Source organism: Callithrix jacchus, chromosome 14, assembly GCF_049354715.1.
Source record: "Callithrix jacchus isolate 240 chromosome 14, calJac240_pri, whole genome shotgun sequence".
Classification (NCBI taxonomy): Eukaryota; Metazoa; Chordata; class Mammalia; order Primates; family Cebidae; genus Callithrix; species Callithrix jacchus.
The window spans coordinates 110158689-110230777 of NC_133515.1; the positions used below are offsets into that span (position 1 = coordinate 110158689).

The window sequence follows — 72089 nt, forward strand, 5'->3', positions numbered from 1 at the left end:
TCAGCTTGTTTTAGAACCAGTACAGTCACAGGTGTTTCAAAGTACTGCAACATTTTTATTAACTCGAGCAGAGAAGTAACAAGAATCAATTTTTACTGATTTTTTTTTTAGGACAAAGGGAATCAACACATTTATCTGGTCTTTTATCACAGGGAAATACATTTTAAGAAGCTTTCCACTAAAATTCTACTTTATGTGTTATCTCCTGCTTCGTCTGCAAAACCTGAAACACTTACATCCGTAATACTGTATAATTCTGTAGACCCTGAGAATTGACAATAATACTGCTTTTGTCAGAAGGGCCCTATTGTAGTCTCGGGACTATTTAGTACTAAGGAAATCTGGTTCTAGCTCTGGGCTAATTTGGGCCCCCTAAGGAGCAGCATCTGCAACAATGCAGTGTCTTGGTGACACTGCCAGGTCTGAAGCTTGGAAGTGAATAGTGACTGTCATCCTCAAGTCCACGTTTCATCATAGTCTGATTTCTTAGTGGTGTCCAGAGCTGAAGATGCGACCAGCGCTGGGCCTGGTGTGCTGCCTGCATCCCCAGCTATCCCAGGTCCTACACACCATTCTCACGCCTGTTTTAAAAGTAAGGCAAGTTTGGCTTTGGGACATTAAGGGATTTCTAAGTGACCACACTCAAGGCCACATGGATTAGAAGTAGTGGCATTAAGTCACACCCAGTGTTCACTGTGACAGCAAAGTCTGAACTATCTTTCTATAAAAGCATACTTACATCTTGTCATTCTATCTCCTGGGTTCTCCAGGGTTCCCAGGGCAAGATAGGGAAGAGAATACTTGCCAAACACCAGGTTGAAAGTACCCACGTGGAAGAGGGGTTGTGAGCAAACTTCTCATGAATATTCAGGTCTAGTTTTACCTTTTCCAAAATTTCTGTCACTAGATGGACCTCAGCAATGCATTTTTCTTCTTACTGTTATTGATGAAGGTGGTGGTAACAGAATCCTTGATCTATTTTGTTATTTGTTATTCTAGTCACAGGTAATAAAAAAAAACAACCATCTACCAGTCTCCTTCCTTAAGCATTTCATGCAGCTGTGTTTTTTTTTTTTTTTTAAGAAAATAATCCTAAATTCCTGGCCACAGTTATGTGATTAGTAGTGAACATTTAATCTAACCTGGGTCAGTATCAGTTCCAATCTTAATCGATCCTGGGTCAGTATAAGTGGAGAAAAAAGAATAGAAAGAAGTAAGTGTAGGGCTGAAACATAAATAAAAGCAGTTTCTGGAAATCGCTGAGTGCTACATGGAGAGCTGTCTAGAGCGGTTTGGATGTTATAAATCTCACGGTAAACTGTGAAAACCCGAAGGTCCCTTAGCGCAGTCTCTGTCTATGATATTTATCTTTTAAAAGATTTGGCCTTCTGCACATGCACACATCCAGTAATTCCCAGGTTGACATTTTCTTTTCTTGATTCTCATAGAGTTTTCTGACCTTTGAATAACTGCTGAAAAAGAGGCTGCTTATCTGTGACTGTGTGTGTCTCTTAGAATGATGGGGTGTCAGGAAGTGGAATTGGAGGAGCTTCGTCTGCACGAAATCCTTCTAATTTTGGTGCAAAACATGAGTGGAAATTGAGCCATGGTGGCCAATTAGAGGCGGCCAGCTGGACTCCAGGGACGTTTTGTTGAGAGCCGTCCTGCAGCCACAGCAGCAGAATGTCAGTTCCACGCTGGCCTGCGCTTGTGCCTCTTCCTCCCAGGGAGAGGTGCAATGAGAAAAGGTGAGGAAAGGAAGGCAGTACCTTACAGGGAGAAGAGAAGAAGAATATATTCAAAGTGACACTGTGCTTCACACAGGCTGAGAGCTTGAGATGCTGGACAAAGAAGAGCTCTGCCCTTATATACATATGGGCTTTGCTGCCAAGGCAGCGGTGGAAACCTGTGTCTTTACAATGGGTTACATATGCAGCAACTCTTCTGTGCCACCTGAGAACACAACACGTTCTTTGCACATACAGTCAGCACCTTGATAGAGTGTCCTCTCAGGTGAAGCCTGGTGATATCAAGAGGAGGAACAGAATGTGCACACTCAGACTCTACCGTTTTCCAAAGCGGCCAACTTCCCAGGATGTTGTGAGTCCTCTCCTGGCTCTGTTTCCTCAATTACCAAGCCCTCAATGGCCCCAGGACACTTAAGCTGTTCATTATCTTTTTTGCTCTGGTGCACTCGTGTCTCATCGCACACCGACCTCTCTGCTGGAAGGTAGGTTAAGCAATGCTGAAGCTTAAGATGTCCTAGTGGAAATAACACAAGGTGAGCTTTTGAGGGGCGATGAGGTAATAATGATTTTAGAGATGGGCAATGTGGTACTTTGCAGAGATCTACCCAGCGGTGGTCAGACAGTGGGGCCTGTTTGCTCCTTTCGTGAAGTGAGTCCTTGATCATAAGAAGGAGTGCCACTCACTTGGGTAAAGCGTCTTCTGCTACATGAATTTTAGAATGTGAACTGTTCATTTTTGGTGAGCCTGTTATTGGAGCAAGTTCATTTTATTTTTGCTTAAAATTTTTATTTTAGAGCTTTGAGAGAGAATTCATTTTGTAGCTTATCTCATATGAGATTTGAATAGGAGCAATGATTGCTGCATGACTTGCTGGGCACCCACTTTGGGATGCAGAGATCAATAGCAATGACTAGTTATTACTCAAAATAGGTCACAAATCAAAGATTTCTAATCACTAATGTTCATGATAGACTCTCATAACCACACCCCCATTTAATAAAATGATTTAGAACTACGTTACATCCAGGAACTTGGAGGAAAACACACACACTTAGACGTGTACACACACGTCAAGCAGGATTTTTACATAACAGATGTTTGTGTAAGTGAGTAACATTATTTATATCAAGTTAAGATGTTTAAACTGAGTGTTCATAACTGTTTGAAAATGAGTAGCTCTGGTCCACGTGTATCCGGCATTTGTCACCAGTGTGCTCCAGCGGAACATGGGGTGATACACTGTCACCAACCAAGAAGTTGACTTAGTCTTCGGAGAGAAAGATGGCACCGCCGGTGCGACCCTCGGAGAGAAAGACGGCACCGCCAGTGTGACCACCACCACCAGAACCAAAACTGCTGTTAGTCTTACTAATCCCATCAGTGCCATTAGCATCACCAGCACCACCGTCACGCTGGCATCAAGAGCTATTAGGTACTAATTTTACTAATGGTTTGCATCTATGATTTACTCCTTCGTCAACCTTAGTGTTGCAACTATTATTAGTATTCCAGTTTTTAAAGTGAGAAAGCCAAAATTCAGATGGGTTTACCTGACTAAGGTCACACAGCTATTTCATGACACCAGCCAAAATTCTTTCCTTTTTTCTTAATTTTCTAACGCATTTATTGAGCACTCCCTGTATGCCAGGCATTGTCTTAGAAACTAGGCATTTACTAATGAACAAAATGAAGGACCAAGGACCTCGTGGGACTGACATTTCAGTGACAAAAAGAGGTAAGAGACAATGATATAATCGCTCAACACAGTGGGACGTTGTGAGGAGAAAGTGGAGCAGGAAGGTGAGGAGTTGCAGAGAGACATGAGGATGTGCCAGCACTTTTGTCACTTGAAGATCCTGTGCCCTTCCGCCTTCCACAGGCCTTCACTTGTTGTTCTTGGAATGTCACATGAAGATTGTGAATGCGAGCTGCTCTCACACTCAGCTCTTTTGTTGAAACACATTCCCTCTGAGAGTCACCATCTTTATTTTTACAGGGAGAAACACTCATTTTCTTTCAAGATCCGTTCATATTTCATAATCTCTATACAGCCTTTTCAGAAGTATCCCTTGCTTGTCGTGGAATAAGGATGGAGATGTGTGTATGTGAATGTGTGTGAGTGTGTGTGTGTGAGTGTAGGCATGTCTGAGTGTATGAGAGAGTATGTGTGCTCATGGAATGGTTGTGTGAGTGTATGTGGGTGAGCATGGGCATGCGGTTTGTACAAGTGTGGGTGTGTGAGAATGTGTCTATAAGTGTGTGAGTGTGGAGGGTGTGGGTGTGTAAATAAGATACATCCTCTGCACAGACCTTTCTTTTTTTACATGCCGCTGTTCGGCCACGTGGTTCTTCAGAGACTAAGGTATTTGTTTCTCTCACAGTGATAGATGTTACACACCTTGCAGCATATTTTTCTACTCTGATGTTGTCTTCCTCTGTTTCAAACTCCTGCCATCATGTGAATTAAATTAGATATATTTAGTTTGATGTGTTGACCTATTCTCCAATAACTTTCAGATCACGTTATAATACGGTCACACACGTGACAAGAGGCAGGGAATATTAACAGTGGCAGGGAATATAGATCAGTTTGGAGGGGCCTGTGTGATCTTCGACAGGTGAGGTATTCCCTTGGGTCTCAGTTTTAATTAATAAGAGAGATAGTATTATTTATCTTCATAGTTTAATCCCTGCTCTACTACTTATCATCTGTGTGAACTTTGTCCTTATCTCCATTTCCTTGGATATAATATTCAGTTAACAGTAAAGTGTCACTATATCACACAGGAGCTCAGATTATATAATAGATGAGAAAACATGCTTTAAATGGCAATGTGCTGTATAAACATCAGTTTTATTTTTGTTAAATTCTTCATATGCTGGGGCTATTTTTTTTTAATTCCTGAGTTGTGCTGCCATATCTAGTGAATATTGTATCTTTATATAACCCTTTCCAATGGCAAATAAAATTATTTCCAAGAGATAGCAAAATGTTAGTTCACAAGGCACTGTTAGAGTTGACTAAGTGTGTTTAAAGTTAAATGAAACTTGCGTGTTGCATTATAATCTTTAGAACAGTTTTTTTAAGACCAGTTTTTGCCATTGTGATGTCCAGTAGATTATCAGTGCAGTTGAAAATCACATGAAGACAGCATGATCCCTCTGAGCATTGCAAAGAGGTAAGACTCGTGACTGAAAAGAGTGGGAATTAATATGAAATTCAAAGCCAGGACACTTGTGACTCTGGAAAGCCATCCTCTGAGAACATTATGCATTTGAAAATTGAGCCATTTGTTAGATAATGGTAGTTGTGAGTCTGATGACAGGCACTGTTTCCTAGTAAAGAACAAATTATAGAAATAGACCAACTGTCAGAAAACTAGTTTCATCAACAATCTTTTACATCCTGTGAATAGTTTATATGTAATCTGTTAGGTAAATGTGTCAGTTTTAACATATAGTTATGCTTCTTTAATGAAACATTTTATGTAACAGGCTGTGTATTTTGAAAAATAAAATTTGCTTGGTAATTACTCAAGTAAAGCTTTATAACATATTAAAAAGCAAAGAAAGGCTTGGCAAGGTGGCTCACTCCTGTAATTCTAGCACTTTGGGAGGTTGCTGCAGGAGAATTGCTTGAGGCTAGGAGCCTGACACCAATCTGGGCAACATGGCAAGACTCTGTCTCTACTAATTATTAAAAAGAAAAAAAATGTACAGGTTGTGGTTTGCACCTGTAGTCTTGGCTGTTAAAAAAGGCTAAGGTGGGAGGATCTCTTGAGCCCATGAGCTTGAGGTTGCAGTGAGCTGTGATGGCACCACTGCCCTCCAGCCTGGGTGACAGAGCCAGATCCTGTTTCAAAAACATATGAATGTATAATAAAAATAAAATACGAAAATAAAAAATACAGAAAATTGAAAAAAATATACAAATATCAGCACTATTATTAAGATTTTATAAATACTATGTTTTTCATAAAATAAGAACTTTATAGAATTTTGAAAATGGTTTTGTTTTTACTCTGTCATGAATTGTAACTGTTCTCCATGCCAATACGTAGACTTTGATAATTCTATTTTATGGTAGCCCCATACTGAATCTCAGCTGATACATCTCATTGTCCAACACTTGAGAAATTGGATCAAAGTTTTGCTATTTGTACCATTAATATTCTTCTGGCTCTATTTTTGAACATTTAAAAAATTATGTTTTATTAATTCTAGAGTGGAATAGATGTATCAAAGAATCTGTACTTTCTTTAATAGATTTGGATACACATTTCCAAGTCACTCCAACGAATGTGCATATTGATGCAAAATTAGCACTGTAGTTCTGGCTCCTGTCTCTACACTGCTGTCACCATGGGGTAGTAATCTTTCTCTTACAGTAACCATTTCCGTAGTTGAGAAGGTCTCTTTTTGTATTTAAAATAATGACTTATTTGGTTGTGTGATGACTGATCACTTGCATGACTCTAGTGAAGTCCTTATTTATATTTCGGAGTTCTTCGGATAGGCAATGGATTGTGAACACAAGGGTACAATGACACATAATTTTTGTGATTACTTTGACCTAGGAGAAAGACCCTAAGGGAAGTCAGCTGGTTATGTGGCGGCAGCCGATGTGACATATTATTCAGTGAATGGGCTGTGCTGCCTTGGTTCCGTAAGGAAGCTCACCAATGTTTGCCACCTTCTCTGAACACATAAAGGCCCTCAATGTTGTGAAGTTTTATGTAGTCTTGTTATTGCTGGGACTTGCAGCCCTATTCCACTTGCTCTAATAACACACATGTTCCTTTTAAGGGGATCCCCAAAATACTGGATTTGCCTTGATCTTGAATCCTAGTGGGCAGCAACAATGTGACCTCCTCATCTACCAACAAAGCCAGCAGAGTTCAGGTGCTCCTGGAGTTCCACCAAAACCTGTTCTCTTCCACCCCTCCTGAAAGTGGTTTCACAACATATCTGCGAGTGTGTTCATGTTTTTCTTGGCACTTTGGAAAGATTCTGTGTATTTTGGTACATATATTTTCTAGTCCATTTGGCTTTCAGTATTCTAAAGTGTGCTTTATCAGATGACATTTATAATTTTGCATGCATGTGCAAGTATTAACATGAAGAAAAATGTTTGCCTTTGCAGTTTCTGCTTTGGAGCTATGTTTAGAAACTTCTTCCCCAAAACTAAATAAATCTTCGCCTACATTGAAAAACATAATTGATGGTTTCCTATGTGATACATTTGGATTTTTAATTCATATGTAAGTAGAGTTGGCTCTTCACACCTGTAAATTCTACATCCACTAACCTTGAATCAAAAATATTTGAAAACAATTGTGTCACTGCTGAACACGTATAGATTTCTTCTTATCATTATACCTTAAATAATACGATATAACAACTCTTTACATAGAACTTTATGTATAGGTATTATAAGTAATCTAGAGATAATTTAAATTATATGGAGGAGGTGCATAGGCTGTATGCAAATGCCGCACCACTTCATAGCATGGACTTGACTGTCAGCAGGTTTCAGTTCAGGTTGAGTGCCCTGAATTTGAAAACTCAGAATCTGAAACACTCCAATAAACTTCTTCTTGGAGCATCATGTTGGCATTCAAGACTTCATATTTTCCTATTGATTTGAGAGAACAACCTTATCATATGTTAGATTTCTCTGTATAGGTGGGGGTTCTAGGAGATAGTCTAGCTCATGTTTTTAACCTGTCTGCTTAATGCTGCACGAGTTACACATGGTGACATGTTTTAATTATCCTTATGTTGTATAGTATCAAAACATGGAATGCTTCCCCTTCCCCATTCCCCTATCATTACTTTCCTTAAATGTTTTTATTGATTTGTGATCAAAGGTGGACTTCAGGTCTTTAGTTGATTTCCCTCATTATTTTAAAAATATGATTTGTTTCATCTTCAAATTATCCATATATTTTTACATATTTGTTGAGCTATGGTTATGTATTATGCCCTGTTTGAACCACTGGAGCATCTAAAGTAACAAAACAGAAAAAAAGTACTTGCCCTTGTGAAGCCATCGTTTCAGAGGGAGAATACTAAGAACTGGCAAGTAAGAAGTTAAAACAAGAAAGCAAATATTATGTAAGATAGATATAGAAACTATTGAGAAAGACAGATTAGAAAACTAATCAGGGGTACTGGAAATGGGAAGATAATTTTTATTTTCTTTTAATTAAAAATTTTTGTTTCTCTCATTTAAGAAACACATACCTTATCACATCAGCAGATGACTCACAGCATTTTAAATTGGTAATATTTGTGCCTGTTTATTTTCTTGATTCTGTGTTTAGAAGGGATGCTTGTAAGTTTTTTTGTCGAAGAAACAGGATTTTGGCTACTTATTCGAAGTAGATATCATTTGTCATGTAAGGGAAGTATTCTCTAGACTATAACTTTATTATTTTAGCAAACGGTGCTTGCTCTACAAGTGACACACTTTAGACTCAGAGAAACAAATATGCTGAAAGTTAAAGAATGAATAAAGATTACTATACAAACAGTCATGAGAGACTTGGAGTGCTTATGCTTATAGCAGATATAATAGCCATTAAAACAGCAAATCTGAGAATGTTTCTATAGTTAAAGAGGGGTATTTAATAATGATAATATGTACAGTTCATCACTGAGACTGAACAATTACAAACATATATGCACCTAACAACAAAACTCCAAGATACATAAATCATAAGCTGACAGAGTTGGAGATAGACACATTGATAATCATAACTGGAAACTTCAATATCCCACTTCTGATAATGGATAAACAATTAGGAAGAATATCAACAAGCATATAGAAGACTTGATTGCTATAAAATAACTACAACTAATAGACATCTATACAATACTTCACCCAATGGCAGCAAAATACAAATTCTTCTCAAGTATGCATGGAACATTTTACAAGGTACAACGTTCTCCAGGCTATGTAATAAGCCACATAAGTTTAAAATTACTGCCATCAAACAAAATATATTCTACAAATGTAATCAGATCAAACTAGAAAACAATATAAGGCAATTAATACATAACCAATATGCTAAAAAAAACTAGCCAAAGAAGGAATTACAAGAGAAATTAGATTCATTCCTAAGTACATATCAGAGAAATATGACAGTATACATCTAGGTATAACCTTGTACAGGATTTTTCACTGAAGCACTTTTTTAAAATTTTTATTTAACACACACAGGATGTCACTTTGTCACCCAGGTTGGAGTGCAGTGGTGCCATCTCAGCTCTTCATAAACTTCAGCTCCTTAGTTCAGGCAATTCTATGGAATTCTCCCACTTTGGCATCCTGAGTAGCTAATACTACAGCTGCACAGCACCATGCCCAACTAATTAAAAACAAACAACAAACAAACAAACAAATGACAACAACAACAAAAAACACCTCTTCTTTTTTAGAGATGAGATCTCGCTACATTGCCCAGGCTCATCTAGGACTCCAGGCGTCAAGTAATCCTCCCACCTCAGGCTCCCAAAGCACTGGGAGCTACTATGGCTGGCCTGAAGCATGATTTATAATGTTCAAAAAGCAGAGACAACCCAAATGTACATCAAGTAAGAATGGATATGTAATTATATATCTACACTATAAAATGTCACTCAGCAGTAACAAATGAAGAAGAGTTGCTGCAAGATGAAAGAACATTGAAAACATGCTGAAGAAGCCAGTCACAAAACTACCTATTATATGACTCCATTCATATGAAATTGTTCAGTGCATCTGAATATGTAAAACAAAATGTAGATTAATGCTTGCCTAGGGCTGAGGCAGTTTGGAGGGATTACGGAATGATTGATTGCTGATGATACAGAGCTTCTCTTATGAGAAATAGAAATGTTCTAAAGTTTGATGCTGGTTTTGAGCTATAAGGGGGATCTAGAAATAAAGTAAAATAAAATATACGATAATAATCATTGACCATAATTGATAGCATTGAATTGAATACTTTAAGACAGCAGTCCCAAACCTCTTTGGCACCAGAGATTGGTTTTTTGGAAGCCAATTTTTCTGTAGATTGGGGTGGGGGGATCGTTTTGAGAAGATTCAAGCACATTACATTTATGGTGGACTTTATTTCTATTACATTGTAATATGCAATAAAATAATTATACAACTCACCATAATGCAGAGTCAATGGGAACCCTAAGCTAAGCTTATTTTCCTGCAACTAGATGGTTCTAATTGGGAGTGATGGGAGACAGGGTCAGATGATCAGGCTCTGGATTATCATAAGGACCACATAACCCAGACCCCTTGCATGCACAGTTCACAATAGGGTGCGTGCTTCTGTGAGAATCTGATGCTGCTGGCGATCTGACAGGAGCTCAGGTAGTAATGAGCAACATGGGGAGTGGCTGTAAATACAGATGAAGCTTCTTTGCTTGCCTGCCGCTCACCACCCGCTGTGCAGCCCAGTTTCTAACAGGCCATGGACCCGGTCTCCCCTTTGTGGCCTGGGGTTTATCGACTCCTGCTTTAAGAGGATAAGTTATAGAATTAGTGAAGCGTATCTTAATAAATTTGTTTAAAAAAATAATGATTGCTGATTTTATCAATATGTTTTGGCACATGTTTGACCTATTATGTGAATTATAAGGAGTGCTCTACACTGGATAAGCTTACATTTCTGGAATGAATCTTACTTGGTTTTATTGTTTTAATCTATTTGGCACTTGCTGATCTCCTTAGGATATTGCATTCATACTGATGTTAGAATGTTCTACTATTTGTCATATTTTTATTGTGGTTTATAATACGATCCCAGGAGGGGTCCAATTTTCAACGCTCTGAGTTATTTCTAGATAGAATAGGAATTATGTCCTCTATAATGTTTTATTTCTATTCATTCATAATTTTGTATGTACACACATATCTTTGAAGTATTTCCTTGCAAACTATTAACATGATTTTTATGCTTGTTGCCACATTTAACATTTAACAGTTTCCTATGTCATATTCCATTAATTTAAATTTATAATCGAAGAACAATATTTAAGATTTGCTAACAGTTCCTTGTGTACACTATTCTCTTTAAATTGCTTATCACCTCTGTACCTTAGGTTTTCTATATATATGCCTAATCAATTTCACTATGATGTATTTATATTTTATTCTTTTATGTACCTATAAAGATTTATGTATTTTATTAAATATACCAAAATGGGCTTTGGGTTTGTCAGCTTTATTAATTTTCTGTGTTGTAACTTACTAATTTCTCCCTACTATTTTTTGAAAACGTATTTGTATATATCCTTATCTTTATTTACATGTGTTTAGTACTGGGATTCACTCTGAATTTACTCATTTTTGTTTTTTAATTAAAAATAAATCTTCCCAAGGAATACTTTATATATAATAAAATGAATTAATTCTAAATGGAGCCTGATAAGTTAGTGAAAAGTTTACACCTGTTTAAACGCCACCACCACTGTTTGTATAATAAAATATTTCCATCACAAATGAAAGTTTCTTTTGTTTCCCTTCCTGGTAAATCTCCTGCTATCACATTCAGGCAACAGCTGAACTTTTTGCTGTCATTGTGAAGTAGATTTCTGTTTTATAGTTTTTAATATGAATTGAATTACATAGTAAGTATTATTTTGTATCAGACTATTTTTGTTCCTCACATTCTGAGTGCATTCAGAAAGTATCTCTGGAACAAAAACCAGGACAAGAATGAGATTCAGTTCATATATTCTCCTTTTCTCTGGGATCACAGTCCTGTATTTCCTATTGTCCAATGTCAGAAAATAGATGTGCCTTAAATATTTCCAGTTTTCTAGTTCTTTGCTGGACAGAAGCAATCCTAAAACATCTTAAGCTTCCTGAGTCAGAAATAAAAGGTATTTCGTTTTTATTTTTCAGTGATAAAATGTACATATTTTTTCTCTAGCAAAATTTTTATAATTATTTATTATTATTATTATCATAGCTAATTTATAGATACAAATTTACAAGACAATTATTTATGACAAAAACAAAAATGATATTCATATGATAAAATATTAACAATCAGTTTTAGATCATTGGCTAGCATAGGTGCTTTTACAATATAATTTATATATTAAATAATTTGAAACAATTCATAAGTAAAAAATAGTGAAATGGGGATATAATTTCAGATTGTAATTTGTGATGAATACATGTCTTTCTTTTCCAGGCTATTATTTTATGTATCCATATAATGGTTTTATTGCCCAGGACAAACTGTCATAGACAGAAAGAGGAAAATTACAACATGAAGGCACTATTTGAGCTCAACTCTTGTAGAGTGGAAGCGTCAGACTTCAGAATGAGCTTAGGAACTTCGATTTTGCCATTGGCTCAGAAAGATGGGTAAGTCACTCATCCTTCTTGGATGTATCAATAGAACAACGGTGAAAGCATGGAACAGAATTACAAATGATGCGCTTGTAAACGGATGTTGTTCTTATCACTAGCAGATGCATTTGGAGTATTAATGCTTGATGCAGGCTTATATTTGCGGCTCTCATCTTTAATCCTTTCCCCAAGTTTTTGTGCAGTGACTTAAAGTGACCTTGCAGCAAGAAATAGAAGCTACATGAGACTGAGGTACAAGGTGTCTTTGTTGTCAGTTCGCATTACGAATCATTTTCTTACCCTCTTAGTGCAGGCCTTGGATGGCGTATGTGGCATTTACTCTCAATTCAAGCACATTAAACCTCATTGTTTAAGTCCCTTTTAAAATATATTTGGCAACATAAACAGGGAGACTGAAAAAGCCAAATTCCTTTGTGGATATTACAGGTATGTTCACTTTTTCAGACCTATGTGTTAAGCTTTAAAGAGTGTATTCTTAAGAAACATACTTTCTAAAGTATATGCAAGTATTCTCATGGCCTGCATGCTGAGTCCCAAAGCAAGTTATTCAATGCCCTCATTTAAGCCAGGGTAAAAGGGTGGAATGCACTTTAACTTGAAAATCAGCCATAAAATTTTCTCATTAGGTAATTGTTACTTGCATATGATAGAGACCATTTTATTATCTAAAACCCAAAACTGAAAGTAACTTAATAATGAGGGAAAATCTGATTTCACACATCAAATTTTAAAGGTAGAATAACCCAGTATTTGGAAATAAGGTTCAGGGTAGACATTTGTCTTCATTTAGCGGGTAGTGCACACCTGGTAATGGGATGGTGAGTGACATGGCAAGCGCATGTTTCATTTCACTCGAAACTGCCAGAATGCTTCCTGAGCTCTCTCTCACATGGGAGTTCTAGTTGCACTGTATCCTCAGCAGCAGTCAGCATGATCAGGGCTCTTTTATTTTAGTCATTCTAATAGGTCTGCAGTGGTAGCTTGTTGTGGTTTTCACTTAGTCATCTCTAGTGGCTGATAATATTAAATATTTTGGGCTGAGCGCAGTGGCTCAAGCCTGTAATCCCAGCACTTTGGGAGGCCGAGGCGGGTGGATCATGAGGTTAAGAGATCAAGACCATCCTGGTCAACATGGTGAAACCCCGTCTCTACTAAAGATACAAAAAATTAGCTGGGTATGGTGGTGTGTGCCTGTAATCCCAGCTACTCGGGAGGCTGAGGCAGGAGAATTGCCTGAACCCAGGAGGCAGAGGTTGCGGTGAGCCGAGATCGTGCCATTGCACTCCAACCTCTGGGTAACGAGGGCGAAACTCCGTCTCAAAAAAAACTATATATATATAAAATATATTTTCCTGTGCTTAGTTTCCATCTGAATATCTTCTTGGTGAAGCACTTTATCAAGTTGTCTACCCATATTTTTCATTTTTTTAGCAGAATGATTAATTAATTTAGAAACTGTTTAATATTCCTCTCAGATTCTTCACCAGATATGTATTTCTGCAGATATATTTTCATTCGGTATGACTTGTTTTATTTTCATTTTCTTAATAGAGCCTTTCAAAGAGCAGTTTTCAGTTAAGTACAGTCACTAAGCCTTTTATGTTTCATGCTTTTTGTATCCTATATAAAAATATTACTTAAGTCAAAGTTAAAAATTTTTATTTTTGTAGTTTTATATTTTCACAGATATTTACATTTAGACCTAAGGCCTAGTTTGAGGTAATGCTTATGCATGGTCTGAGATATTGATGGAGGTTCACTCTTTTGCATGTGGATTATCAATTTTTCTGGCACCAATATATTTCTCTACTGAATTACTTCAATGCCTTTATTAAAATTCAATTGACCATAAATACATGGGCCTATTTCTGAATTATGTGGTTATTTTCTCTCCTATACCCCAGTTTCTTGATTACTATGACTTTTGGTAAGCTTTGAAATTAGGGAGGCTAAATATTTGAAAACTGTCTTTACTTTTAATTGCCATGCTTATTCTATGTCCTCTGAACGTCTATATAAAATTTAGAATAGGCTGTTCAATACCCATGATAGAGCTCACTGGATTTTGTATGAAATTGTGTTGAATTAACCTATCAGTATTAATTTGGGGAGAATTAACATTTTAACAACATTGAATATTCTAATTTATGAACACATTTATTATCCCTCTCTCCATTAAAAGAGAGCTAGATAATGTCTTTTTAAAAAATTTCTCTTATCAGTATTTTACAGGTTAGAGCTACATATCATGCCATTGTGTTATTAGATCTATGCCTTTCATTATATTTATACCTAAGTATCTTATGATTTTGATAGCACTGTATATGATGTTGATTTTTAAAATTTTAGTTTTCGTTTATTGGTAATGCATAGAAATACATTTGATGTTTGATATATTGATCTTGCAGCTTGAAAATTTGTGAAACACTTCTTAGATCCAGCAGCTCTTATGTAAATTCTTTTGGATTTCCTACACATTCAATCACATCATTTGCCAGTAAATATAGTTGATTTCCGTATTTTAATGTGTACATCCCCTGAATCCCAGTATTATTCAATTGACAAGAACCTCCAAGACAGTGTTAAGTCCACAGGAGTACCTTGCACATGGTCACTGACAGCTGAGCTGCACATGTCCAGGGGAAGGCTATGTAAAACTGTTAGATAGTGGCTGCTGGGGTTTGAGTGTATAACAGAGTCCAGGGGTCGAAGAGAGCATGCTTCCTTCTGTTAGAAGCTAGTGCTTTTCCCTCTCTTGAAGATATTGCAGATACCTCTCCCCTACAAGACAATGTGTATCCCCATTAATAGCCGGTTTCTCACTGGTTTATCACTGGGCAAAGGCCGAGCCTGCTGGGGAGGAAAGAGACCATGAACCACCATCAGGGCTGCAGAACCCAGCTGTGGTGTGCCAGGAGGAACCCAAAGAGTATGAATGGGACGGCACACTGAGGATGCTGAATCACAGAGGTGCAAAATGAAGGTGGATAAGAGATAATTAATCCATAGGGGAGAATTCTCCTGAGATAAACACAAGGTGTAGCACTTTGTCAAGGCCCTTGGAAGACCATTCTAACATATTCCTAGGATGGCTTTTGGAAGCTAGGCTAAAGAAGAACTCCTATCACATGATGTTTCTGTTATCAGGTGGTACAAGAAGCAACCGAAAGGCTTAGGGAAGCACACGACAACCACAAGACTGAACATATTATAGAAGGTCAGAAAACTGCCTGCAGCAGACCCACTGCACAGCTCTGTTCTCTACGAATCATTTGTGCTCTGCTGGCTCCTGCTTCTCTGGCTGCCTTGACCTCTGATCCCTACCACCTCACATCATGTGTTCTCTGTATGCTTCAGCTCACTATACCGTGGCCAGAGAGCCATCCCCAGGCAAAAACACTGGGCAACCTTGAACTCACTGCATGAGTTTCTTTGCTTGCAGGGATGGAGTTTGGCCCTGCCTGTTTTCCATTGTCTGAATATAGTTTACTCCTGTGTTTTGCCCAGTTTTACAGAGCTGACAGCTGGAGGGCTAATGTCTTAAGATCTAATCTATATTATGCCAGAGCAGAGCCATCTCGCTTTCCTCTAAATGATGACCACTACACGGGGCTGTTCTGGAAACAAAGACAGCTGACATGGTTTGGCTGTGTGTCTGCACCCAAATCTCGTGTTGAATTGTAATCCCCGTGTGTCAGGGGAGAGAGCTTGTGGGAAGTGATTGGATCATGGGGACAAATTTTACACTTGCCGTTCTCATGATAGTGAGAGAGTTCTCATGAGATACGATGGTTTCAAAGTTTGGCACTTCCCGCTGTGCTCTCCCTCTCTCCCGCCACCATGTAAGTCATGCTTTCTTCCTCTTTGCCTTCTATCATGATTGTAAGTTTCCTGAGACCTGCTTCACCATTCAGAATTGCAAGTCAATTAAACCTCTTTTCTTTATAAATTAGCCAGTCTCAGGTAGTTCTTTATAGCATTGTGAGAACGAACTAACACAGCAGCTCAGGCTTAATAGTGGATTAGTGAATGTTTAAGAATGTTAGTGTTTTCCAGTTCGACAGTAGGTTATATATCTGTAAGTGTCTTTAAAATACATTTCAAAGTAATTGTGGACGTCAAGGGGATCCTGTGCCAGGAGCCAGGAGAGCTCCAAATCATCTAGTGCTAGCTTTGGTATAACTTTCACATGGGGAGTTATTTTGCACTTTTAATATTTTGTTCCCGGATGTGTACTATAAAGTAGCGGAAATGGAAGTCAGTGACGATGGAATGGTAAAGAATAAAGGACATTCATATTTCATTTATTTTTTACTTCACATTTTATTGATACAGAAACTGGGATCCAGAGCCATTCTCAGGCCCTTTATAGAATAAGAAAGAGTTTGATTCCACTTTTGATGTTTCACCCACTGAGAGTGGTAAAGCTTAACCCAATCCTTAAGCACAATACGAATCAAAGCCCCTTGGCTGTCCTGTTCTCAAACCACTTCAGATCAGGTTGGGAGTTTCCCCTGTTCTCTCCAGAAGACCCCAGCACATAAGTTTGTTCCTACTTACTCACTGTGTGGGCAGCATCAGTCTTCACTTCTGAACCAGTTTTGAGTGGGGACTTGACCCCATCACCTGGGAGCAACTGCAAGATACACAGCTCCAATCTAAGACTACAAAACTTAATAAATGAAATATTTTACAATGAAAAATACAGGCCAAAACCCCAAAACACACTAGCAAACGGGGCTTTATAAAACTCTTAACATTCCACTCTGACAATCTAAGCCCACTAATTGCTCAGTATTATCTTTATACAAAATTGTCAGTAATTATCATGTATGTCATTTTATTCAAGTTACTACAATATTTAGCTGGGATAGTCTACAAAGTATCATACTTTCTGTTGTAATAATATTTTATAATATATGTCAGGCAATATTTATAGCAGCTTCTGTATACCTGCCACTTAAACCTCCTAATATATATATGTGTGTGTGTGTGTATACATATATATATACATACATATATACATGTATATATACACATAGATATGTGTATATATACACACACATATATATATGTATACACACACACATATATATATGTATACACACACATATATATATGTATACACACACACACATATATATATGTATACACACACACATATATATATATACACACTAAGCACATTTATCACAGTAAATCCTAGTGACCATTTGACCATTCTCCATATCAACAGCTGTACACTGACAGTGATACATAAAAATGTCTTGTCATTTATCCATGATACAAAATGCCTGTGGAATATTATGCAATTATACATTACATTGAGACTACTAATAAAAATAAATATTTTCTCTTTATGGAGTTGACTTTATCTTTTGCTTGTAGAATAAGATATTTTCAAAATATCTGTTTCAAACTAGTACACTTTATCAGATTAATAGGGATTAAGAGCAATTTGTACTCATTTTTGCACAGTAGGGAAATAAACTTTCCTATAGACAACCTAAGGTATAGAGAGGTGCAAATTGGTGCAATGTTACTACCATGCTGCACAACTTCCGTGCTCCATCCACCAGGCACTGCTGAACAGAAGGTCACTCAGCAGCAGTCACAGTAAGGTTTTCTTTTCTTTTTTTTTTTGAGATGGAGTTTCGCTCTTGTTACCCAGGCTGGAGTGCAATGGCGTGATCTCGGCTCACCACAACCTCCGCCTCCTGGGTTCAGGCAATTCTCCTGGCTCAGCCTCCTGCGTAGCTGGGATTACAGGCACGTGCCACCGTGCCCAGCTAATTTTTGGTATTTTTAGTAGAGATGGGGTTTCACCATGTTGACCAGGATGGTCTCGATCTGTCGACCTTGTGATCCACCTGCCTCAGCCTCCCAAAGTGCTGGGATTACAGGTGTGAGCCACCACGCCCGGACCACAGTAAGGTTTTAAAAGCATCCATATCAACATTTCAAGTCTCTGTTCCAAGGAAACAATTGAGAAATTCACAAAGTTACATGTAGAAATCTTTTTAGTAAAGCAATGTTCATAGTTGTAATAAACTAAAGTGAAGTAAAATTTCCTTGTGGAGGGGATAAGTTAAGTATTTAATGGTGTTATGTCTCTAATGGAATATGAGGCTACAACTCAAACTCAGAAAATCAATCTATCGTGAAGATGAACATTATTCTGCATATGTACCACATTTTTTTATCCAATCCACCATTGACTGTACACAGCCATATAATATAGTGAAATTATGTCTTGTGCAGCAACATGGTTGCAGCTGGAGGCCATAATCCTAAGAGAATTAATGCAGGAACAGAAAATCAAATATGGCATGTTCTGATTTTTAAGTGGGAAATAAACATTGTTACAAATGGACATAAAGGTGAGACCAATAGGCGCTGGGAACTCCTAGAGGAGAGAGAATGGAAGGGGAAGCATGGGTTGAAAAACTACCCATTGGGTACTATGCTTAGTACCTGGGTGATAGTATCTGTACCCAAACACCAGCATCACACAATATACCCATGTAAGAAAATGCACATGTATCTTCTGTACCTAAGACAAAAGTTGAAATTATTTTTACAAAGATGGACATTATTTCATCTGTACTATGTTAAAAAGTCAAATTACAAAAGAGTACTTATTTCATTCTCCTTTAATTTGTTTGAAAAAGTCACAGAACATTCTGTATATCACCATGTCAATATCATCTCCTTGCTGGAAGAATTATATCTCATTTGCATTATTTTGAAACCTGTCTCCTTTTCATAATATTTCATTGCACATTTTCTACCTTTAAACTTAGAGAAACAATGAATTCACTTAGATTTAGGAAAAAAAAAATGTTATCCCAAATGTATTTTTTAGTGTGGATTATAATATATTCCGGTACCAAAAGAATATAATCATTCCTATCTTGGGTCCCTTTTACTTTTTATATTTTAGTGTTGTCATGTTTTGTTTTAATGGAATCCTTTCCTCTTATTTACTTTTTATAGAAACAGCTTTTGCTTCATGTGAACACCTGCTAAAGATCACTTTGAACATGATGCACTGTCAGTTAACAGTACTTAAAAATATATTCACAGTTGTCATTAAGGAAAATTTTGTAATTTTACTCATTTTAATATCCGAAATAGTTTACTTCATAATACCTGCCAAAAACAAAACATTTTCCATAGTTTTGTTTTTATATGGTTCTAAAGTCACAATGAAATAATGTAGGTATTGTGTGCCTGTGATTTTTGGTAGTATATTGCAGCGTGTAAATATTTTTTTCTTTGAGACGGTATCTCGCTCTGTCACCCAGGCTGGAGTGCAGGGGCAGGGTCTCGGCTCACTGCAATCTCCACCTCCTGGTCTCAAGTGATTATCATGCCTCAACCTTCTGACTAGCTGGAATTACAAGCACTTGCCAATATGTCCACCTACTTTGTATATTTTTAGTAGAGATGGGGGTGTCACCATGTCAGCCCGGCTGGTCTTGAACTCCTAACCTGAAGCGATCTGCCTGCCTCTGTTTCCCAAAGTGTTGGGTTTACAGGCCTGAGCCACCACGCCTGGCCACAGCGTTTGACTTTTTAACTACATCCCCAAATCTACCATTTTCATATTGAGAATTATAGCATGAAGGGAACATATAAAGATAAAAAACATATAAAAGTGTATTCTGGTCATATATTTCTCATGTCTAAAATAAAATACCAATTCTTATATTTATATGCAAGTTCAAGCAGAATAGCTCTCTAATAGTATATTCTTTGATTTTATTTCTGAGATAAGTTTTTATAGAAGAATTATACATAACAAGTTAAAATTATAAATATACTTGTTTTAATATTTGGAAAGGAGAGGGAAATTTTCAGAACCTCTCATCCTAATACGACTCCCTTCTTTGGTTCGTTTGTGGTACTTGCCATGAGGAACATTAAGTCTCTGAGTAGAAGCCATCAATTTTTAATTCAATGGGTCTCCTATAGTGCCCCCTATAAAGTATTTTCCCCCTTTGGGAATTATAATCTATAACCCTGCAAACACTAGAGTTGCAGGAACGAAAATTTAAAAAAACCTCTCCCAGTCAGGTCACAGGCAGTGATTTTAAACTAAGTCAGTACTTTCAAACTCTATTTCCTAGACCCAAGTAGCCCACCTCTCGGGGACTCAGCCTCATATAACAGTCATGCTTTTAGGTAGTGTGCCTAGAGATGGCACACTGGGAACGTAAATTAGTGTGCTCTCTACCATGCTGCAAAGAGACAAGGAAGCTGGTGGTGACTGTCACAGGGCACCATCACAGACACGGAGCCTCTGTTGTTCTCAAGAGGCTATCACCAGACTTCAGCGTGGTGGCCTGGGAAATCACCAGTGGAGGCCTTGCCAGGTGCCTTGTCTTTTTATTGAAATGGACTGTATGTTCTTCTCTTCAGTTTTTGCCTTTCTCCAGTTATTGGTCTACTCAGAAGTGGATGTTGTGCTAGATTCTGATGATGACACATTGTGTCTTGTGGACCACAGGTCTCTGCATCATCTTCAAGAAAGAGGGAGAGGGCCCTAGCCTCTAACAGGAGGTGGAGGGCGGTTCTCGGGTCAGTGGGTTCAGTCGAATCCAGAATTTGAAATTTTCAAGCATAGCAGTTTAGTTATTTGCCAAGTCATACATTCTTTGTGCCATTAAGTTGTGGGAGTTGAAAGTCATAATCTATGAATTAGATTAGATGAAAATCTCGTCTGTCTTCGGTTTTCACACCTTGCTTTCAATTACTTCTTGAATGTTTGCATCTTTTATTATATTTTTTCAAAATAATATCTTTTCAAGTAACATTTAATAATTGTGTTGTCATCATCATAACTCTCTGCCCCCTATTTCATAAACATTTCTCTAATTCAATCTTTAATTCTATTTCCTTCTACTGAGATTGCAACACAGCTCATCCCCAGAGAAACTGCTAGCAACTGTACTTCCCCTTGTACCTGAGGTTATCAGTGTGCCATCTGCCACCAGTGGTGAATTCTTTCTTGGCCATCACATGGCTGGTAAGTCAGCTTTAGAACGCAATATTGGTGTCTGCTTTCACTGACTATCAACGTTACCACGTGTTAAAGAATGAAGCATTCATTTTCTATGGCTGCTATAACCAGAGTACCTTAAACTGGGTGACTCAAAACCACACGCATTTATTTTCCTCCACTTCTGGAGAACAGAAGTCCCCAAATAAAGGTTTCGCCGGGACCAGACTTTCTCTGAGACTCTGAGTAGGGTTTTCCCTTGCTACTCTCTAGCATCTGGTCGTAGCTGTCAATCCTTGGCATTTCTTGACTTGCAATTACATCCAATTCCTGCCTCTGTCATTATGCGGTATACTCCCTGTGTGTTTCTCTCTCTTTATGTCTTATTTCCTTTTCTTATAATGACACCAGCCACATTGCATTAGGGCTCACCATAATGATTTTATCCTAACTTTATTACTTCTGCAAGAATTCTGTTTCCAAAAGAGATCACATTCAGAGGTATTGGGGTCAAGATTTCCACATATCTTTTCAGGGAACACATTTTAACTAATAACAGTGAATCTTCTCTGTGGTAGACTCTAAGAAATTTATTTGAAAGTGCTTTTAAGATTAGCATACTTTCATGAAAGGGAAGAATTCAAGGTTGCAGAGGGAGAATGTAGGCTGCGATATAGTCACAACAAAACTCTCAGCCAACCGGAAAGGGTGCTCTAATCTGGGATGACTCCTCAGAATTGTCCTAAATTGGAACAAGGGGTTGGGTAATTATGCCACCTACGTTAACAAGTCATTGAATTCAGACCATCCTCAGAAAGTGGGATAAAGCTTCAGGGAAATATATCTCCTCAGCTGAGGGCTGCCAGCCAGGAGCAAACCCAGGAGCTGTGGGAGGAGTTCCATTAGGATTGAATGTGGGGGGTTCGGGCTTCAGCCAGCATCTGTGACCTTTCACAGGTATCCATCTGCTTCATATCCATCTCCCTCTGAGCTGCTGAATTCCCTCTGAGTACACAGACACTACCACGAGAAGGAAGATAGAAATAGTGATTGCCCAGAAATGACCCAAAGCATGAGTGTATTCCTCCATAGTTAACAAATACTACCTTATGCTGATGGCTGATTCATTGGCCTTTGAAAAAATGGGTAAGTGAATTCACTAAAAATGTGTTACACATAAAACATTTTGGTAGATGGAATTTATGAAGGGAAAATAAGAGGGTTTATGTAGTAGTGAGAATGCTGGAAGCCACTTCTCTAGATGTCTCCTCACCTTCTCACACCTGCACACATGAACGCCTTCTTTCCTGTAAGCGAAGACCAGTTCTTCGCTAAGGGTTGAAGACAGCATTCCTTAGTTTCTTTGCAATACATTGTGCTATCCCCATGGCTGTCCTCTCACTCTTCACTGGCTCATTCTCCCAAGCACACAAGGGTAAACTGCAGAGCCTCCCAAACAGCTCTCCTGCGACTTTACATCCTCAAGAGCTAAGGCTACGTTCCTCCCTTTCCCTGTTCCAAATTTTGATCTTCCTGTTGCTACCCTCTCCTTGGTTAAGTTTCTTTCCTGTCAATTCTTTCAGTTTCCTTATTTCTCTTTTACTGTTGTTTCCACTTGAGCCTGCGTTCACTGAAAGGGCTTCTGTCAAAGTCACTAGACATTCACATGTCGTCAACTTCAGTGAGTGCCATTTTAGACCATTTCGTCTCATCTGACTCATCTGTTCTCACAGGAGTTTTTGGAACAGAAACCCATCTCTTTTTCCTGATTCTCTCTTCCTGAATTTCATGATTTCACGTTCTGCAAGTTGACTTCCTGCTGCTTTTCTCTCCCTTTTCTCCTCCAACCCAGTTTTTTCCTGGTGACTTTTGAAGCCAGTAAAATTGTGAACTCTTTTCTTCCTCAGGGCTTGGTCCTGTCCCTTTTAGATCATGTTCATTCTGTATTATCTCAGAGGACCTTAAACATTATCTAGGTAAAGACAATTTCGAAATGAGTATTTTATACCCAGACAAAATCTGACTCTAGAGTCTGTGTCCAGCCACCCTGGGACCTTGCCTTCAGACAACTCACTGATTTTCAAAATTAAAATGACTAAAACTCAATCTTAATTTCTACCGTCCTCAACACACTCATGTGTTACCTATTTGAAAATCCTGTTTCTTCAGGCTTCTTGTCTCTGACAACAAGGTTACCAATCTCAAATCATTTGAAATAAATTTGCCTTAAAAACATGAAGTTACTTCCAGATCACCCCTTTCCTTCACTTCAACAGGTCCTGTTAGTCATGCTCCTGAAACCATGAATACATCAAACTCTCTCCCAACTCATAGCCACCACCCTAATCCAAAACATTTTTCCTATGATAGAACAAGAGCCCCCAAATAGTCTTTCAGCTTTCATTTTTGGTCCATTCAAGTCCATCATTCAAGAAGCAGAGTAATCTTTTAAAGCAGACCTTGGATCATATCACTCCTCTGATTCACATAATTCAAGTGCCGTCTAGTGCATTTTCATAGAGAATCTTCCTCATATGCCTATGGGTGCACAGTGTCACCTGGCTCCCAGGATCCATTGCTCACCACAGTGTTTCTAGCCCACATGACACCCCATGGTTCTGCCTCTCATTTCCTCAGATGTGGGACTCACTTTTTTGCCTCAGGGCCCACACATATGCTGTGCCTACAGTCTGAAATGTTTTTCCTCTGTACTCTTCTTCTAGCTGGGTTCTTTAATACCTTAATGTTTCAACTAAAAATTTCCCATCACAGTGATGTCTTTTAGTCACTCCCAATCTGCATGCCTCTTTCTCTTTCCTGGAGCCCTGCTTTCACCTGATCACATGAATTTGATTTATTCATTTACCTATTTTATTTTATTTTTTTAAAGACAGAGTCTCACTCCATTGCCCAGGCTGGGGTGCATTGGAGCAATCTTCACTCACTGCAACCTCCTCGTCCTGGGTTCAAATGATTCGTGTGTCTCAGCCCCTCAAGCAGCTGAAACATCAGGTGTGCACCACCACGCCTGGCTAATTTTTGTATTTTTTTAGAAGAGACAGGGTTTTGCTGCCATGTTGGCCAAGCTGGTCTGGAACTCCTGGCCTCAAGTGATCTGCCCTCTTAAGCCTCCCAAAGTGCTAGGATTATAGGTGTGAGCCACCATCCCAGCCTGCTGTTTCACCTTTTTACTGTAGGTGTCCAGTTAAACTCTGCCTCAAATAAGTAGGAATTATGTATGCTCCACTCTCTGTTATGGACTGAACAAAGGCCTGATATGTAGCAATTACTTGACATTTTTCTTAAATGAATAAATAAAATGATTTCTCCATCTCTGTTTTCAGGGATAACCAGTGCTATGGTGTGTCTCATTTGGTCCCTCTGTTATTTCACTTGATGTGGGAGAAAATGGAAAGTCCAGTCACAGGAGCTCTGCGCTCACCGTCCTCCATCCACATCACCTCTGCGAGTCCTTCCAGTGCCATGGAGGACGAGGTTTCAGTAGGCAGATGAAGAAAGGAGGATGGGTCACAAGGAGGACAAAGGCCTCGTTAGATGGAGTTTGGGCACCAGACTCCGTGAAGAACAGGTGGCTCTGCTTAGGCTTTTGAGGAGCCTCGTACATGGTTATGTGTGTGACTTAAGATTCTATTCAGCACACAGCAGAGCTGCCGCCCATGGTTTGAGGGTGACCAGATAATACCCTTTGACTGAACAGTGTAACTTCCTAAGTGGAAAGACAGCTTTGCGCAGTCCAGCACAGCAACAGTAGTGTTTCACACTGGAAAGCTTTTGCTTTTCTACATATCTGATTGCACTTAATCAACGTCAGCTTGATGGTAGGGTTGATGTTTTCTCCATTTTGAGTATTAAAGTTGTATCTTAGAGTCAAAAACTTTCTTTCTTAAGGCAAGGGTCCCCAGTGCCCAGGCTGTGAACCAGTACTGCTCCACGGCCTGTCAGGAACCAGGCTGCAGAGCAGGGGTTGAGTGGCAAGTGGGTGGGCATGACAGCCTGAGCCCTGTCTTCTGTCTATCAGCGACAGATTCTCATAGCACTGCAAACCCCATTGTGAACTGTGCATGTGAGGGATCTAGGTTGCGCTCCTTACGGGAATCTAATGCCTCCCCAACCATACTCCTCCACCAGACTGTGGAAAAATTGTCTTCCACTAAACGGGTCCCTGGTGCCAAAAAGGTTAGGGACCGCCAGCTTAAGGTACATCTCTGCCCTGAGGTTCTCATTTAATCTTCTTACGGGTACTATGCACCAGAAAAGGGCTGCTGTCTACACAGGCTTCTGCAAATACTTTATGGGCATTGACCCTTTGCCGGACTTCTGCTATTTAATATCAATAATTGGACTGAGATTAAGGACACTTCCTTTGACCTCAGTTTTTCTTTTAATATACTGTGAGGTCAAGGATCATGTCCCTAAAAATTCCCTGTAAAAATAATGTAATGCATTGGGACCTGCCCTCCGAAAAGTCTGCATTTTCTCTGCGCCACAACATCTTTAACCGACTGCTCAGGTGTGAGGCACGTGCTCTTAGAGGCAGGCTGCTGTTAGCACCGGGCTAGCCATCAATTAAGTGCATGCATGCCAAGTGTGTCTTCTGTTAAAAGAATCATAGAAATAACCGGTCTTTACCACAAATTTAGCAAAAAAAAAAAACAACAAAAAAAACCAGTGCATAAATAATACAATTTATGAGCTCCTGAACTGGGGGAGGCATATAGAAAATTAAAAAAAAAAGGAAGAAATGAGAGAATGTTGCAACAGCATATCTTTGTAAGAAGAAAACATGTACTTTATTCCAATCGTCTCCAAAATTATGCAACTAAAGGAAAGGAGCTGTCAAATCCCTTTCTAATTAAATTCATACATTTGTTCCTCTTCAAAAATGGCCACACACTCCATCTGCCAGTGCAGAATGCTGGGTTTTTTCAGCCAATATTCTCATGCTAAGCTGTTCATACGGAGGCCGGGGTCACAGAGGCCCTGAACCCTTAAAGCGGCTTTCTGAAGAGAGCTGAAAGAATTTTCTGTGTGCACTTGAGTTATTTATCTTCACTTTTATGATAAAAAGGGAATATTGCCTGAAAGTTAAATCATCAGAGGGTTCAAGTTGCAGGCACAACACTGACAGGTTGACGAACATTTTTAGTGGCGTGATAATTTGGTTGAAATGCAGTGATTCTTTTAACAGCTCATATTAAATCAGAGGAGTCGTTAACTAGAGCCACTCAAAGAAAAAAATCTCAGACATTTTATGTGCATTTGCCATGGCATGCGTGTCTGATCCATGTGCTTGTCTTTGTCCCACACGGCTGCACAAAACCTGCACAGATCCCTTCTCCTACCTGAAGGACGGGGAGTCTCTGCTTACCCCTTCTTCTTGCTAGGATCCTCCAGTCTCCAATCGAAAGTCTCAGGCTTCTCTATTCCCAGCCTGAGCTCAAGTAAAACCTCCTCTGTGAATCTAAGAACATCTCATTCTACAAGAATTGTGTCATTCTCTCTTTCCACTCATCTCCCTTTCCACCCACTCAGTCCACAAATACTATTACAAGTGTTTTTGCTCCTCACGTCCATCTTTGCGCAAGACCTTGAATCTCTCGTACCCTGGATTCCAAGTATTTTCCATATTAATCATTCATCTTTCATTCAATAAAGGACTTTTTATCCGAATTCGCTGTTTGTTGCTATATAACATTTGTATTGATGTGTGTATTTAAATAAATATATGACTATGTAGTATCTCTTTAGGCAAGGTTGAATCATAATAAATATTAATATTATTATTTTTGTAAGTAATAAAGTCCAGGGGATGGTTACTAATTTGATTGGAAGATGATTCTTGTTTTTAACAGATGCCACCCAGTGACGTTTCAGGCGGGTTTTCCTAGAGCAAATGAGGTGTCCTATTATTCAGTTCCGCATATTCGCGGGCAGCACGGTCTTTCCTAGATGTTTAAGTGGCATAACCCATGTCAGCTAATCCCTTTTCCTTCTTGCCCTTCTGAATATTTAAATATTGCTTGCACATTTAGAAAATAAAATTTCATTTCTTGAATAAGTGCCTTGTAATTCTGAATTTTGATAGTTTCATTTTATTTGAGAAGAGGTAAAAAAAAATTGTCTCTGATCTACAGTGGAAAGGTAACAGACACAATCATAACTAAAATCTTTAATCTAAAGAGAAAGATATACCTGAAAACAAGGCTCTGGCCTGTCCCAGTGTTCGTACTCTCCCTCTCAACTCCATGTCCAGACCTCAGACCCTCTGCAGACACCCCCAGCCAGATCTCCTGATCCCAGGTTTCTGAGAGTAAGAGACATTTTATTATTTGATACTAACTTAGTTAGTAGTTGTAGTTGTACCTGTTTTCTTCTCTTCTGCTGCTACAGGGTTCTGTCTTCTTACTGCCCCTCAGCATCTGCCAGACCCTGTTTGAGACACTTCTCACACCTAGTAAACCTGGGCCAGAGGTGTGCACCCAGGTTAGCTGACTGAGAAGTGCGGACTCACCATGCTCAGGTTCTGAGCTGCTTGACCTGAGATTCCATGTCTCCTTTCTTAGCAAGAAGCCCTATAAACGCATTCTTTTTTGATGAAGGTGAATAAAACATCTTCAGGTCAAAGTAGAACAATTTTTTATTTAATAGGCTTATTGGAAAAACCATGTGTCATACATTGATTAGTTCACATTTGTACCATTAGGCTACAGATCAGAATTACCACATTTTCTAGAGTAATAAATTCTTGAAATGTCTTTACCCCCTATGGACACCAGGTAACACATATATTCTGGGGAAATTCAAAGGACCTTTCTCTCCTCATTCTATTCAGCCTGGAGTAACAAAACCCACAAAGGTAAGAATCCAGGTAGTCATATCTCCCTAAATCAAATTGAGAGGTTTCCCCCAGTCTTTATCTGATGTGGCCGGCAGAATACTGAGAGCCCTGTTCTCCTCTGGTCTTCACAGACTTTATTAGGATGTAAGCTGTTTACGCAAACTATGCGAGGAAACAGTGGAGAAGCCCATGAGAAGAAAGGCTCATGGCATAGGAGTACCTGTTTTAATTTTTCAAATGATGGGAGATATAAAAACAGCAACACATTTTACCTTGAGGGGAAACAGAGCCAAAAATCCCAAGGCCACCTGCTGCATATAAATTCCTAGAAAAGTGAACAGCTAGCTGTAGGAGTTGCTTAGGTAAAAGTTTTCTAGAAAGTTATACACTTTTCGGTCAATATTCTTTGCAGGTGGAAGTAAGCATTGTTTCAGATGCCAAGGTTTTCGTACCTATAGTCCCAGCTACTCAGGAGACGGAGGATCACTTGAACCCAGAAGGTGGATGTTGCAGTGAGCCATGATGGTATCACTGCACTATGGCCTGGGAGACAGAGTGAGATTCTGCCTTGAAAAAGCAGGGGAGCACCAACCGTCTGACTTGAGTCCCGTGTCTTTATGTCTCACAGTGTTGATAGCCCTGACTAGTGAAGCACTCTTTTTCATCTATTTATTGAGAAATAAATGCTAAATTTAAAATTACATATATTTAATGCGTACAATGTGAGGTTTTGATATACAAATAATCGTCACAGTCATAGCTATCCCCTCACATAGTCATAAGATTTCGGTGGTGAGAACACTTAAGATCTGCCCTCTTAGCAAATTTCAAGTGTACCGTGCAGCGTTGTTGACTATAGTCACCATGCTGTATATTTCACTTCCTCATCTTGTGTTACTGAAATGCTGTGTCTTTTGATCAACAACTCCTGGGTTCCCCTCCACACTCCTAGCCCCTGATGCACCATTCTACTCTCTACTATGAGCTGAACTGTTTTGGGTTCCACATTGTAATGGTTAACATTAGGTGTCAACTTGATTGCATTGAAGAATGTCTAGATGACTGGTTGAGTATTGTTTGTGGGTGTGTCTGGGTGTAGCCAGAGGAGATAGACATTTAAGTCAGTGGACCGGTAGAGGAAAATCCATCCTCCGTGTGGGTAGGCACCATCCAATCAGCTGCCAGCATCGCTGGAACAAAGCAGGGGGAGGAAGATGGGGTGGGCTGGCTTGCTGAGTCTTCTGACTTTCATCTTTCTCCCATGCTGGATGCTACTTCCTGTTTCTTCTGCTACTGGACATCAGACTCCGGGCTCTTAGGCCTTTGGACACTAGACTTACACCAGTGCCTTGGCAAGGGCTCTCGTGCCTTCAGCCACAGACTGAAGGCTGCACTCTCAGCTCCCCTAGTTTTGAGGACTTTGGACTCAAACCGAGCCACTATTGGCTTCCTGCCTTCTCATCTTGCAGACGGCCTGTCATGAGACTTCACCTTGTGATCGTGTGAACCAATTCTCCTCAGTGAACTTCCTTTGGTGTATACATATATCCTATTAGTTCTGTTCTTCTGGAGAACCTTGACTACTGCACACATATTAATGAGGTTGTGCAATGTTTGCCTTTCTGTGCCTGGAGTATTTCATTTTCTTCATCCATTCATCTGTCCATGGACATTTATGTTGGAACCACTAGTTTTAGACCCATTGCCTCCTCCTTAATATCACTACAGATGAGATATACAACAATGTAGAATCCAGTCACAAAGTGTAACATCCACCCAGGGCAAAAAGCCCATGTTTAATAGGGAAGTAGTGATTCTCTACTGCAGAACAGAATCAAGATCTGCTTGGTTTGCTCGAGGGTGTGGGAAAATATTTTCAAGGAATATTAAAAAAAAAAGAGAGAAATTCATTCTCACAGATGAAACCAGAGGCATGGTTCCTCTTTGCCTCTATGTGTATGGGGTTCTCACTCTGTCTCTGTGTTTCTTTCTTGCTGATTGGCTGATCCTTGAAATGTAATTGTGTGTCACACCAACAATATGAAAGTAGGTGAATTTGGTTTATGAAGATATAAGCTGGGAACTCAGGAGGATATTTGTATTACTTTGATAGGAGTACACATTTCCAAAAGTCATTGCCAGCTTCATATATGTGTGCAATTTAGGCTTTCGTGAATCACTTTAGTGTCTGGATTCTCACAACTCCCTCTCTGTTAAATTTCTATGTTATTAAATTGAAATTTAATTAATTTTTTAAATAAAACATTGTTTTGTTTTAACCTATATAGGAAATTCGACCTCAATAATATGTAAATGGAAAAGGGAATCTTATTTCAATCACCTTTTTCAGAAAATTAGAGATATTCTTCTGATTTAACACTACACTACACAAAACACGTGACAGTTTAATAAGGTCAGTTGAAACGTGGATTCCTAAGCCGTATTAGTAATCATTTTGTAAAATCCAGTGGTCTGTCTTGTATTTTAAACGAATCTTTACATTATTTTGAATTCTTATGGACACAAGCTATCCAAATGCCTAGTGGTTGCTGGAGAACTCAGACCTGATCGTAGACAGCAAAGAATCTTGGTTCCTTTCTTTGAAGTGGCACAGTTGCTTCTCTCATTTTCAGGACAATGATGGTCAAATAATAACTGCCATTTAGCTCTCATTTTTTTCCCATTAAAGTTTAATGTCATAACAAAGTGTTAGGTTCAGTCTGAAACTCAATCACACAAATGCTTAACGTGCAAGTCCCATATTATCACCTAGACTACTGAAAAGGCATATCCTTAGTCTTGAGTTTTGACAAAGTCATAATGTTTAGTGCTTCAAGGATTTTCTTCAATGAAACTGGCTTTTCCTCTCTATCCAGTGCATGGAGATGAAGACTACAATGCCCAGCACTGCAGACCGGGGTCAAGGCCTTGATTCATGTTAAGGTGCCAGCAGATTCACCCACCATTGCTTTTGCACCACCAGGGCAAGTGCCAACACACTAAAAAAGGCAAGTTACATATTTGTGCTATTATGAAAAGAGTGTTCACCTCATAGGCCCCTGAACGTCATCTCAGGGACCCCCCTCCAAGGGTAGACTCCACCTTTGAGAACTGCCTATACAGCCACCACTTTTACTTACATGTTGTCAAAGAGATTTAGATTATTCTCAGAGTGACACCGTCTTTCTTCCTTCAGTTAAGTTGGTAAGGTTTATTACCATAGTAAGAAATGAAGTTGGCAGGGCACGCTGGCTCCCGCCTGTAATCCCAGTACATTGGGAGGCCAAGGCAAGTGGACCACAAAGTCAGGAGTTTGAGACAAGTCTGGCCAACATAGTGAAGCCCTACCTGTACTAACAATACGGAAAGAAGACTAGGGGTAGTGGTGCATGCCTGTAATCCCAGCTACTTGGGAGGCTGAGGCAGGAGAATCGCATAAACCTGGGAGGCGGAGGTTGCCATGTGCGAAGATCATGCCTTTGCACTCCAGCCTGGGTGACAGTATAAGGCTCCATCTCAAAAAAAAAAAAAAAAAGAAAGAAAGAAAGAAATTAAGTTGACTGGTTTTGGAAACTTTATTTCCTCATTTACTTATTTATTTATTTTTAGTCTCAACTGGATCTGTAGTTAAAAATAATGATACAATTATTTAAAATTATTTGAAGTCATGGAAGAGGGATGCAAACTCATGCCACCTACTTTTTTCTTTTGTTCTAATACAGATGCTTTGACAAAAAAAAAAAAAGATGAGTTTTATTGACTAGAAAAACAAGTGGATTAAACAACTAGGTGGTTTCTAACTCCTTTGACATAGTTCAATAAAATTGATTGATAAGTTGAACATTGACTAAAAGAGAAAACTTCTAAGAATGGCAGAAATTTATAGATAAGAGAAAAAAAAGAACTTTTATTTATCTATCAACTTATCTGTCTATCTTTGGTAAAAAAATATTTTTCAGATAAACAAGATCTTCAATATGTTGATTTAAAATAATAACAAAATTTCAATTCTCTTTTCTGCCATGTGCAAGTTGTATAATGATAGGCAACTAAGTCTTAAATACGGTATTGCCAAGAGCCAAAAAGGACATGTATTAGTAAAGCAGCTGGGAACATTTATGCAGTACTATGTGTAAAAGTAGGTTTGATCATACCATACTGCTTTCATTTATTACCATAATCACTGTGTACGTACCTGTGGCTGAATGTCTACTGCTGCGATCATTGCACATGTTTTAATTGTTCTTCTAGTTCTGTTGGTAGTTCTCTGGTTCTCTTAATGTCCCTGTCTGACTTCGCTGTGAGAAGTAGGTCATATTTTGAAGACCAGTAATTAGAAATATGAGGGAAGAACAACTATGACTGGGGAGCAAATAAACTGGGACCTTGATAATGTAACCAGATACAGCAAAAGAAATCTTTCCTTCAAATTCGAAAAGCAATGGCATACTCATTTGGGGATTAAAGCAATGAAATATTGATGTAAATTAATGAGTATTTAAAAGAACAGGATTATAAATCATTCTATTATAAGGACACATGCACACAAATGTTCATTGCAGCACTGTTTACAATAGCAAAGACTTGAAACCAACCCAAATGCCCATTGATGATAGACTGGACAGGGAAAATGTGGCACATATACACCATGGAATACTATGCAGCCATCAAAAACGATGAGTTCGTGTCCTTTGTAGGGACATGGATGAACCTGGAAACCATCATTCTCAGCAAACTGACATGAGAACAGAAAATCAAACACCACATATTCTCACTCATAGGTGGGTGTTGAACAATGAGAACATATGGACACAGGGAGAAGAGCATCACACACTGGGGTCTGTTGGGGGGAACTAGGGGAGGGACAGTGGGGGGTGGGGAGTTGGGGAGGGATAACATGGGGAGAAATGTCAGATATAGGTGATGGGGAGGAAGGCAGCAAACCACACTGCTGTGTATGTACCTATGCAACAATCTCGCATATTCTTCACATGTACCCCAAAACCTAAAATGCTAAAAAATATATATTAAAAAAAAGAAATTAGTAAAAAAAAATAAAAAATAAAAGAACAGTTAATATAGGATTAAATGAACCTTTCTAGATGTGTTTGTCAAAATATTCAAGCACATTTTAGGCAACCATTTCTTTAAATCTGCACCATGCTATTGGAGTATCAGAGTGAACTTCAGCTGATTGAGCTTGCTTAAAACAATAGGACTACGTTCAGAAGTTTTTAAAATGTTCTTATTTCCTATAAACTGCTGCTGTGTTGATGAGAGGCAGGCAGCACAGGCAGTATTTAATTTACCATAAACACATGCAGCAGTGGGTATTAATGGCATTACCATTCTTTCTAAGAGCAATGCTAGTAAAGGGTTTACACAGAGGGAAGAGTTCGCAGCTGCAAAATTGACCTAAATTGTTTGGAAAACAATGCGCAGTGTATCTTTCGTCTAGAATATCAAAACAATGACTTTTTTGTTGGACCTCTGTCAGCAAAACTGGTGCAACCTTTTAAAAAACGTTTCTTTATCCAGTATTTTGAATACTGTTAGAATCACCTGGGCCTTCAATGCAGTAGGGTTGGGACAGGTTTCAGAAAGAAAGAAGCATATTAGAGAACTCTGATGCCAAGTAAATGCGCGTGCGTGCACATGCACACGCGTACATACACACACACACACAGAGTTTCAGTGTTTGCATGCTTTATTGAAAGGGTCCTTACTGGAATGTTTATTGGTGATCAGAGCTAAATTGTTTTTCTTTACATGAAGAGAGAATACATAAAACCACAATTCATTATCACCGTCCAATCACAAGGTCTTCATACAATGTTTATTAAATATTTGTTGGGAAAGCAAGTAAGTGTTTATCACCTCTGCTATTTTGATACATATGGGTAAGCTCTAATTTGATAGTCAATCTCACCCACTAGGAAAAAGGAGTATTGTAGAAGTGGTTAAAATCATAAGATCACGAATCAGAGTACCAGACTCAAGATGGGAAAATTATTTAACTTTGTTGACCTGAGTTTTTTAATCTGTCATTTTGGGATGCTACCACCACCTACTTCAGTGAGTCATGGCTGGCATTAAATAAGATACTAACAAAATGCGCCTGGCTTATGGAAAGTTGTCCATATATTCAAACCATCATTGTTACAGTTTACGTTCTTAAACATTTGTGAAACTTCATACTAAAATGTATTTAGTAATTTATTCAATACATTTTAATGTAGGATTCATTGGTGCCAGATATGCTCTAGTTCCTGGAGCTTCAATTCCTAATAGGACATAGTATATATACTCTAAGAGAGTTTGCACAGCTACGGTGGAAAAACAGATAACCAAAAATAAGCAAATGCATACATAATATAATTTAGGTATAATAAATGCAACAAAGAAAAATAAAGGACTTAAGACCAGGAGTTTGAGACCAGCTGGGGCAACATAGCAAGACTTCATCTCTACAAAAAATTAAAAAAAAAAAATCTGGCTGTGATGAAACATGCCTGGAGTCCCAGCTATTCAAGAGTCTGAGGCAGGAAGAACACTTGAGCCTAGGAGTTCAAGACTGCAGTGAGCAATGATTGCACCCTGCACCCCAGCGTGGGTTACAGGGTGAATGAGACCCCATCTCATCTCAAAATGAAATTAAGTTAAATTTTAAAATATAGCAGAGTAAGATAGATTAAAAGCAGCAAGGATTATTATTTAAGAAGGTTATTCAGAGAAATCTCTTCTGTGGAAGAAATATTTGAGCAGATTAACTGAGGAGGTGATTATGTGCATATCTGAGGGATGAAAATTCCAGGAAAGAGAAACAGTAAGTGCAAGGATCCTGAGGCAGACATGCTTTTTGGCCATTTACAGAACTGAAAGCAGATTTAAGTGGATAATTGAAGCCCTCAGCCATGTGAAGAAGATTACTTAATTTTAATTCTATGTGTCATCTGAAGCTGTTGGAAAGTTGCCCCCAAGGGAATCGCTGCTATTGAGACATTTTCAGGATTATATAGCAGATCATCAGAAAAGCAAAAATTGAACCATCAGCAAATTAATTTATAGTATATTGTTTATACTACTGAGACATGTTGTCTTAAAACTTGAGGAGGCATTCACGCTTAAAAAATACTCACCTACAAATACATTCAAACATGGCTGAAAAGCAAATCTTACGAGTCAGTCTCAACTCTAATTACAAGGATGGATTATTAAATAAAAATAAAAGCAGAATTTTGTCTCCAATTGAAACTACTCACAGGATTTACATCATGAGAGTCTTTTCCAGGGGAGGTGTAATGAAGTCCCATTGGAATTCTTGAACCCACGGCAGTTCCGTGAAAATGCCATGTGTTCACATCCTAGGGTGTCCCCAGGTCTCCTTCATCAAGTCAGCCTTTTTAAGACAATAACATAACCTTGACATGTGGACGTGAATTGTATTGAACATGTGCACATATCTGCATTCTAATATTTGTCTCAGAAAATTAAAAATATCTCATGCACTTAGCATCATTACAATCCACATGAAATGAAAAGCATTGTTCATGTGGAAGAATTAATAACGTGAGACTACACATGCAGGTAACTCTTTGTAGAAAACTGCATATCAAAATATACTTGGTGCTGGTTCATTTAAATGCTCATAATGCTTGTTAGCAAAAATTCAAAATGAGAGTTTTGGAAATTCGTTTGGACAATAGTAGATGCAACATTTTAATTATTTCATTTATTTTATGGAGACAATATGTGCATCTCATGCTTTGCATTTTTCCAGATCTTTGGCAACAAATATTCTGCAACATCTAAAGCAGATGGCCCACTAATTTTAAAGTCCCATGTTAACCAAAAATATTGGAATATGGCAAAAGTTGAATTAATAAAATTATACGCAAACATCCAACAAAAACTAGGGCCTGTGCCAAATTCCATAAGTACTCAGTTGGAGCTCTCCACTGCTAGATCCTGCACAAGCCATAATAAACATATTCTTTAAGGCTTCCACAGGCCTCAGCATGGAAGCCAGATGGAGGTTTTTATTTAATCTGGCCCTATTAAGCTGGAGTATATTTCTATCCTTGTTATCATGTGCCCGCACTCTAGGTTTAAACTTTAATTGGGACAGATCTAAGTATTAACTCTATGTAGTAATTTGCCTAAAAACACATACATAGCCAGTGTATGCCACTGATGCTTTAGATTGGATCGCTCTTTGTGGTGGGGCTGGGGCTGTGCTGTGTATTTTAGGATGTTTAACTGCACCCTGGCCTCTACCCAGCAGATACCAGTATCACCCTGTCCCCCAACTTCTAGTTGAAACCATCAAAAATGTCTCCAGAAATTGCCAAATGTCCCCTGGGGGAGAATTGCTTCTGGTTGAGAACTGCTGCCATAGAGCTGCTTTGAAGGCGACTCCAAGGATACTGTGTTTGCCATATGTCAGTAACTTTACAGGACAGTTAACACCTATCAAGAAAGAAAATATAATGAAACATTTCTTTGTTCTCCACTAAGATGTATTGTGATTCAAGTCAGAATTCCTATAAATGTTTGAAAGAAAAACTGATGAATTCCAATGTTTCCCACTTATTTCTGCAGGTAGGTTGTAAGATATGTACATCAGAGATGAATACATAATAACTGAACCCAAAAAGGATGATTTTTCTGTTTTTCTCCCCCTGCCTATTATTTCTTGAGTCCAGCTTCTGTTTAACGTCTTATAAGTTGTGTTTTAATTATGTTGATGTCCAAAGAGATGAACAACTTATAACAGGGTGAATTTGTTTTCTGCGAATCAAAACGCTTCCTGCCGTTGATAAAAGCCATTGAAATACTTAATCAATGATGCCTCATGAACCTTTTAGTAATAACAGTTCTTTTTCATGCAGACCTGACTACAGACTAATTTCATATCAGCAGAAATACATTATTGTTACAGGTTCTAGGTTTTCACATGTGAAATGGGCTCATGTGGTTAAAGTACTTTCTTTTTAATGATTACATTTATTAATATCAGAATAAGATTGCCAGCCACACTGTTAACATTGAAAACACAAGACTTTATCAGTTAAGAAAGTTAAATTCTTATCACAAAGATAGTTTTATCTGTCTAGTAAAAACTGTTATGCTAAAAAAAATCTAGTATGTGCATGTTGCTTTTCTGTATAACCTATGAGCTACAATCTGATTCTCAGCAACTCTTACATTTCAGTGAACTTTGTAGACTTAGTCTATTGATCATTGATGATAGAGCCAATTCTTGTACCAGCTCATTTCTGGCACTCTCAAAAATAAACTTAGACCAGTCAGAAAGGCTACTATTAGAAAGTCAGAAAATAACAGATGCCAGTGAGATTGCAAAGAAAATATAATGCTTACATACTGCTGGTGGAAGTGTAAATTAATTCAGCCATTGTGGAAAGCAGTGTGGTGATTCCTCAAAGAACTTAAATCAGAATTATCATTTGATCCAACAATTCTATTATTTTGTATATATGCAAAGAAATCTAAATTGCTCCACCATAAAGACACATGCACATGCATGTTAATTGAAGCACTATTCACAATAGCAAAAGCATGGAATCAACCTAAATGCCCATCAACAGTAGACTAGATAAAGAAAATGTGGTACATATACACCATGGAATACCATGCAGCCATAAAAAATAACAAGTATGTTCTTTGCAGCAACAAAGATGAAGCTGGAGGCCATTATCCTGAGCAAACTAATGCAGGAACAGAAAACCAAATATCACATGTTCTCATTTATCAGTGAGAACTCAGCAATGAAAACACATGAACACTAGGAGGGGAACACGGAGCAAATTCATGGCACACAACTTACCTCTATAATAAACGGGCGCATGTACCCCTGGACCTAAAATAGAAATTTAAAAAAATAAAATAAAGTTAATGCATTAGAGAAAATTAAATCATGCACAATGACATGTTTGGAAGCTGGACCCTAGGGTAACACATTGTCATACTTTAGAATGAAAAGATGCATTTTCGTCCTTTACAATAGAAGATTGTGTCTACAGGTTTTAGAATAAAAGGGTGTGCCGCCATACTTTAGAATGGAAGAGTGGATCGCCATGATTTAGATTAGAAGGATGCATTTCTACCCTTAATAATTTATCTGCCATTCCCCTTTCACTCAAACTGTGCCTTCAAATCCAATCTCCTTTGAGATTTTGAGTCGTGATATTTTTTATAAGTTACATCATATCAAGAAGTAAAATATAAGACCCAGAATAAGACATAATTCCATACATTGTCACGGAAAGGAAATACAGATTCTTGTTTAGAACTCATGCTACGTAAAATCTTTATGGAGGCAGCCTTGACAAAGGTGAATAGAGTGGGATTCAGCATGAGGCAAGCTGGGCTTGAGTTCTGTCTCTACCAGGAGCTCTGGGTATGAACGATTTGATTTTGTGACTGGGAAATACATTGCTACCATAATTAATATTACCTCATTAACAGCAACATTAACACTGCCATGATATATTTACTGCCACCAACAAGAGCTGACCTAGGAGATCAAAATAATTTTAATTTAGTGATTACAGGTCCTTCATAAGCAAGTGGTTTAGCCACCAAAAAGCAAGAGTAAATATTAAGCCTTATGAAAGTTTTCATAAATTCCTTCCTGGTAAAATCAGTAACAACCTTGAATCTGAGGTCAAATGGAATTGCATCAGTTTGACAGAACATTGAACACATGGTGAGTGCCCAAGCATGTGCATCAAAGTTAATAATACTAGTTATTATGCGGGAAGAAAAGAACATTTTAAATATAACAGGCAAACTGTGGGAAGGGAGAAAGAATGGCTTCCATCATCATGTTAGTAAATAGAGGTTAACAGGTTCCTGCCTGTTATTATTAACCCTGCTACACATACTTGTGCACTCACCATGTGCTCAGATGTGCTTTCAAATCTTCAAACCACTTAACATACATCCCCACGCTGCAATATGTGTACCATTGCCTGCATTTGGCAGATGGGAATTGCATTAGTTTGTGGTTGAAAACTGGTGGTTTTTTGCGTTATGGTTTTTAAATGTTAATTTTACTTGAATTCAGTGGTGGTCGTAACAAAGCCCATACTACATCACATAAACAAATCTGCATTAACCATGCCCCAAATTCCATTGCTTTATGGCCCTGCATTCTCTGTTACTATTCATAAATGGACCTCTCTCCTGTGCTCCTGATGGGTGTTTGCTGTGGTTTTTAGAGCCCACAGGCCACTCTCTGCACGTAGATCAGTGGATTCAGCTTCTTTCCTTCCTGCAGTAGCTCTTTTCCTTCTCAGGTATGGGCACTGGAAGCTGACCGAGTCTTCACCACCTCCACATAGCAGGTTCCAGTGCTTCCACAGCACATCTCCCGGCTGTGCCCACTGGCTCCGGCTTCCACAGCACATCTCCCGCATGTGCCCACTGGCTCCGGCTTCCACAGCACATCTCCCGGCTGTGCCCACTGGCTCCGGCTTCCACAGCACATCTCCCGGCTGTGCCCACTGACTCCGGCTTCCACAGCACATCTCCCGGCTGTGCCCACTGGCTCCGGCTTCCACAGCACATCTCCCGGCTGTGCCCACTGGCTCCGGCTTCCACAGCACATCTCCCGGCTGTGCCCACTGGCTCCGGCTTCCACAACACATCTCCCGGCTTTGCCCACTGGCTCCGGCTTCCACAGCACATCTCCCAGATGTGCCCACTGGCTCCGGCTTCCACAACACATCTCCCGGCTTTGCCCACTGGCTCCGGCTTCCACAGCACATCTCCCGGCTGTGCCCACTGGCTCCGGCTCCCACAGCACATCTCCCGCATGTGCCCACTGGCTCTGGCTTTCACTGCCCCTTCACCATCCCCTAGGGCTGCCCGACAGTTTCTCCAGACCTAGCTCAGCAATACCTATTCATCTCTAAGATGGAACCCAGGGATTCTTTGTCAAACATAAAATGGAAGGTGCCACTTTCTCTTACAAAATTTTGTGTAAGTTTCTCAACCCCATGACAAGTTTTATACCCCTTTGTATGGAATACAAGCCCTTCAGCTTGAATGAGGTACAGCCACTGCTATGGGGAGGCCATTCTCTCTATTCACCTCACGGTTTGCCTGTCACCTGTTTAGAATGTTCTTTCCTTCTTACCTGTTTCCCACCTGCTAATCTCTACGTACTAACATAATAACTAGTACTACTAACTCTGATACACTCACCATGTGCTCAGTGTGCTGTCAGACGTTCAAACCACCAAATGCACATCCCCACTCTGGAATATGGGTATGATTGACTGCATTTGACAGATAGGAAAAGGAGGCTCAGATAGATGTTCCTCCCATATGTCACAACTCATACGTAGATTTACACACAGGTTGCTGACTTCAAAATCCTGGCCATTTTCATTGCACTATGCTGCTTCTTTAAAAAATCCAAAAATATTGTCACATCCAGAAGGTCATTTATGATAACGTTCCTCTTCTGGGTTCACAAAGGACTCAAAAGCATCTCTGTTGTGCTCATGTGACAGCCTGTTTTGATCATCTCTATATATCTCCTCTTGTCCTACTCACAGCTCCATGAGAAAAAGGCTGTGGTAGATCTAAATGCCAATCCTTGGTGACAAGCAAAATCCTGCTAAACCCAGGAATCTGAAAATACTGAATGCTTGAATCAGTATACGAATAGAAATAATAGAATATGAGGTTGAATCAGAGAATGGGCTCTGGCTTAGTTTGAACAACAAGGACAAATTTGAGCTCTTTTTGTAAAGCAATGAGCTCTTCATCTCACAAAAAAAGTATGTGCTGATTATGTAATTTAATAATACGTTAGAGACGTTTGGCAGGTTAAAGATGTTGAAGAATCAGACAGGGCTCACATTAGTTCTGTGCTTCCTGGAGTAGCTTTAATTAAACCCTGTACATGTTGCTCTTGATCTTAATAAGAGCCCCTCTTATTCTCTTTTTTCTGTGTTTTGAATTCTGTTCTTGACTAAGGAACTGTAATTATAAACGAAACTTCCAGCTCCAGCAGGTGAGTCAGTACCTTTAGAGCAGGGCTGATCTTGTGGTTTTTGTCATTCCTCTTGCCAGACACACACCGTTGCAAACTGAATGGTGCCTCCCTGCTTAACTCACAGCTGGATATTCTTCTCCACATGCCGCACTAAATTATACAATTTATCACACTATTTAAACACCCTCACTGGTGCACGGCTCTTCAGATTTTTCTTTCTGGAACCCAGAAATGTCAATTAGAGCTTCAGGTATGTTGTCTCAGAACCAGCCTTCAGTAATTGTCCCTCTAAAGTCAGAATCTGAAACCACTGTGTGGCAGATTTGCAAATATCTCCGCCACCGTGAGTGAGTTTGTTACAATTAATACTTCAGGTGAAAACTGTTAGCATGCTGAACATCCTTCAAGGGGATCACTCCCTCTGTAAATGCATCAGTCTAATTTAATCAAATGTCAGTGTGAGATAAAGAATGCTGTATCTGGGGGGCTCTGAGTTTGCATTTAAAATTCCACTTGTATCTACCCCTTAAGACATTGATTTCTAGAGTGAAAAAACACAGATTACATCTCCTTGTTGTTGCTTTTGAAATAAGTTAGGTTATAAAGACCTTGAATAATATGCACTTTTTCTACTCTGTAATGCTTTTCTACAAGTATTTCACTGTAGCATTTCAGAACGATATTGAGAAAGAGAAGAAACTCTTGCTTCTATTGTAAGTAATGCTCTGACAATGATCACCACTGTAAAAAGCACTTTTTAAGAATTGGCCAACATCCTCCTCAAGGGCTGTCTTCTGGCTCCTTCACACATTAAGGCTAATATTAATGGTGATCCAAGAGCCGCTCCCACCTCCGTTTCTTCAGAGAGTCTGGAGGCCCTCATCCAGGCAACCTTTCCTCTTGTCACTTAGACTCTTCTCACTTAAGGGTGCCCTTTAACACGCAGGACTGGCCCGCATCCACCGAAAGACCTTGAACAGTTTGCTGTTGTTTTTTGGTTCGCTCTGGGACACAAAAGAAAGAAATCCCTGCACTTCCTTTCTGTCTTTCTGGCAGCCCAGAGTGACTTGGGGAATATATCTGTATCCTGGTCGACATGGTGAAACCCCGTCTCTACTAAAAATAAAAAAATTAGCTGGGCATGGTGGCGCGTGCCTGTAATCCCAGCTACTCAGGAGGCTGAGGCAGGAGAATTGCCTGAACCCAGGAGGTGGAGGTTGCAGTGAGCCGAGATCGCGCCATTGCACTCCAGCCTGGGTAACAAGGGAGAAACTCCGTCTCAAAAAAAAAAAAAAAAAGGGGGGGGGTGGGGGGGAAACAGGGTTGACAACTCCACCTCAACATGACTTTCAACACGAAGTCCAGCAAACTTGCACACATGTGGAGATAGCCAGAGGGAGAACACAGCAATGCCACACACATACGTGTGACAGAAGCGCTCGCTGACTGCGGGGGGAGCAAGAGTCTCTGCTCCAACATGAAAGGAATCAGGAGGGCGCCAGCAATGTTGCCCTCTGCCAACTGGTGAGAGGCTGTCTTTCCACCAGAAGCTTCTGATTCCTGAGCTGCCAGATTCAACCAGAGACCCTTTGAACTATGTTAAGGATGCTGCCGGCAGACTCAGGGTTGAGACATACTTTTGGTTAATCAAGCAGAAGACAATATAGTTTTGAGTGTGCCGATTTTTAAAAAAGAAAATTCAATGTGGAAAGCACTTACTGAATTAGGAAGCATCATCCATTTACACTTTTAAATACATAACTGCATTGTCTTTTTAAGAGTGGCCATAATTAGTCAACCGTGATGTCTTTACATATGGCCTGATTCATTCTTTTTTTTTTTTTTAATTTTTTATTGGATTTTAGGTTTTGGGGTACATGAGCAGAGCACGCAAGAGAGTTGCGTAGGTACGCACATGGCAGTGTGCTTTGCTTTCCTTCTCCCCTTCACCCACATTTGGCATTTCTCCCCAGGCTATCCCTCCCCACCTCCCCCTCCCACTGGCCCTTCCCTTTTCCCCCCAATAGACCCCAGTGTTTAGTACTCCCCTTTCTGTTTCCATGTGTTCTCATTTTTCATCACCCGTCTATGAGTGAGAATATGCAGTGTTTCATTTTCTGTTCTTGTGTCAGTTTGCTGAGGATGATGTTCTCCAGATTCATCCATGTCCTTACAAATGACACAAACTCATCATTTCTGATTGCTGCATAATATTCCATGATGTATATGTGCCACATTTTTCCAATCCAGTCTATTATCATTGGGCATTTGGGTTGATTCCAAGTCTTTGCTATTGTAAACAGTGCTGCAATGAACATTCGTGTACATGTGTCCTTATAGTAGAATGATTTATAGTCTTTTGGATATATACCCAGTAATGGGATTGCTGGGTCAAATGGAATTTCTATTTCTAAGGCCTTGAGGAATCGCCACACTGTCTTCCACAATGGTTGAACTAATTTACACTCCCACCAACAGTGTAAAAGTGTTCCTATTTCTCCACATCCTCTGCAGCATCTGTTGTCTCCAGATTTTTTAATGATCACCATTCTAACTGGCGTGAGATGGTATCTCAATGTGGTTTTGATTTGCATCTCTCTGATGACCAGTGACGATGAGCATTTTTTCATATGATTGTTGGCCTCATATATGTCTTCTTTCGTAAAGTGTCTGTTCATATCCTTTGCCCACTTTTGAATGGGCTTGTTTGTTTTTTTCCTATAAATCTGTTTGAGTTCTTTGTAAATTCTGGATATCAGCCCTTTGTCAGATGGGTACACTGCAAAAATTTTTTCCCATTCTGTTGGTTGCCGATTCACTCTAGTGACTGTTTCTTTTGCTGTGCAGAAGCTGTGTTTGATTAGGTCCCATTTGTCTATTTTGGCTTTTGTTGCCAATGCTTTTGGTGTTTTGTTCATGAAGCCCTTGCCTACTCCTATGTCCTGGATAGTTTTGCCTAGATTTCCTTCTAGGGTTTTTATCGTGCCAGGTCTTATGTTTAAGTCTTTAATCCATCTGGAGTTAATTTTAGTCTCAGGATATAAAATCAATGTGCAAAAATCACAAGCATTCGTCTACACCAATAACAGACTTAAAGAAAGCCAAATCAAGAACGAACTGCCATTCACAATTGCTACAAAAAAGAACAAAATACCTTGGAATACAACTCACAAGGAACGTAAGGGACCTCTTCAAGGAGAACTACAAACCACTGCTCAATGAAAACAGAGAGGACACAAACCAATGGAGAAACATTCCATGTTCATGGTTAGGAAGAATTAATATCGTGAAAATGGCTATACTGCCCAAAGTAATTTACAGAATCAACGCTATCCCCATCAAGCTACCATTGACTTTCTTCACAGAACTGGAAAAAACCACCATGAACTTCATATGGAACCGAAAGACAGCCTGCATAGCCAAGTCAATTCTAAGCAAAAAGAACACAGCGGGGGGCATCACACTACCGGATTTCAAACTATACTACAAGGCTACAGTAATCAAAACAGCATGGTACTGGTACCAAAACAGAGATATAGACCAATGGAACAAAACAGAGACACCGGAGGCAACACAACATATCTACAACTATACAATCTTTGATAAACCTGACAAAAACAAGCAATGGGGAAAGGATTCCCTGTTTAACAAATGGTGTTGGGAAAACTGGTTAGCCATGTGCAGAAAGCAGAAACTGGACCCCTTCCTGACACCTTACACTAAGATTCATTCTTTTTTACAAACAAATGTTAAAGAATGGAGGGCTTGCTAAAATAAATAAAATAAAGAGGAAATTGAGCTGCAAAAAAGGATAAGTTTGATAGATACACCAAATGTATACTATCAGTTTCCACACCAGTACCAAAGATTTGAGTCACAGATCACAGATTTAACTCTAAATTTCTCAGAAATCAAGGAAAGGAGAGGCAAATAACTGTAAAATATATCAATCCCAAACCCTCAGTTTCTCTCTCTACAGCTGATTAGATAAACATGTTCACTTAAGCGATTTCAATAATCCTTAGATGTATAGTTTTACATTTATTCAATGATGTAAGTTTCCTCACACCGATGCCTAATGCAGCATCTTAAAACCTAGGATTATAAAACCAGATCATGAAAATTTACCCCAAAGTATATTTAGAGTTGTAAAGAATCATAATACTAAAGTATTCAACTACCCTTTTTTTCAGACATAAAGATTAAAGCTCAAAGAGAAGTTGCAATTTGCCCCAGGTAGGAATCTTGAATCATCTTAAATTTATGGGCATGTTTTTACTCTCCAAAGACTCAGGTAGGACACCAGGAATTTGTTTCAGAATAACATGAATATTAGAGGATATTTTCATATATAGATGCACCATTCAAAAATGCTAGGAGGGAAAAGGAAGGGTCTCAGAACATTCTCATCTCGAGACTGCCCATGTACAGGGGGACCTCGGAGACGTTGCAGGTTCCATTTTCGACCACCATATAAAAGAATAAATAAAGTACAATAAAGGCAGTCACACATATTTTTTGTTTCTCGGTGTATAAAACGTTATGTTTATACAATATTCTTGGCTAAGTTTTCAGGAGCATTATGTCTATGAAAAGTACGTGTTTTAATTAAAAAATACTTTATTGTTAAAAAATGCTGACAATCCTCTCAGCCTTCAGCAAGTTGTAATCTTTGTGCTGGTGGAGAGTCTTGCTTTAGGGACCCTGGTGGCAGCTGACCGATCATAGTGGTGGAGGCTGACGGTTGAAGTAGTCGTGACAATTTCTTAAAGTAAGAGAACAGTGAAATTAGCTTCATTGACTGACTTCCTTTTTCAAAAGATTTCTCTGTAGCATACAATGCTGTTCAATAGAAGCTTAAACAACAGTAAATGTCTCTCAATCAATCCTCTCAAATGCTGCTACTCTTTTATCAGTTAAGTTTGTGTAGTATTCTAAATCATTTGCCGTATTCAACAACGTTCACAACACCTTCACCAGGAGTAGTTTCCTTCTGAAGAAGCCATTTCCTTTGCTCATTCTTAAGAAGATGGCTCAAGCCTGTAATCCCAGCACTTTGGGAGCCCGAGGAGGAGGGATCATGAGGTCAAGAGATTGAGACCATCCTGGTCAACATGGTGAAACCCCGTCTCTACTAAAAATACAAAAAATTAGCTGGGCACAGTGGTACGTGCCTGTACTCCCAGCTACTCGAGAGGCTGAGGCAGGAGAATTGCCTGAACCCAGGAGGCGGAGGTTGCAGTGAGCCGAGATCGTGCCATTGCACTCCAGCCTGGGTAACAAGAGGGAAACTCCGTCTAAAAAAAAAAAAAAGAAGCAACTTCTCATCCCAAGTTTTGTTTTAAGATTGCAACAATCTCAGTTCCATTTTTCAGGCTCCACTTCTAATTCCATTTCTCTTGCTATTTCCATCATATCTACAGTTACTTTCTCTACCGAAGTCTTGAACCCATCAAGCTGAAATCAAGTTCTTCCAAACTCCTGTTAGTGCTGATATGCTGACCTCTTCCCACGAATCACAAATGTTCTTAGTGGCACTTAGAGTGGTGAATCCTTTCCAGAAGGTTTTCAATTTACTTTGCTTACATCCATCAGAGAAATCACTATCAGTGGCGGTGATAGCCTTACGAAATGTTTCTCTCAAAGAATAAGACTTGAAAGCTAAAATTAATTGTTGATACATAGGCTGCTGAATGCACGTTGTGTTAGCAGGTATGAAAAAACATTAATCTCCTTGTATATCTTCATCTCCTTGTGTATCTTTTTGCTGGTGGAGGGTCTTGCCTTAGTGACAGTGGTGACAGCTGACTGATCATAGTGGTGGTTGACAGAGCTCTTGGGTGACTAGGTGCATTGTCAATAACCAGTAATATTTTGAAAGAAATCTTTTTATTTGAGCATTTGGTATCAGCAGTGGGACTTAAAATATTCAGTAAACCATGCTGCAAACAGGCATGCTGTCATCCGGGCTTTGCTTTCCCATTTTCAGAGCACAGGCACAGCAGATCTAGCGTAATTCTTAAGGGCCTTGGAATTTTCAGAGTGGTACATACGTACCGGCTTCAACTTAAAGTCACGAGCTGCATTAGCCGCTTGATCTCAGCTAGATCTTTTGGATAACTTGCTACGGCTTCTTCACCAGCACTTGCTGCTTCATGTTCTATTTTTATGTTATGAAAATGGCTTTTTCCCCTTAAACCTCATGAACCAGACTCTGCTGACTTCAAACATTTCTTCTGCAGCTTCCTCACCTCTCTAAGACTTCACAGAGCTAAGCGAAATCAGGGCCTCGCTCTGCATTTGGCTTTGGCTTAGAAAATGCTGTGGCTGCCTTGGTCTCCCATCCAGATCACTCAAACACTTTCCATATCAGCAGCAAGGCTGTTTCCTTTCTAATTGTTCACGTGTTCACTGGAGCAGCACATCTACTTCATTTCAAGAACCTTTTGTTTATGTGCTTGTGCTGGCTTAACTGGTACAAGAGGCCTAGTGCTTGGCCTGCCTTGGTTTTCAACATGCTTTCCTAACTAAGCTTGATCATTTTTAGCTTTTGACTTAAAATGAGAGACCTGTGACTCTTTCTCTACTTGAACACTTACGGAGTCATTAATTGGCCTAATTTAAATATTGCAGCATCTCAGGAAATAGGGAGGCCTGAGAAGAGGAAGAAAAGTGGAGGAATGACAAGCTGGTGGGGCAGTCAGAACTGGTTAAGTTCACCATTTTATACAGGCATAGTTCCTGGTGTCCAGAAACAACTAAAATAGCAACATCAAAGGTCTCTGATCCTGATCACACGTCATTATAATGACATCATAATAATAAAATAGTTTGGAACATTTCTGGAATTGCCAAAATGTGACACACAGACACAATGTGAGCACATGCTACTAGAAGGGTGAAGCTGATAGACTTATTTGACACAGGGTTGTGACAAGCCTTTAATTTGTAAAAACAACAACAAAAAGCACTGTGTGCAAAGCACAGTAAAACGAGGTGTGCGTGTATTTACGTACAAACAGAAAGCTGCTCTTCCTTCCCCTTTATACGACACTGTGTTTCTGCACTGCCAGCAGCATCAGTGTAACGTCAGTCATCTAACACATAATCCAGGATAATCCTGTCAGGGGTGACTGACCATCCAGGCGTCATTTGAGGGAGTGCTCAGGAGCAACTGTGCACTACAGTGGGCTGACTTAGCAGCATTCATAGTCCTGCCTCGCCTTTCTAGCTATTTTCTCCTCAAGTTCTCTAGTATTTGCAATTTCTGTCAGTAGATTAGCCCCTTTGTCTGTGATTTATCCACTAGGCTATGTCAAAATGCAGAGTGCTAGAGACCACGTAGAGAGCTGTCTTGGAGTCCAGTCCATGAAATACTTGAGAGAAATTTTGAACATGGACAACCAATAAGTTACTGAAGTTCAGACAGATCCTCGAAAAATAGGTAGGAGGACAGCTGTGTTTTAGAGACGTAGAGGAAGGAACTAAGGCTTCTGAGACATGGGTCTGATCACTGCAGAATCAACTCAAGGTGAAGAATAAAAGCAAAAGATGTGGGAATAGTGGAGTGAGAGAAACAAAACTAAAAACAAAAATGGTGTTGCCAGACACGGGGAATCCCTGAAAATGAATACACACTTTTGACTGTAGCAAGGACTATTCCAGGCACAGATATTCGTGACCAGTGCATTCAATTTCAACTTGGAAGTTCCGCATAAATGCCTACCACACAAGTGCTAACCCATAAATTCAGAAGTTACAGACGATGTGACCACACAGACCCTGAAACACTTGAAGGCAGGCTCCCAGGCTTGCCCTGCTGCCTGGCAGAGCCTAAAGAAAGCCAGCTTCTACTCCTCCACCCTCCAACACTGGGCATCTTCATTCTACATGGACCACTCTTCTGTGGGCACAAATAGAAAGACCTAAACCAGACATGGAAATTCAAACTTTTCACAGCATGCATTAACTTTTTCAGTCATTCAATACATGGTTGTCAAGTATGTACTTTGGGCCAGGTCCTGGCATCAGATAGTAAACAAAACTGAAAATCCAGATTCTCTGATGTCTGACTAGCCACTAGAGGCAAGGCACATGCATCAATACTGCCCCAGAGAAGCAAGTGGCCTCGTGGACAATAATATCCACGTGCATGAGTGAGCATATTGGGCAGTAACACACGCTCTAAGGCATTTGAGTGTTCCTGAAAGACGGGCAGGAGAGGGTGGGAGGAAGACATTCTGTTTGAAAGTGACCATGGATATTTCGTGCTGGAGGGAGCATGGGGGCTGGACCTTGATAACATAAAGAATACACATGTGGGAAAGAGTCACAGCTTCCCATGTGGAGAAATTTTTCCATGCCACATTGAAAGGGCAGAAAAGAAGAGGGGTGTATTAGAGAAGACACATTCATAAATGATCAGAGCTTAAAGAATGAGAACAGAAGCAATGGGAAGTTGGCTTGGGTCAGTCCATGGCCATTCTGAAGTCTCAGCTTCAGGATCAACAGAAGTAGATCTGATGAGTAGGCAGACTTTTGCTTTTGAGAATAATGAGTTTTGCAAATAGATAACCAAATATAATTAGTATAATTTGATAAAACTGAAAGTCAATAAGGCTTAAAAGTTTAAATATAAAGTGGTCATTGTGTTTAAATCCAGTAATATTGTCATTTTTATTGTATTATTATTTTATTTTGACAATTATTAAGAACAGCTAACTCACTGACTCTCTTTTATCCTCTGATAGTAAAGATCTAAAGTTTACCTTTACTTTAATCTGAATTATCTGAAATCCCAAGATGCTAATTTTTTAAAACAGGTAGAGCATAGAAGTATGCATCTCTTTTATTTAGAAAAAATAAAGGCATAAAACAACCGAAGAAATTACTTGCCAAGGAAGGGGCCTAACAGTTCCCTGGTGTGTGGGTTTTGCTGCTCATTTGTCAAGTATACTTTTCATTCAACAGAAGAGCAAGAATCATGATTCTTTGATATCCATACACCCGAACATGAGTGACTGACTTTTGTAAGTGTGCAAGACCTAGATTATATTAATTGTACTACTTATACTAATCTGGCTGCTTCTAAATTGTTATTGATTACTAAACCACTCAGTTGCACTTCTAATTTTCTAACCAATCTCCCTGCCAATTAAACACACAACACCACACACACATTATTTTTTCAAGAACCTAGAAACCTAGATTAGTAGTATGAACACTTTATAATAGAGTGCTGCTTTAAAAACTTTAAATCAAACTTAAAACCATACTTATTTAAATAAATTCTGCAAGCCACTTTACGCTGTGGAAATTTAAGGTTTTCAATATATTGAATCCTAATTAAGCATTAGAAGTACAAGTATATTGGCAAAACATTATACATGTAAAACTAACCTCTCAGATTTTACATTTATGTCCAAGAACAACTATGGTTGTTGAAATGTGAGACTAAAACCACTAAGTGCCTGTTTTTATTCATTCAAATTGCTGCATATCATTCTTAGAGGAAGTGACGTAGACTCATGCTCCTTTGACATTTGCAAGGCCTATGACCAGACAGAATGCAGCAAGAGCTCCATGTTCCTCAAACCCCCATGGTTTCATTATGGGCTTCTCAGATCATTTTGAAGACAGTGCTGACTGAGCACAGCCAAGAGGAGCCAGAGAGGGAGAAGATGCATGTGATTATAAAAAGAGAAGAAAGGGAGAATGAGTGGCTCAAAAATGCTCTTGAAGGTGGTAAATAATCCACTCACAGCCAGTTTCTCTGAACTTATTCAAGTAGTGTGCTTGAAAATATGACAGTGTGCATTGATCAGTCTGTCTAAATCATTTTTCAGTAACATTTGTAATGTTTACATAGGAATCTAATTATAAAGAGAGACCTCAATAGTTTAATGTTAAACTGTACATTATTTGAAAAACCAAGTGTTGAAAATAAAAATCTCAAAAATCCTGCCAAAATTAAACATTTGGTTTAGCAAAATATTGACTACATGTGATCATCATATACAGATTTAGCCATCATGTCCTATGTTACTAAATCTTCTCTCCGTTTTCAAGCTGATTTTAAAAAAACGATTGAGATAGTATTTTTGTTGTAATAATAAATAGACTGAAAACTAATAATTGTGTTTGAGCTACACAACTGTTGTTTTTTCTTTTGTTGTTAAGTTCTGGCTGTTTTTCAAATGCAGTGTACTGTCGTGCAATTAGCAAACACATTCATGCATGAGTAAAACATTTTAAAATTATTCTTGCCATTTTAAACACTTGACACCAGTCTTAGTTTGGACTTCTATAAAAAACTGCTGTAGCCTGAGTGGCTTTAACAACACACATTTGCCTTTCACAACTCTGGAGACCTAGAAGTCTAAGACCAAAGCACCTGCAGACTCAGTGTCTGGTGGGGGTCCACCTCCTGGTTCACAGGCAGCCAGTTTCTTGTATTCTTATATGGCAGAAAGGGTCAAGAACGTTCTCTGGGGTTTCTTTTATAAGAGCCCCCAAAACCATGTATTAGGGTTCCACCTGTATGATCTATCCACCTCCCAAACGCCCCACCTTCTAGTACCATCATGCTGGGGCTTAGGATTTCAATATATGAATAAGGTGGGTGGACATGAACATTTATTGCAATGCCATGGACAGCTTTATTATATAAACAAAATATATGGATGTTATTTTACTACATACAACTTAAATGTGCTCAAAACACGTAGCATGTTCTTTATTGTCAACTACTCTATTTGAATGGTGAAAAAGAACTATATTCTTTAAAATGATAATAACACTTTAATGTAGCTCATTTTCAAGAAAAAAATATTTTGTCCAAAATATGTTCTAAAAACTTAAGAAACAAAAGAAGGTAGTCTTGTGTTGATATTATTTGGAGTATGGCAGATTTTCTAACTAAAGGATTATTTAAGGCACTGAAAATAGTCCAAGTAAGACAATAATTTTGTTTTATTTTCTATGGAGACAGTTTCTTTGGTGTTTCTAAGTCAGAACGTAGTTTTTCTGAGGAAATAATAGGGCTTTTGCTGGGTCCAGTGGTTCATGCCTGTAATCCCAGCACTTTGGGAGGCCAAAGCAGGTGGATTGCTTATGTAAAGAAGTTCAAAATCAGCCTGGGAAGCATATTGACTTACAAAAAAAAAAAAATGCTGGGTTTGGTGGCATGTGCCTGTGGTCCCAGCTATGCAGGAGGCTGAGATAGGAGGATGCTTGAGCCTTGGAGGTCAAAGCTGCAATGAGACATGATTTTGCCACTGCACTCCAACCTGAACAAGAGAGCAAGACACCATTTCAAAAAATAAGGGGGGTTTCCAAAAGTAAGGTAAAAGCAAAAGTAAAGAAAAGGGGTTTTCTTATTTTTTTTCTGATTTGGGCAAGGGTGGAATCCATGGCAAGGAGGTTCACTTCTAGGCTTGTAGCCGATATGAAGAATCAAAACACAAAGTAAAGTTTGGTAATTTGCATGATCATGAAGTGTATATGAAGAACATGCACAAGAGAGGAACTGCAGATGCATAAAGAAACAAAGACTCTACGGAAAGCAACACTCACAGATATAGCAAGAGAAGTAAATCTCCAGGACTAATCCTCTGCCAAGACATGACACAGACAGTCTGTGATTTTTCTGGCCACATCTTTTGTATTTAGTCACCAGTAGTATCAGCAACCTCAGGGTTTCCTAACGAATTAGGCAGTTTCAGACGTCTTTGCCATTGCACATTTCCTTGTGTTTCATGTGCATTCCTCCACCCTCCATGTAGCTGAAGCATCTATTCAACAGTCTGATGGGAATTCCCAAAGCATAGGGACTGCTCAAGGGCTTCTCTAAGTAATTGAGTCCTGAACCATGTTCTCCATCCAAAATTTTGCATAAAAAATTGCAAAATTATAATTGACACATACTATGTTTAAAACACATATAGCATGGCTGGGGTCTTTGTCCCCACCCAAATCTCACCTTGACTGTAATCATCTAATCCCCACGTGTTGTAGGAGGGAACCAGTGGGAAGTAATTGAATCATGGGGGTGGATCTTTTCCATGCAGTTCTCAAGATAGTGAGTAAGTCTCCTGAGAGCCAATGGGTTTATGAAGGGGAGATCCCCTGCACATGCTCTCTTACCTGCCGCCATGTTAAATGTGACTTGCTCCTCTTTGCCTTCCACCCTGATTGTGTGGTTTCCCCAGCCCTGTGGAACTGTGAGTTAATGCAACCTCTTTCCTTTATAATTACCCAGTTTCAGGTTGTCTTTATCAGCAGCATGAGAACAGACTAATACAATATATATTATGGCAATTTGGTTATGTAATATGTTTATAATTTTTAAGTTCTGAATATTTTATTATATTCATAGCCAATTCAGATGCTGTATTTCCTTAGTTTTACACTTGCTTAGCCAATTTTCCATAATGATTGCTGAGAAAGCACAGCTGACCATAACTAATATCTCAAAAGGAAAATTGTACAATTCCTTTAAAAATTAAAGCAAAACAAATAATTGTATGTAGATATGGATTCACTGAGTGCATTTGATAAAATCTGTGCATCAGGTGTGGAAAGTTCCAACCACCACAGCCATGGCTAAAAGGGGCCAAGGATTACCATTGGCCTTTGCTTCAGAAGGTACAACCCTTAGCCTTAACAGCTTCCACATGCCATTGAGCCTGCAGGTACACAGAAGTCAAGAATAGAGATTTGGGAACCTCTGCCTAGATTTCAGAGGATATATGGAAAAGCCTGGATGCCCAGGCAAAAGTTTCCTGCAAGAGTGCAGGCTTCGTGGAGAACCTTTGCTAGGGAAGTACAGAAGGGAAATGTGAGGTTGCAGCCCCCACACAGACTCTCTACAGGGGCACTGCCTGGTGAAGCTATGACAAGAGAGCCATTGTCCTCTAGACCCCGGAATTGTAGATCCACAGAGAGCTTGCACCCTGTACCTGGAAAAGTCACAGACACTCAATGGCAGGTCATGAGGGAAGCCAGGAGGGGTGTCTATTTCCTGCAAAACCACATAGGCAGAGCTGCCCAAGACCATGGAAATCCACCTCTTGCATCAGTGTGACATGGATGTGGGATATGGAGTAAAAGGAGATTTTACTGCCCTGCTAGATTTTGAAATTGTGTAGGGCTTGTAGCTGCTTTGTTTTGGCCAATTTCTCCCATTTGGAATGACTGTATTTATTCAATGCTGTACCCCATTGTATCTAGGAAGTAACTAGCTTGCTTTTGATTTTACCAGGTCATAGGTGAAAAGGACTTGCCTTGTCTCAAATGAGACTTTGGGAGGCTGTTGGGAAGGCATGATTGGTTTTGAAGTATGAGGACATGAGATCAGACAGGGGTCAGGAGTGGAATAATATGGTTTGGCTCTGTGTCCCCACCCAAATCTCATTTTGAATTGTGCTCACATAATTCCCACATGTTGTGGGAGTGACCTGATGGGAGGTAACTGAATTATAGGAGCGGGTCTTTCCCGTGCTGTTCTCATGATAGTGAATAAGTCTCATGAGATCTGATGGTTTTATAAGGTGGTGTTTCCCTGAAGAAGCTCTCTCTCTTTGCCTGCCACCATCTACTGAAGATGTGACTTGCTCCTCCTTGCCTTCCACCATAATTGTGAGGCCTTCCCAGCCATGTGGAACTGTAATCCATTAAAACTCTTTGTTTTGTAAATTGCCCAGTCTCGGGGAGGCCTTTATTTGCAGCATCAAAATGGACTAATACAATGTTCTTTAACTCTTTGTAGACACTGACCGGCATGAAGATGTGACAGGTCATGTCAGCTTCACTGCTGATGCTCTTTACTATTTACTTTCTAGGTGGATGGTTATTGTGCTTTCTGCTCAATAGCAATCACTCCTTCCTGGCTGATTTAGAACTCTGTGTAGAGAGCAGGCTTCCCCTCTCTCTCCTGTGCTTCAGCAGCTCAAGTCTCAAATTCACCTCTGTGTTCTCAGCTTGGTGCCTCTCCCTACCTCTGTCTTTGGCTTCCTCATACTTTTCTCTTGGAGACTGAGGGAACTTCTGTGCCTTTTTCATGAGAACCAGTGTGCAGAATTCCGGAGAACACCCCAGAAGGAAAGTGGTCAACACAGCCACAGACACTAGTTTAGTCATGCAAGGAAGAAAAATGAGTCAGGCCAGTCTTAAATTAGTTCCTGCTCTGCCGCATCATAGGAGGGGTCACCAGGCAGCATAAATGTCTACCCTCATCAGAGAAAATGAAAAGAACAGATGAGACTGTTTGAAAGACTTGAAATACTTAGAACCACATCAACACCTGTGGGAAATATTTTGATAAGAGGTGTTTCTGAAGCTGACTGTCTGATTTAAGAAGAAAAACATCTTGAAGAACAATTCTGAGTTTAGATGAATATTTTATAGAAAAATCTCCTTGTAAACTGACATATATATATATATATATGGTTATTTTTACAAAATTATTTCATGTTAGCCTTCTTCAGAGAGATTTTTAGTTCTTAGAGAGAAATCTTCTCAAGTTTAACCATTGTATTGATGACCTTGAGTAAGCTTAATTTAATGTTTGCTTTTTTTAAACCGTTTCAAATCTATTCATTAAACTTATTATGTGATTACACCGAAAAATGAGCAAAAAATACTGTGATCTAATGCCTAAGTAGAACAATCAGAAAAAGGAAAATAAAAATAATTTCTGAATAACAACTTGAAAGTTTCAGTGGTATATTACTTATTTCTAGTTATTATTTTTAAAATTTTAGTTTGTTTTCTACTACTTTAAATTTATTCAAGAAATTTGAAAAAAACAATTATTAAGAAAAAAATTAGCTGCCTTTTACCTGTAAATAAAGGTGATGATCAATTTCAAAAACATTTCAGATGTTTCTGGTGAACATTTTGTGTTCGGCACCACACAATAAAATGGGCATTGAACAAATGCTTACTAAGGATTAAAAATATCTAATAAACTAGTGATACCCAAGAGATTTGCATGTGACAACACGTGAGATTGAGACTGCTCTCTGAAAGAAGTCAGAGCCTCCGGAAAACCTGTCCTTACATGGACACGTGTTGGTCAAGAGGATTTCCTACAACTTTCACCTCTGAGAATCAACAAAAGAAGGATCTAGGATGACCTTACAGCTATAGAAACTCCTTACAACCTTGCGCATTGCAAAGGATATGAAGTTTGGGGGCAAACATCTCCTGCTTACTACTTTAATATTATGACCTACTGAATGGGTTTTCAGTAAATCATCAGCAAATGCCCTGATACCTCACCAGCAAAATTAGGATCGTACCCTCTTGTTATTCTTGAGTCTGCCAAAATTTTGAGTACGAGATACATTTCACTAGTGGAAGTTCCTATTGCTATTATTAAATTTTCATAATGTATTTCACAATAAATAATGCATCACTTAGGTAACTGAGGTATCCTGACTCTATACTATTTATTTCTCCAATGACAAGACAGATACTTGAAAGCAAAGGCCCAATCTATCTTCCATTCCATTCCCCATAGTACTGTGTATAATAAGTTGACATATATTTAAGTAGGTGAAAGTGTTTCACAGTGTCAAGTTCTGTACAAATGATGCCTAGAAAATCTTAGAAACGATTTGGCTTTAGGAGAATTTGAACCACCTACTTTGAGAGTACTTGTGCCCAGGCCTTCCAGATTCCAAAAAGTTGTGCAGTGTTTCTTCCCATTTAGATAGCTCACTCAGTGGGAGCCACTGGTGTTTCTTCAAAGACCCTTTAATTCTCTTAACCATAAAACGCTTTAGGTCCAACTGCGGGTCTTTTTGGCCCTTAAATCTAAGCTTCCTCCAGAACTTACCTCACTGAAGAATTTGTCTTCAGGCCCATATGCTTCCAATAATTAGAGGTGACATGAACCCACCGCCATGTTGCTGTCTTTAGTTCCCTGTCTCTGAGAGCTACTGGTTGTTTCTCTGACAAGCCAATTATATTTAATAACATGGGTGAACCGAAGACATAAATGGATTGGAATTTGTGTTCCCCTTTCCAGATTTGGGTAAATATAATACTTAAGTCTCGATTATTAATTTAAATAGTTAAATGATTTTACAAGCCTGAAATCAGAGTTGCTGCAATGATCAACTGATGACTGAGCTCCTGGCTTTATTATCAAATAAACAGCCGGAGTGTTTGCCCTGAAGCACACTGGCCCCATGGGGGTTGGAGGACTGTGAGGAGTCCTTTGTGTCACCACATTGTATCTTCAAAAAAAAAAAAAACTTTGACTGTGACCCCAAATCCCTTAGGATTATCACCAAGTGGGACCTAGAGTAACACCAAATCTGAATTTTTGTTGTCTATTAACACTGTTTTGAAATTTTTCTACAAAAAAAAAAAAAATAGTAATGAAGGGTAGACCTTGAGTACAGTACGGAGAATAAAAGGAATATGAGATGTTGTGTCAGCTCAAGGTTGGAATCCTGCTTCATCGTGAATTAGCTGGGTAAACCATGGCACTTTGTCTAGTTTTTCTGAGTCTGTTTCACTCTGAAAGTTGAGCATGTGATTATTTTCCTCATTAGCTTTTTGTGGAATAATAATAGCAACAATAAAACAAAATATAAACAAAATTTAAAAATTCAGCACACTGCTTTTCTCATGGTAATTACCAAATAATTTTTCCTCCTTCTGTTAACAGGTAAGTCAGCATTTCCTTTTTATTTCTCCATTTCATTTCTTCATCTGCTTTCCATCTCTGGACAGCTTGGATTTTTGTTATATTTTACACAGAATTGAAAAATGTCCTGACAGTCCGTCAGCTGGTCTTGATTTAATTCCCTCAAGTCAGAGAGCAAAAGTCTAACTTTTTCCCCACTGGATTGTTGTTACGTGTGAAGTTAGTTTTTTTGTTATCCTCAGCCTGTTTTTCATCAAGCTAAGGGGTCAGAATTTCCTTAATCAGGTCTTAAAATATATGGTTTAGAATCTCTCACTATTGAAGTTATTTGAATTTGCACAGCTTTCGGTGTACTGAGATCCCTCTTACGAGTGTGGGCCTGAATTAGCGGAGGTATTCCGACTGGAGGCAAAAGGCACTTTTAATGACCCGCAGGGCCCACTCCCCTCCCTCCAGCCCAGGTATTTGTGGGCTGCTGAATGATGGAGACACATCAGAGAGGAGGAAAACATCTAATATACTGAAAAAAAATCCAGTATAAAAAGTGAGATGAGTTCAAATCAGCAGCAAGTGAATTTCAAGGCCTCTATGTATTCAGAGTAGGGACAGAGAAAATCAGTTTGAAAGAGACAAAGAGAATGTTGTCAATAGCATTTGTAAATTTGAAATCTCAGTGAATTTTGAGCAGAATAAAAACCATCCATAGAACACTCAGTATATTTAAAAGTTCTGCAACAACTAAATAACTGAATATGTCTAAGGAATTCTTTTTTTTTTTGAGACAGTTTTGCTCTTGTTGCCCAGGCTGGAGTGCAATGGCACAATCTCCGCTCACTCACCGCAACCTCTGCCTTCCGGGTTCAAGCGATTCTCCTGCCTCAGCTTCCTATGTAGCTGGGATGACAGGCATGCACCAACATGCCTGGCTAATTTTGTATTTGCAGTAGAGATGGAGTTTCACCATGTTGGCCAGGCTGGTCTCAAACTCCTGACCTCAGGCAATCTGCCTGCCTTGGACTTCCAAGGTGCTGGGATTACAGGTGTGAACCACTGTACACAGCTGTCTAAGAATTTTTTAAGTGAATAAAAACCCCTAAGTAAAATTGAATAGTTATTAGATCCATAAACAGAAATACAAAAAAAAAATGAGTCCATGTGTGAGTAAGCATGCATGCAGCCTTTTCTGTGGGCTTAGGTGGGGATACAGACATAGCACCCATGTATGGTCACACCTGACACCCAGCCCTGGTGGAGCTGACGGAGACGCCATCTGCCCCTCAGTGTTGCCCTAACCTAGGATGAAGGGTTGAACAACTTTGTACTTGGAGTCATTCCAACCTGAGATTTACATTCAGCTGTTTCCAGTGGAGGTGCATCTTGGCAAGCTTTTCAAAATACACGAGCTTCATTTTCACATATACGCAATGAGATAGTAATATTGGTCTAAAAAATCATTGAAAATTATGCACATATCACCTCTTCCGTGGGGCCTCCCCTGTTGTAAACAAACCCGGGAGGCCACCCATAGCTGGTCTTCAAGTGACAAGAGGGCGTAACATGTGAACATGTGAACATGGCATATGAAGGCAGTCAACACCAAAAATCCATCTTATTTTTGCTGTTCAAAAAAATTTTATGTTTATTTACTCTTTATAAACAACAAAAAATATTAATAGTTTGTAATAATCCTTTCAAGCACTTCATACACAAGGCACGGCTCTGAATGCTGAGAACACTGAGGCAAGCAAGACTGAGCTCCAGAGGGGAGATGGATAACAGACAGACACATAGGAGGTGATTTTATACTGATCAACCCAGAGAAGAAACGCGAGCTGGAGGTGATACTTTCAGAGGTCAGAAGAAAGGAGGTGATACTTGAGATGAGACCTGTCTGACAGCAAGAGTACCGCCACTGCAAAGTCTGGAGATGGAGGCAGGGCTGTGAAATATGCTCCAAGGGCTCGCCGTTCATTGAGGGAAACAGCCAAGCTGAAAATGATACTAATAGTCACAAGGCCGTGTAAATGTGAATAAAGTGACTCATAGTGAACGCACGGGGACCGGCCACACCAAAGGGAGCGTATGTTCACAGCTCACGAAAGTGCTGTGTGTGAAACAAGGACACACAACTGACTGGACCTGGGACAAAAGACCACGTCTTGTTTGTTAAGAGCCAGACACCCAGGCAGTGGAAAGGAAGGAAAGACAGTTTACCCTGCGACCACGATGGGCAGGTAATTCATTCATAATTAGCTTGTTCCTTCTTCTCATCTTTAGAATGTAGATACTAATACACGACTCTCAATGTTATTTTGCTGTGGATATTTATTAAGAAAATATCTATAACATACTGTACAATTTTAGATTTGGACATCATATTTACATATACACCAGTGTGCACATATATGTATGAACCTGCACACTTATACACAGACACATGTATAAATAATATACATATATGTAAAATATCATATATATTTTCATTGATGTGGCATAGTATGTAAACATGAATTCATATAGCAGGCCTGGAAATATGATGAGAAGGATGTTTTATTAAGAGCAAAGTTAGGGGCCGGGCGTGGTGACTCAAGCCTATAATCCCAGCACTTTAGGAGGCCGAGGCTGGTAGATCACGAGGTCAACAGATCCAGACCATCCTGGTCAACATGGTGAAACCCCGTCTCTACTAAAAATACAAAAAATTAGCTGGGCATGGTGGCGCCTGCCTGTAATCCCAGCTACTCAGGAGGCTGAGGCAGGAGAATTGCCTGAACCCAGGAGGTGGAGGTTGCGGTGAGCCGAGATCGCACCATTGCACTCCAGCCTGGGTAACAAGAGTGAAACTCCGTCTCAAAAAAAAAAAAAAAAAAAAAAAAAAAAAAAGCAAAGTTAGGTAGCTCAGTTTCCTGAATCCAAATTGGAGCATGTTATCTTAGACATTTTGCTGGTTTACCTGCTATTGTAAAGATAATCCCTGCGACCTCGGGACGTGGGATCATGGAGTTTCGTTCTTACATGACTGATAAACACCAATTTTTTAATGGTCCTTTGTGATTACTATAATTTTATGATAATCCAGATCTATCATTTTACATGTTTTCTTTTCATTTTTTGAGCATTAGTAAACATTTGTGATGTAAGTGGAAAAAATTGTCTATGAAAAATAACCATGCCTTCAAATTATATAAAAATTGTGAACCTTTCTGATTTCCCAGGTGATTTTAGCACAGATAGATTCAACATTAAACCCACACTAAGATAAAATGACCAGAATTATTTTCAAGACATAATTATGTTTTTTACTGCAGAAATAATTATTTTTAATGGTAACCGAATTTGTGGGAATGCATTAAAAAAAAAAAAGCATGAGTACATGACCAGACCCTTATAATACTTAGAAGACGGCAATTTCTGTGTAACAAACCACACTCATTGTGCCCTTGAAACTACTTCATTGTAGACAAAAAGTGGATAAAGAGATTTTATATGTACATTCTAGGTTCAGATCATTACTGGTGAATATATGAGGTTTCCTTGAGCACTTCAGGTCATTTTAACCTGAAAACACGTCACTGTGAACTGTAAAGAATTCTACAAAAAGGATTTCAGACCAAGCTGGTGGCACGGTGACATGATTACATCATTGATCTAGCTGAATGACTGCTGGCCATTAAGAAAGAAACTCGTTCCTCTTGAACAAAATTAGCAAAACTCTTTAATTACTGATTAAAGATATAAGCAAGTGACATGGGTTACATTTTAGCCTTGGGCTTCTTAATTTCCTTTTCCTATAATTGGGAGGGTTCTATTAACAGATCTTTATTTTAAATGATTTTTTAGTCAAAGGCAAAAAAAAGTTATTTAGCTTTTATAATCACACTATGTACATGTATAAACATGCATATGTATAAAAACATGCATATATATATTATATATATATATATACAGAGAGAGAACATACATATAAAACGTGTCAATCAAAGAGAGCTTTAAATGAAATACAATAAAATAAAAAAAGCAGTTTTCTTTAGAGACTGAGATTATAAGTGATTTTCTTATTCACTTTATAATTTTTATTGTCCTTTTAACTTAGTGAAGACATGTTACTTTTGTTATTTAAAATATGTAAATCCTATTATAATTTTTTTCTACAAACATATGCAGATTTTCCTTAGGTGCAGGTACTCTTCAGTGCTGAGACTTCTAAAACAGCGTAACTGAAGTAACCGTTTCCTTGCTGTTGACCTGTCACATCATCTTGGTGGTTAAAAATGCATCATTTCGGACCGGTCCTGGTGGCTCACGCCTATAATCCCAGCACTTTGGGAGGCCAAGGCAGGTGGATCAGGAGATCAAGAGATCAAGACCATCCTGATCAACAAGGTGAAACCCCGTCTCTACTAAAAATATAAACATTAGCTGGGCATGGTGGTGCACACCTGTAGTCCCAGCTACTCAGGAGGCAGAGGCAGGAGAATTGCTTGAACCCAGGAGGCGGAGGTTGCGGTGAGTCGAGATCGTGCTATTGCACTCCAGCCTGGGTAACAAGAGCAAAACTCCGCCTCAAAAAAAAGAAAACAGCATCATTTCTTGGAATTCAGTGTTTAGGTACATAATGTTTTCTAAGAATTAATAATTCTGTATCCTGCTTAAATTACTAGTAAATGTCCACTTTCCACCTCTCCACATCATTATATTTAAACGTAAGTAAAATATTCAGCTCCTAATAGGCATGTGGTAATTCACCCTGTGTTATACTAAATAATGGTTTATCCATTGTTCAAGTGTATGGGCTTTGGAAGCTTGTTTGACAGTAATAACTACCTTCCTAAGTGTAGAGAAAGTGGATCGTATGGGAATCGCCTAAAGGCAGACACCAGTTAGAATACAGCTAACACTTAATTCTTTTTAACTTGGTCATGACACATCTATTTCTCTTGAGCTGGTATGAAACTCATTGATCACTGGGCATATTTTCTGTCTATGATTTGTTTCCCTGGAGGTACTGCAATCTCCTCGGGAGAAAGGACCATAGTCCCTGCTCCTGGGCTCTCTGTCTCCAACACAGGGCCCAGTGTTTCGCTCCCTCTCCTGGGAGAAGCTCAAAGAATGCTCTTGTAGCTATCTCTCAGTCTAGTATAATCCATTCTGGAACCAAAATGTTTGACTAACTATTTCATTTTTGTACTTAGATTTTCGGGGGGTACCCCAGTGTGGCAGGCTAAGATTGTCCTCCGTAGAAAGGAAGTTGACCCTTGTCTGGGGTCTGGGAGCTTAGCTGGTGACCACATGCCAAGCTCTTATAAAATCTTCCCTGAATGGTAAGTGTGGGTCACTGTGCCTGAACAATGCACCCAGCCTGGCTGTGCTGAGCTCCTGCTTTCTCTCTGGAGGTCTCAAGTATGGGTATGATCTGGACAATGGATGCCTATGTGAACAGTCCCTGGTGAAGTCCCTGGGTACCAAGTCTTTAATGTGCTTCTCTGGAAGACAGCACTTCCCATGTGTTGTCAGGACACATTGTTGGGGAAATTAAGTCTGTTCTGTGCAACCTCACTGAAAGAGAATGCTGCTTGGAAACTTGCATCTAATTTTCTTCCAAATTCTTTCCTTTCTCTAACTTTGTGTTTTATCCTGTAACCATAAGAAATGGTAGCTATGAGTACAACTATATTTTGAGTCCTGGGAGTCATTCTGCAAATGCTGAACTTTGGGGATCCCTGAAATCCCCCTGACATAGGAATGTAGGAGCAGAGTTATAGAGTGTGTTTTAAGTGGCTTGTACCATACTTCACCTACATAGAAGTGTCTATGAAAGAGCACCTGTGGCGAGTGGGTTAACAGGAGTGTTTAGAAGAAACCCAGATTGGAAATGGACCAGATTATCCCTCCCCAAAAGTCAGTATATTATCCCATCTCCTCTCCCAAAATGCGGAAGTGAAGAACAGCCTTTCACATATAACCCATCATTTCAATTTCTTACCCTCTAAAGCCTTATAGGTTTTCAATATGATGTATATGAGGAATATGTGTAATGTACATGGGTTAGGAGGCATCATACAATGAACACTAGGAATCCACCCTTTCACACCAGATGTCTACCTTATCCCTCAACTGAATCTATTTGAGCATTTCTTTCTCACCCTATTGATTCTCTAGCCTCCTCCTCCAAGAAATAATTATTCTAAACTTTGTGTCTGTTATTCATTTGCTATTTTTTTAAGAGAGAGTCTCTGTCACCCAGGCTAAAGTGCAGTGGTGACATCTCAGCTCACTGCAACCTCTGCCTCCTGGGTTCAAGAGATTCTCCTGCCACAGCCTCCCAGGTAGCTAGGATTACAGGTGCCCACCACCACACCCAGCTAATTTTTGTGTTTTTAGTAGAGATGAGGTTTCACCATATTGGCCAGGCTGGTCTTGAACTTCTGACCTCAGATGACCTCCTGACCTCGGCTTCTCAAAGTGCTAGGATTACAGGCATGAGCCACTACTTCCAGCCTTCATTTGCTTTTAAAAATAGATTCGATAACATATGATATATCTTTATGTCTTAATTTTAATTCTTTTTTTTGACATAAACAAAATGGTATCTTAGCATACATAGTTATATAGAACTTGTTATTTTCACCACTAGTTTGTTTTTATTTGCCATCGATGCTATTGCATGTAACCATAGTGCACTCATTTTCATTGCTGTATAATACACCTTTTTGTATTTATATTTCCTTTCTTCCATTATGAACATTTAGGTTCCAATTTTTATGACTAAGTAAACTGCAGTTATGAACAAGTTTGCGAATGTCTCTAGCTGCACATTTGTGACATTTTCCCTGGGGTACATACCTGAGAAGATACTTGCTGAGTCAGGTTTCCAGTGAATGCTTACATCATGTTGTGTCAAGTAATTTCCTCAAATTTCTCGGAGAAATTTATACAATGACATCATTTAAGAGCTTGGTCTCTCCTCTCTACCACTTGGTATTATCATACCGCTTAATTTATTTTCAATTTGGCCTCTATAGAATGGCAAATTATTGTGGTTAAAATGTGAATTGTTTTCCGAATGAGGATGAAATTAGTGTGTATGTCATCAGTGTTTCCTAGTCTGTGAAATCATTGTTTCTGTCATTTGTCCAGTTTCCACTGGGCTATTTGTTACTGTTTGTCTAGGGTTCTTTTGTTAACATGTTTTGTTATATCTTCTAGTGTGCTGTTTATGGGTTTGTTTTTGTTTTTGTCTTTTGTGTCTTTTTGAGACAGAGTCTCAATCCGTAGCCCAGGCTGAAGTGCAATGATGCCATCTCAGTTCACTGCAGCCTCCACCTTCCAGGCTCAAGCAATTTTTCTGCCTCAGCCTCCCAAGTAGCTGGGATTACAGGCACATATCACCATGCCTGGCTATGTTTTGCAATTTTTTTGTAGAGACAACGTTTCTCCATGTTTCCCAGGCTGGTCTCAAACTGCAGGGCTCGAGTGATCCAACTGCCCTGGCTTCTCAAAGTGCTGGGATTGCAGGTGCAAGCCACCAAGCCAAGCCTTACGTTTGTATTTTTTATTGTGTCTTGACTCAAAAGTTTATCCCTTGGATCTTCAGTTGACTTCTTGTAAGAATTGTAGCTTTTGTGATATGCTGTTGGTCATAAGAGCGTTTCCTAATATGTTTCCCTAAATCTATTATAACAGCTTTCTTGAGGTGTGATTTCTTTAAAGAAGCTAAGCATATTTAAAATGCACAATCTGACAAGTTTCAACTCATATTTGAATACATGAAACCATCACCAAAATCAATAGAGCAGATTCCTCACCCCCAGCACTTTCTATTCCCTTCTTCTTCTCCTCCTCCCAACTCGTTATCCACAACCAAGGATCTGCACTGTGTCACTGTAGATTAGCTGGCATCCTGTAAAATTTTATATAAATATAATAATAAAGTTTATACATTTTTGGCCATTTTCATTCTGCATAGTTATTGGAGATTCATTTATCTTGTTTCATGTACCTACTGTTCATTCATTTTTTACTTCTGAGTAATATTTTATTGTATGGATATTTTAAAAAGTATTGATTAGTTCAACTTTTGGTGGTTGTGTTAATTTTAGTTTTTAGCTATTTCAAATAAATCTGCTTTGAACATTCATGTATCACACTTGTATGATCATGCATTTTAATTTCCATTGGGTAGCTGTCTAGGCATAGAATGTCTGGGTCGTCTGCAGGTACATGGTTAACACTTTAAAAAACAGAAGAACTGATTTTTAAATTCATTGTACTGTTTTACATTTTCACCAGCTGGTGTTTGAGTGTTCTAATGTGTTCATATCTTTGCCAACACTTTTTATGGTGAATATTTTTAAATTATTTAAATTTAATAGTAATAAATTATTACTTATAAGTTAACATTTTAAGTTTTATTTCATTAATGATCCATAGTGTGGAACGGTTTTTCAAGTGCCAATTTGCCATTCTTAATTTTTTTTGGTGACATGTCTGTTTAAATAATATTTTGCTTAAGTTTTAAAAGTTGGGTTAACTGAGTTTTCATAGGTCTTAAAATAGCATAGATACTAGTTTTTTGTTTGATATAATTTGCAATGATTTGTTTCTCCCAGTATTTGGCTTGTGTTTTCATTTTTTTAAGTGTGTTTCAAAGAGCAAAATTTGTTGTTTTAGTTGTTTTAATTTTGGAAAGTTTAATTCTTTAATTTGTTATTTATGGATTGTGTTTTTAATTTGAAATCTAAGAAATATTTGCCTAACCTAAGGTCACAATAATTTTCTCCTATACTTTATTTTTTTATTTTTTATTTTTTGCTGTTGTTTGTTGATTTTTAAATTTATAGAATTTTAAAATAGGTTTTATATGATTTTCTAAGTTTTAAATTTAAATATCTTTTTTTTTTTTTTTTTTTTTTTTTTTTGTATTTTTAGTAAAGACAGTGTTTTACCACATTGGCCAGGCTGGTCTCCAGCTCCTGACCCCAAGTGATCCATCCACCTCTTCCTCCCAAAGAGCTGGGATTACAGGCATGAGCCACCACACTTGGCCAATATATCATCAATTTTAAGTTGATTTTTTATAAAATGCAAATTATGGTTTGAAGCTTTCCTTTTCTTTCTCATTGTTTTACTGTATACATATCTCCAGTTGTAACAAGAACACAAATGAAAAAGTCTAGGATTTTTCCATTAAATTACTTTTGCACATTTTTGGCAATTTCAGATGGTAATACATGGGTAGGTCTGTTTCTGGAGTCTTCTATTCCACGTCATTTATAACTAACACCACAGTGTCTTGAAATCAGAGAGTGTTAGTCCTTCATCTGTGTTCTTTTTTTAAAGGTGTTTTGGAAGTTATAGTCCTTTGAACTTCCATATGAATTTTCAAAACAAGTATCCAGTTTCTGAGAGAAAATCATGCTGAGATTTTAACTGCAATTCTTTGAATCATAAGTCAATATGGGGGAAATGTGTATTTTAACAATATTGAGTGTTCTTACCTAAAACAAGGTGTGTGTGTGTGCACGCATGTGTGTGCGAGTGTGTGTGTATTTAGCTCATTAATTTATTTCAACAGTTTTATAATTTTCTTTTTACCTTTTTAGTATTTTTTAGAAGTGCTATAATGTCACTCTTTTCATTTTCTATATAAGTAATTTGTTTTGTTTTTATCATTCTAAAAGGTTTATCAGTTTTATTGATTACTTGTAGGATCAGCTTTTGACATTGATTTTCTGATTTTTACTTTATTTTATTTTTTTTTCTTCTTTGCCTGACTTAGGCGGATACAGGAATCGCTGACTTAGGAATTTTACCTTTTCTAATGTAATAATCAGAGCTCTAAGTTCCTCTTAATTGCTAGCCTAGCTACACAGCACAAATTGTAATGGTTTGTCTTTTCCTTTTCTTTCAGTTCAAGATACTTTTTAATTCTTTTTAAATTCATTCTCAAATCCATGTAATAGTTAAGGAACTATTTTTCAATTGTAAAATGCTTCCGTTTAAAATACTTTTCAGTTTTAAAATACTAGTTTTTATGTTTATGTAGTTTATCTAGTTTAATTACACTGTGCTCTAAGAACACTTTTTTGTGATTTGAATATTTTTAAATGTATTAAAAATTGTTTTTTTAACCTGCATATATTTAATTTTAGTTGATGTTCCATGTGCACTTGAAAAGTATGTTTACTAAGCTGAGGGTGGGTGGGGTGTTTCATAAATATCAACTAGATCAAGTTGGTTACAATACTGTTTAAATCTTTCATATCTTAACTGATTCTCAGCCTCTTTAGTCTATGTACTATAGATAAGCATTAAAGTATGTGAGAACTTCTGTGTATTTCTCTAGCTCTCATTGCAGTCCTACGCAGTTGCTCCATTATATATTTTAAAGCTTTATTTTTATGTACAAAACCACCTAACATTGTTTTTCCCCTTATGAATTGGCCCTTTCATTAGAAAATTTCTCATAAAGAAATTGTTTTTATTTCTGGTAACAATCCATGTTCTAAAATCTACTTTATCTAATTAATATAGCTACTCCAATTTTTAGTTTTGATAGTGTGCATTTTACTTAACAATTTGTCTTTATACTAAAATTGGTTTTCTGTAATCAGCATATGGTTAAGATTCTTATCTTATTTAATCTAAAACTATTCTCTGGTTAATTTCATTGTTTCATTTAATGTAACAATAAGTGTGATATTTGGCATGTTGAAATTTAATGTATCATTTTTCTATTTGTTGCCATGTGTCCCATCTCTGCTTCTTCCTCCTTTCCTCTTTGTTTCATTCCTTAGGATAAATTCAGAATTGTTACAATTCCATTTCATCTCATTTACTGCTTTATTGGGTATAACACATTGCTGAGTTACAGTAGGGTTTGCTTTAGAATTTAACTATGCATTTTTAACTTACTACAGTCTACCAGCAAGTGAGATTATATCATTCCAGGTATATATAGAACTCCTAAATAATTTATTTTCAGTTTTTTCCTTCGTTTTTTTTGGTTCCATTCTTATTTTATATTTTACTTTTACAAACCCACCATATAATTCTATTTTTCTTTTAAATATTTAATTATTGGTAAAAAGATTTAAACAATATGAAAAAATTAACGTCTTTATATATGCAAGTGGTTGCATTTCTGGAATTCCTTATGGAGAATTTGTTTTCTGTATGAGATAATTTTCTTTTTTTTTTATCATTTCTATATAGTATAGGTTTTCTTTGCATGTGTAAAAGTATTTTGCCTTCACTTTTGAAAGAGAATTCTGTGAAAATTGGTTTTATCTTAAAAAAAATTTTTTTCAATACTTGAATAATGTTATGTCACTGTATTTAGACTTAGACTGTTGCAAATAAAAAATGTTCTAGGCCAGCTGCAGTGGCTGACACCTGTAATCCCAGCACTTTTGGGAGGTTAAACTCCTGAGACCAGCCTGGCCAACATGGTAAAACCCCGTCTCTACTAAAAATACAAAAAATAGCCAGGTGTGGGGTGGTCACCTGTAATCCCAGCTCCTCAGAAGGCTGAGACAGGAGAATCACTTGAACCCAGGAGGTGACTGCAGTGAGCCAAGATTGCACCATTGCACCCCAGCCTGGGTGACACAGTGACACTCTGTCTCAATTTAAAAAAAAAAAGTTTCATTACCTTTAATTTGTTTTCTATACATAATTTGTCATTTTCTTCTGGATACTTTTAAGGATTTTTCTGTGTAACAAAATCACATTTTTAAAAGTCATTATATTCCTGTATGTGTATTTACACATACATATTTGTTCCTATTATTTGAGGCTTCTTGAATGCATTAAATATGTGAGTTTGTAATTATCATCAAATTTAATTTTAAAAATTATTTCTCTCCAGGTGCAGTGGCTCATACATGTAATTCTAGCACTTTAGGAGGCTGAGGTGGGCAGATCAATTGAGCCTATATGAGTTTGAGACCAGCCTGGGCAGCATGGCAAAATTCCATCTCAACAACAACAACCAAATTAGCCAGGTGTGGTGGTGTGTGACTGTAACCCCAGCTACTCAGGAGGCTTAGGTGGGAGGCTTGCTGGAGCCTGGGAAGTCAAGGCTACAGTAAGCTGTAATCGTAGTACCACACTGCAGCCTGTGCAACGGGAATGAGACCCCGTCTCAAAAAGGAAATACATAAAATTATTTTGCATGACTTCTCTCCCTCTCCTTCACTCTAATTATGTGTCTGCCGGGCTACTGAAGATGCTCCACATCTCAGCGATGCTCTGTTCATTTGTTCAGCCCTTCCCCTGTCATTAAATGTGTATAGTTTTTATTATATTTCTAGTTGGCTAACGCCTTTTTTTGTCAATGATAAATCAGTCATTGTTTCCATCTAGTGTATTTTCCATCTTAGACATGAGTGTTCAACTCTAGAATCTAAATATGTGTCTTCCTGTATCTTCCTTGCCTGCACGTATGCTCAACTCAACCTCTTGCTTATTAAACAAATGAGACAAATTTACAATAAATCTTTTAGTGTCCATATCTACCAATTTTATCATAGGTAATTTCTGGTTAGTTAACAGTAGCAGCTTTATTCTCAATTCTTGCATTTTTCAGCTCCTTTGCGTGCCTTCTGAGTTGCTATTGACGTCATTTATAACTGTGCATGTTTTACCGTGTTTTGTGCTAGATATTTTTGCATTTCAATAATTATTCTTAAGCATTGTGATGTGTTTAGGTTACCAGCAGGCATTTGACTCTTTAGGGTCTTTCAATTCGTCCCAAAAGTTGGGACTAGAGAAGGATTTAGTCTGTTTTGTGCCTTGACTGGGGTAAAACCCTTCTGTGATGCTGTGTCTGCTGTTTCATGCGCCATGTGGTTTGTGACTCTAACTAGTAGGAACAGGCACTACTCCCTTCTTCACATGAGCTACAGGCACTGATTACGCTAATGCCTTTAGGGAGATGTTTCTTCAGGTATTTCCCTCATACTCATGTGATGACCAGTAACCTGCTGGATGCTAAAGGAAGACTCTCCACAGTTCTGCAGAATTCTGCCTGTGCCGCTTGCTCCTTTTCGATGCTCTGTCTTATGTGCTGCCATAGCCTTGTTCATCCTGGACTGTCTCCTCAACTGTTTAGCTCTGTCTCCTGAACCTCTGCCAGGGTTTCAAATAAAAAATATTCTAGCTGGACGCAATGGCTCACACCTGTAATCCCAGCACTTTTGGGAGGTCAAACTCCTGAGACCAGCCTGGCCAACATGGTGAAAACCCATCTCTACTAAAAATACAAAAATTGGCCAGGTATGGTGTGGGCGCCTATAATCCCAGCCCCTCAGGAGGCTGAGGCAGGAGAATCCCTTGAACCCAGGAGACGTGGGTGCAGTGAGCCAAGACTGTGCCATCACAAGGTGCAATCTTGGTAAAGTTTGCTCCTTTACCACACTCAGACATCTTTCTAGGTAACAAAAAAGAAAATCCTCAGATTAGGGATTCCGGTTTTTCATAAACTAAAATCAATGAAATATGAAAGGCCACAATTAAAAATCATTATCAGAGTACTCCCCATGCATCTTTCTTCTTCTGGAATCGCATTAGACGCTTGGTAGAAATAATATTCTTGTCTTGTTACCTCTTGAATTCTTCATTTTTTCTGACTTGTGCCTCTGGCTGTATTCTAGGTAATTTTTGCAGATCTATTAGTGAATCTACCATTTCTCTTTAATCAGCTGTTTAATAATTAATTGAACTATCGTGGTTCATACGTATGTATATATGCATGTATGGATATGTATACAAATATGTAGTACAAACACACACACATATATATACATATAAACATTTTATATGGTTATTTTTCAAAGCTCTCTTATAATCTTGGATAGTTTCTTACAGCTTTCTCAGTTTATTAATTTTTAAGAACCATAAACATATTTGATATGCACAATGCTAAGTATTATTTTTCTTATGATTTCAATATCAAGGATTCTAAATGTAATGTTTGCTTTCCTATCTGATTCTCATGTATGATGATGACAATTTTGTATGTTTGCTGATTTTTAATTGTGGCCTTTTATATTTCATTGATTTTAGTTTATGGAAAACTGGAATCCCTAATCTGAGGATTTTTTTTTTCAGAAAAGATTTACTTTGCTTCTACTGTGAGTTGTGGCAACATTGACATTGAGCCACTTCAGTTGAAACACTGGGGAATGTGGGTGCCCTTGAGGTAAAAGAGATAATCAGAAAGACAGAATGAACTGCACAAGGTAGGGAGGCTTTGTTTTGAGAGTGGGAAGAGACTGATAAGTAGTTTGAAAAATACAAGAAACAGGGATGGACTTAAAAACTGCAAAGCTTCAGCTCTGTAGCAGAAGAACCATCTGCACGAAGATGGCTGTGATTCTTCCTCAGAAATAGAATCCT

The 72089-nt window shown here is 38.6% G+C and overlaps 1 non-coding gene across 1 annotated transcript; it reads left to right on the top strand.

Moving 5' to 3' along the window:
* The first annotated feature begins 41982 nt into the window (after window positions 1–41982).
* On the top strand, window positions 41983–42111 carry LOC118147599 (small nucleolar RNA SNORA31). Its single transcript, XR_004734041.1, has one exon. It is a non-coding gene; the product is annotated as a small nucleolar RNA SNORA31 (small nucleolar RNA).
* Window positions 42112–72089: the final 29978 nt, after the last annotated feature.